The sequence below is a fragment of the Pogona vitticeps genome, chromosome 4, assembly GCF_051106095.1.
Source record: "Pogona vitticeps strain Pit_001003342236 chromosome 4, PviZW2.1, whole genome shotgun sequence".
NCBI classification, from domain to species: domain Eukaryota; kingdom Metazoa; phylum Chordata; class Lepidosauria; order Squamata; family Agamidae; genus Pogona; species Pogona vitticeps.
This window is the reverse complement of record NC_135786.1, coordinates 5208892-5269839: the sequence shown is the minus strand read 5'-3', so window position 1 is coordinate 5269839 and position 60948 is coordinate 5208892. Positions and strand designations below refer to the sequence as shown.

The window sequence follows — 60948 nt, the reverse complement described above, 5'->3', positions numbered from 1 at the left end:
GCAGGAAATTATCCTAGCCATTAACTAGAAGAGACAGAATGCAGAACATGAATAACTAGAAGAGCTGCTTCTGTACTGCTTTTTAATACTGTTTATCTCCAAGCTTTGTTTGTTTGCTTTCATACTTTACCTCTAAAATGATAAACAGGTGGGATTCTGTGGACTATTTTTCTTTTTCAAGTGAACAAGATAAGCCTTGCAAGATGTGACCTGCGATTAAGCAGACCACAGCATGACAGGTTGAGCCAGGTGGGGTTTTGGAAGAGGTCAGGTACAGATGAAGGGCTGGCCAACATTTCGGCCATCCGAATGCGGAAGAGATGCAGGTCTGGAAATTCTGCATGGATTTGTATCTGGCGTTCACTGAGCAGAGCCGAAGCTGGGCCGCCTGGCTCAAGGGGGAAAAGAGGGGTGTGATTCCATTAACAGCTGTGTGGCAGGCAGCAATTCAACAGGCAATGTTCCTTTTCAGCAGGAGAGTACACGGGGGGATGGGGCATTTTCCCTACTATTAATTCCCCCGCCCCTAGTAGTACTTCTCAAAGGAATGATGAACTGAAGCTGATTGCTGTAGGGAAGAACTCAGGCGTCCTAATTTCTTTGGCATTTCTGAAATGAAGGCAGAGGAGAGGAAAAAAATATCTCGCAAGCCTACATGGGATGCAAGGAGCCAAAGCTGACCCTTTGCAGCTTCAAAGCAACTTTTCCATCAGGGCTGGGAATGGATGGGTTGCTGCCCCCCCCAAAAAACCCCTGCTCCTGTTGCCATGGCAACCCTGCTGGTGCCCAGCCGAGGTGAATGGGGTAGGTGGGTGTATTCAGTTTTTTTTTTTCATTTTGCCAGTCTCACCTGGAGGCTAAGCACCCCTAATAGTGTGGAAATAAGCAGCCCCCCCCCCGGAATGAGGGGAAAGGATCCAGCTTTGGATCCCAGCTGTGCAGCTGACCTCTTGGCAGAGTTTTTGCTTTTTTTCGGCCACGGCTGCCTAGCAAAGGGATTCTGGGAGTTGTAGTCCGACAGGGAATATATTCCTAAAACCTGGAAAAATGAGCCCGATGGGAGCAGGATCTGAGTGAAATCTTGGGGGTAGTGTTGTCAGGAGGGTGCATCACTTCCCCCAACGAACATCTAGTTTAATGTATTCACGAAGGCTTTCACGGCCGGGATCCGATGGTTGTTGTGGGTTTTTCGGGCTCTTTGGCCATGTTCTGAAAGTTGTTCTTCCTGATGTTTTGCCAGTCTCTGTGGCCGGCATCTTCAGAGGACTGGAGTCGGAACTCTGTCCATGCTCTGTTGCTGTTTGTTGGACAGTTGAGTATTTATAGCTGAGGGAACAGCTTTTGTCTTTTTCCTGGAAAAAAAAACACTTATATTTATAGGTATTTATTAAGAACTTAAAAGAACTGCCAACAAAACTTATTTATTGAAGTGTATTAAATTTAATCAGAATCACAGATGTTCTTTATTCAATGCATACAGTCAAATCATTAAAATGTGTTAAGATAGACAATTAAAAAAGAGAACAGAGCTCTTGAACTAGTTGGAAGGGAAAATTTCCAGCTTGCCTGAGAAGCTACTCATGGTGAAATTCCCTCTTCCAGGTGAGTATTAAAGGCACAGGAGCCCTGGCCTCCCTTCCACGTGGCAACCTTAAGTATATACATGCGTCCCAGGCGTTCTTTCCAGATGTTTTGACAGGCAAATGGTGTAAGGATTCAGACATGTAGAGACAGATCAAGTGAATATTTGACAGCCCTCCAGAACAGAACTGTGTGGCTTACTCACAGAGCACAAGACTTTATTTTATATGGACCAGAAATCCCAGAATCCTCAGGAAGCATGGCAGGGGATTCTGGGACTTGTAGTTAAAATGCCGTTTCTTAAGCTCTGTACACTTTCCTGTTGATCAAGCTGTAAGCTGGGCCAAATATTGTGCAAAGCTCACTCAGACTGGGGACAAATCCAGCTCAGTGGAGAGTGGTATGCATACTGTCACGCAGTCAATCCACTACTGGTTTTAGTCCAAACTTTACATGTGCAATTCCAAACCCTGTTCCCCAAAGGAGCTTCCGTATCTTGGATGTCACCTTTGGAGGCTGGAATAAACTACCTTACTGACATCAGAGCTTCCAGTCTCTGCTGGCAGAATGGCCGGTACAAAAACGAAGAGAACATTTTGGAAAGGTAAGTGGGAGATGAGGCAGCGTCAGGATCGAAAGACTCAAGGTCTCCTCTGAAGGTTGTACCGCTGGAGGAACCAATATGGAAGACGCCGGTCTCAGACTTCAAGGACTTTAACTTAAAACCAGGCTTTGCTGATGGATGAAGCTAATTAACTTCCAAGAACGGGCCTCTGTTCAACTCCTTCTCTCTTAGTTTCATTTTGGGCACCGGAGAAAACTCATAAAGCCAGTTGCTAGCCAGAGGGCCTTGTGGAGGTGGGGGAGCTTCTCCCTTCTTGGAGTAATTGTGCTTAATGACCTGTAAGGAGTTTGGGGGGGGGGAGGAGGAAAACAACCAACTTCAGACTCTGTCAGGCACTTGGAAAAGAAAAGCCACTGGGAGCTACAGTGTTCAGGGCTGCGTCTCTGATTGTCTCCCATCACCCGGAAAAAGAGGCAAAGAACCGCACCACACAAGCTTTGTCTAATGGCAAATCAGGGAAGCACAGCCTGCTTGTTCACCAAGAAAGGGTGGCTGCAGAGGTGGGAGTGCCGTAGGGGCAAAAACCCTCATGTCTCAAACTGCCCAGCAGGCTGCCTCGCATTCTCCTTGCGGGGAGTGCCTCCCTTAGCTTCCATTTTGCTCTCTTAAGACCTGCTTCGGCACGATGAGGTGTGCTACTTCCTGATGACACTATCAGGTTGGAGGCACGTCAGGGTCAGTCAAGATCCTCTCTCTCGAGCGCACAGAGAACGAGGACAAACTTTGGGACCGGCATCGCTGACTGGTCAGGAGCAAATATAGGAAGGGAGCCAGCACACTTTTGTCCCAAATAAAGCTTCTGGTCTGTCATGAGGCTCTTTCTCCTACAAGAGACACAACGGGGCTGGTCAAGCTTTGAGCTGACAGATGCAGGATTGGCAATGCCGCGTCTGAGCCCCCAAGCACCTGGGCACCATTGCAGTATGTTCAAACCAGGGGCCACCCTGGCAGGAATCAGAGAGCTTCTACCTATCCTGTTACTTACTGTATTTTTCCGTGTGTATAAGACCCCCCCCAATGTATAAGATGACCTCCAATGTTGACCCTTGCCGGAGGCGTAGGCGAAGGAGCAGCCGTGCTCGGCTGCCTCTCGCGTCTGCCCATTGACTGCTGCCGCCGCATGATCATCTCCTCCAGCGCCACTCGCAGACTCCCTTTGGGCAGGGGACAAGGTGGTGGCGTAAGCTGGAGGTGAGCCCCATCAGTGATGCTGGAGGAGGTGATTGGGTGGTGATGGCAGCAGTCAATGGGGAGCCACGAGAAGCAGCCGAGCGCCTCCTTCCATGTATAAGACGACCCTCAGTTTTTCCTCTAATGACTTTAGGAAAAAGTGTCATTTTATACACGGAAAAATATGGTATGTTCTTATGGGTATCCTGGAAGGGCTGCACATTTGGTAAACATTTGCAAGGACAGTCAGCGTGCTGTAATAGTGAGTTTTTGGACCATGACAATCTGCGTTCAGATCCCCAAACAGCCATGAAATTGATTGGGTGACCTCGGGCCAATTATACTCTTTCAGTGTGACCCACCTCATAGGGATGTTACGAAGATACAAGCCTAGAAGAGAGTTAGGTACAGCATCTTGAACTCATAGGAGGAAAGGCATGGGAGTTCGATTCCCCACTGTGCTTCCTTGAGCAGGGCTGGACTCAATGATCCACAGTGTCCCTTCCAGCTCTGCAGTTCTAAGGGGGGTTGGTTGGGTTCTCAAAGATGATCTTATCTTTAGATGCCATGAAATGGCTAAAATTTTGTTGCAGTTATATGGCCACCCCTTTGGAAAGCTGCCCAGGCAACGTTCTATCAAAACCAAAACTCCCGCAGTACTGTCCAGTCGGATTAATCAGGTGACGACCGCCACCCTGCGGGGTTGACTGCGCCGGCCGGCTTTCAGATTTCTAGGCTAAGAAAAGCAGACCCTCTATAAATAATGCAAAATGTACGCAACGTTGTGTATGCATTTCCCAAGAAAGCTCTAAGTAAAGTGCCTGTTTTTCCTTTCCATTGCAGAGGGATGCAGATAATGCTTTGCCTTCCAGGGACATGCCTGTTGTGAGATCTGAGAATTATCTGCTTGGATACCTGACTTCCCAGCAGGTACTTTGAGAATCCGACTTTTCTTTCTCTCTTTTTTTTTTAAGGTGAATCTTTTTTTCCCCCTTCGAGGTTTCAAAAACAAGCCAGCATGGCAAAGGCGGCTTAATCAGTTATACAGTACTGTATTATAAAATATGATAATTTGTGATCAAGGTATTTGAGGGAGTTCTTCCCCCTACATAATATATGCCTTCTCGGGGTGGTTGTGTGGGGCTTTTCAGCATCAAGACCCGTCCTTCGAGGTATTCTCACTTGTAGCACCCCAACCGTGGGGTGCCCCTCTCCTTGGAAATACTACTGACACCAAAGGTGGTCTAATTTCCTTTGAAACCTGGCTGTTCACTTAAGCAGGCGAGACTTAAGACTCTCTAAGATCTGCCGACACAGAGCAAGCTAGGGGAAAAAATGCCCTGGGCTCAGCACCTTCCTGTCTTCTGAGTTGTCTAAGGACCAAGCGATATCCTGATCCCCAGTCGCTAGAAGAGGGAAGTCCTTAAATGCAAGAAGTGTGTCCTTTGTCACAACAGGAGTTTTCCTCACCTCCTGGAGTTTGCAGAACAGCTTGCTTTGTGATTGGCTATCAGAGAGCACCACTTTTAGTTGCAAGTCTGTTTTCTGAAATATCAAGGTTCTACCACTGTGATATCTCTGGAGCACTGCATAACTTGGGCTTCAATGATAGGCCACCTAAAGCTCATGCCTGAAAATGGTAGAAACCCGTAATAAGGATGGGTAAGGCAAAGAGGACCCTTTAAAGGCACTGACCCTTTTCTCCTGACCGGCAGGGGAGCTTGGTAGAACGGGGGAGACCTTGACAGGAGCGACAGACCAACCTTTTTCCTGGGAGACCTGCCAGAGCCTTTGTCTCTGGAAGCACCAAGCTGGGATTGACAGCTCCCATTCGAAGCAAGTCCGGCCGAATGAATCCTTTACAGATCATTGTCAGAAGTGATTAAGCGGCACAGCGCTGATGAGGTCTGTTCATGGGAGCTGGAGGGACGCCGCAATGCGTGTCTGGCTTATTCTGACCCTCAGTTGGGGCGCGTGGTGTAGGAAGGGAGGGGGGGAAAGGGTAAGAGACAGGAGCCCCCCCCAACGTGCCATCAAAACAAGGATGCCACGTTCCCAAGCATGTGGCTCTGCCTTGATTACATAACGTGACTGTGCTGCCGGCATGCGTTACCCCCTTATGCAACGGCTGGGAAAGCTGCGTCATGCATGGACTCCCTGCTGACCTGCGGCTGCAGCTGTCCACCCAGGATGCCTGCGAAACGGCACGGCGCTTGGTTGGGAGAGGCTCTCGCTTTTCCGCCATGCCCAGGAGCAGCTGGTGCCCAGAGGTGTGGGAGGCACAGCCCTGGAGGCCGTGGCGGATGAAATGGGGGTATTCGGACACACATCCGGAAGCGAGCAGCCTCCATTGAAACCCTGCTCTATGCCCCATCCTCATTCATTCCCTTTCACAGCTGAGCTGAGGAGCAGAAAAAGACCCTCTTACCTCCAAATTGGAAATGCTTCTGCTTGTCGCTGGCCCCTTTCGTGCCTGGCTTCAAAGATACGAGGCGTTCAGCCGTACTTATTGCTTTGTTTTCTTCCCTTCGTCCTCTTATTCATAGCACAAAGCAACAGCATCACCCCGAGGTTAGAGACAGGCAGGTGGGCAGCAGGCTGGCTGGGGGAAGGTGGTCGTCACCATTGCCTGTACCCCCTTACCAGCCCCCAAAGTTTGATATCACACACACACACAAAGTCAGTTCAGCTGGAATCATCTGGTAAGCTCTGGCAAACTGAAGCCGTGTGAGAAATGCTGAGAGGTGCTTGTTATAAATTCTGATGTCCTGGTTCAATTCATTGGGGAATGTGATCTGTCATATGTGAGTCTGTGCTCAAACTTTGAGAAGGCTGGCTAATCACAAATCTTTCTGAAATAATCGGTTGAGTTGGCCACTCTCTGTTAAAACACAGAGCTGAGGGGAAACTGTTTTAAAAAAGACTCCAGGTTCAGAATCCTTCAGCCAGCATAGACAATGGCCATAGGAGTTGTAGGTTTTTTTTAAAGGGGGGGAATTGTTATGTAAAAAAGGAATCCCCTCTCTAGCTGGTTGGAAGTTCGCTTAATTAGAAATCCTAGTACCTTTAAAGCTATCTTCAATCTTAAAGTTGTTAGCCATACTAAGGGGGGGGGGGAGGAGAGGATTTTGGAAGTTGTCCATAGGGTGGCTGAAACTCAAAGCAGGAGAAACAAAAGAAAAATGATGGGTGCAGTACTATTGATATGACTCATATCTAGTCAACTGGGCCTTGGTCTTATACTTGTTTATGGATCTTCTGTATATCTTGAATTGCTGGATTTTATTTGTTTATTGTTGTTTAGTCCTGCCTGACTCTTCGTGACCCCATGGACCAGAGCATGCCAGGCCCTCCTGTCTTCCACTGCCTCCCGGAGTTGGGTCAAAGTCATGTTGGTCGCTTCGATGACACTGTCCAACCATCTCATCCTCTGTCGTTCTCTTCTCCTCTTGCCTTCACACTTTCCCAACATCAGGGTCTTTTCCAGGGAGTCTTCTCTTCTCATCAGATGGCCAAAGGATTGGAGCCTCAGCTTCAGGATCTGTCCCTCCAGTGAGTCTGTTTATAGGTTCCCCATTTACTATGCTATGCTAGTCTATTATGCCAATAAAGCTACGATGATATGACTCATCCTTAAGCAGCCCACGGTGCGTTTGGCATGTGACACAAACGCTCCCTTCCCCTTCTATTTCTACACTGTTAGATTTCCAGGATTAGCTCTGCTAAGGGCTACCGTCTGGTCAAAGCGAGGGCACCTGTTCCTTTCCGAGGGCACAAGAGAACAAGTACAGTATCTAAAGTGGGTATGATAATACCCAAAGCGGTGGATGCAAACCATTTGTGGACTCATTATAAATGTGAATTTGAGAATGCACCAATATTGGCAGCCACCCCAAAATCAGAGTTGTGAGAGACACTGTGGAAGAAAAGGCAGAAAGGCCTCTCACAAAGGCTTTGGAAAAGAAACCAAACTATGTTATTTCCCCCTCCTGCTTGCACCACATCCATTTGCACAACAAACCCACAACACAGCGAGTGTTATCAGAACATGTTACCCAAAACCACCTCTTGGGGTGAGGAATGCTATGTGCAAGATTGGGCAGAGATGTAGAAAAATGCAGCTCTCCCCAGCTGTTGGCACACTCTATATATTGAATTTTGCACAAGTGTAACTGATGAGTAACATCAGAAACAGAATATTTGGACAAAGAACCACATGAAGTTGGCTTTAAATCCTCCACTCAGCTTAATGTCTTTATTTTACATGCATGTTCCTTGTCCTCGTTCTGTTTCATCTGGAAATCTGGATCTTCATTTTCTTGCTTCTGCCTGAGTTACTCGATGGCTGGGTTATCACCACTGCTTAGAAAAAAAAAAGTCAACGATAGGACAACGGACAAAAATTCTGAATGCATGTAAGTAAAAGATACACTTTATGGCTGGGAAAGGCTGCACTTCTTATCTTTTGTGTATTTTAAAGCACTCAACATGTGTCTCACAATGGAGGTGAGCACTGAGCAATCAAAGAACAGATGCTACATGCATATGGAGTTGCTTCTGTAATCCCCATGAAGAAGGTGCAGTGGAAGAGGCGTCTGCTTCGTACTTCAGAGGGGCACAAGCTACATGGTTCAAATGCTATTTATCCTACAGTACTTTTGGCCGGATTTATTGTTTCCACAGTGAGCAGACAATCCTCAGAGTTTCAGTGTGGTCAGTGCCTCTGTTATTTGAAGCAGCAGAAAACAAGAGCTGGCACTCTCAGCAGATGTAAGAAGAGAGCCTAGCATCCTATTGCCAACAGACACCAGTCAGGCATCCAAGAGAAACCAGTAAAGAAGAAAAGTACAGAAGCCACCACTCTGCTTCACTGACTAATCTTGGGTGGCTCCTCAGCGCCTATTAAGGTTATAATGCAAGTGGCTGCAGCCGCTTAGAAGGGCAGTGTTATCTCCAAGCTATTTTTTTTTTTTTTGCTTTAAAGCTCTGCCTTTCAGAGCTTTTTTTCCCCTGTCCTAATGTGTACCTTCTCCCTTCCAGTCTGCCCCACTGAAAATCCATCCCAGCCTTTTCAAAAGTTGCATTTTGGAAGCAACTATATCAAAAGTGACGTGAATGTGTACATTCTTTGGCACAATATGTGTAATAATTGATCTACATATTCAACCGATACCTATTATTAGCCAGGAAAGAAAGACGTCTCGTGATGCCTCTAAGATGCATGGTTTTGTGGGTTATGATCCATTATCCTTCTGAAGAAGTCAGTTAGAATCAATCTAATACTCTTAAAATTACTCTTTTTCTTAAAATATTCTCTCTCTCTTTTTGTTATATTGCTTTAGGGATGTGTGGCTTCTCTTTCTGTCCTGCCCCTAACTTGGCAAACCCAAGACAGACGTTTAATTGCCTTACTGGCTACATGGGTGCTGCAGTATCCTTTAAGCTCAAACAATTCAACCCCTTCAGCAGCCCCCCCATGCTAAAGAACAAAGAAAAGGGGGTCCCCATGGTCCAGTGATGCTCACTGAAACCCCCCCCCCAAAAGCACAGCCATCAAGGGAATCACAGACACAAAAGCAAAGACACTCCATTTCAAAACTGGGTATGGCTTTTCAACCCCATCCGCTAGGTTTATTCAAACAAACATTTCTTTAATTTACAAAGCTGCGGTCATTCACACACAATCAGGATTTCCACAGTGTTCAAAGAACTTAAATACAATGTCGCACACCAACCCAAGTAAACCAAAGTTTTCTTTCCTTTTTTTTTAAAACAACAACAACACACATATAAAGTTGTTCACACATAGGTCCTACATTACCAGCTTCTGTGCAAAGAAAAATAAAAATAAAGGAGAGGTTTTGAAAACTGATGAACAATGGAAAAATGTCATTTTGAAAGCCTTGGGTTTAAGCCTTTCTCTTAGCATGTTTCTGAATTCCATACGCTAGCAAGCCTAAGGTTGAAAGAAACTGCAACTGGACTAAATATAGAGATAATTTGGGGTATTTGGGCTAGATCTCACTGAGATGGCTTATCCTGCATTTCTGGATTTTTGAACGGTGGGGCAGCAATTATGGAATGCAATATGCTCCTTGTGGAGACATAAGGAAAAAGCTATCAACCATCTTTGCAACATGCCACCTTTCTATGTGATTATATTTTTATACAAGATATTTCCCTCTTCTATCCACCTCCTCTTGCAGTTTTAAAGTTATGCAGATCCAATGTAGTACGAATCAGCTGATGTTACAGGTACACCAGCAGCTGGAAATGAGCTAGCGTGGGCCACTTGGGAATAGTCAGGCCGAATTAGAATGAACTAATCGAGACTGACCCATTCACACCACAGAAATGGCTCCTGCCAATATTATGAAGTGGCTTAAGAACTTCAGGATGCTGGGAAATTAATTACTTCCATTGCTCAGCAGAGGGCAGGGGGAAATGAAAAATAATAATAATAATACCTTTTTGACTATATATAGACTATTGTTGAAACTCCACTTTTTCTTTGCCTCCTCTTAAAGGGCCGGTTGAGAAATTACCTTCAGCTGAAGACAACACTGTGGATTCAATGGCAGGCCATTTCTTGATCAGCCCTTCAAGGTGTTTTGTTTTGTTTTTTTAAAAAAACCCTGATGCCTATTAAGCCACTTCACAATACTGACAAATTGAAGAAGGAAGGCTTGCTTTGGAGTGGTTCTAGCAATCACAAGGGCTGGAACCGATCCAAACCAGAGCAATCCTATCTGCACCAGAGAAGCAGAAGCCCTTTGACCCAGGGACCAGAAAGGTGCAGGTGAGAACATTTTGAGGAAGGGGGTGATTCTCCACCAAGACACCCCCGCAGCAGTCGAAAGAGCCCATGGAAGGAGAACCAGGGCTTTTTCACACAAATACCCTCTGTTCCCATTGTACTTGTTTTGTTTGGCACTTCCGCACCTCCAAAAGCAGGCCAGCACAAAGAAATCCACACGATGCATACCAGCTGCAAGGAGAGGTGAGGTAGCTTTTCCATCTTCCTTATCAAGCAGTGGCATTCTATGAATTAACGTCTGGTAGGAAAGTCATCCAGACAGGAGCTCTGGACAACTTTCCACAAGAGTCACTTAATTCCAGAAGGCTGAAAGCAGCTGCTTGTGCTAGAACACATAGATAAAGTTAAATTTCAAGGAAATGGTCCAAGCCACACATGTGGCATGGCAGTTTCAAAGTGTGTCGGGACATGCCAGGAGCCACCCTCTCCCCTGTAGGCACAGAACTCCAGCCTGTTGGTGGAAAACATACAGTGACATTATACTGGAGGAAGCCCGGCAGCAACACCACATGGCTAGCAGAACCCTACTTTTGGAGGGGGAAAGGCCAGTTCCTAAGTGTGCAGATGGCCACGTAACAGGGCCCAGTTACAGTGTGTTCAGAGAATCCAGTTCTGCAGAAGCAGTAATTTTCATCGGTTGCTTTGGCTTAATTTAGGCCAGAGCACAACCCAGCAGGCTTAAACCCAGACTAGATAAATGCCAAAAACTAGATATATGAAAGAGAGAAAAAAACACAACAAACAAATCAAGCGTCTGTCCGTCTCTCTCCTGTGAAAAATGTTTATTGCTCTCTTTAAAAAAAAAAAACCCAAAATCACAAAACCTCTGGCAGTGTTTGGAATCTTGGAGAGGCCTGGTGTGGGATCCTGAGGGAACAGAAGTATGAAGGGGGGGGGGAGGAAGACCGCAATCTCCCATTGCTAGCACCTCAACCCTTAATAGCAGCAGGGGAAAGAGAAGGGCAGTGAAGCATGCAAACCACCTCCACCTCTTCCACTGAAGGGCAGACAAGTTTCAGGGGGAGCCTGAAGGGGCAATAAAGGGCCTGGATTATTTGTCAACTAGGCATAGAAACAAGCTAGTTTTCCTGGGGGGGCTGTTCTAAATGAGAAGTAGGGCAGTTCTCCTGTGCCTTCCTCAGCTGGTCAGTCTGGTGGCCCTCACGAACACGAAGGCCAAGTAGAGCACGTTTCTGGTCTCGAGAAGCACCCTGAACAGGAGGCGGCAATTGCTGGCCAAGTCACACAGACCCATGCTTACCGGAAACACTCTGTCCACTTACCAGCTATACCACCATTGAGTTATCCTTAACGTAGATAGGAACACGGGTCATCTGGTGTCCATGCACATCAGTGAAACGTCTCTCCATCTTCCCTTCCCAGCCTTAGAACATTCACCAAGAGGTGTTTCAGTTTTTAGTTCCATTTTTAGATACCAAGGAATCAAGGTGTGGGCAGGCTTCCTTGGCCTTTTGCAGTAAGAAGGGACTGGTGTGCCATGCAGGCGCGTAACGCATAAATGGGAAAATCTAGGTAGACCATGCTGAATTTCCAAAGAGATGCCAATGTTGACAGTTTTAACACAAGGTTCTCCTACCCCTACCATGTAAACAGGGGGAGGTGGCAGAGGGTTTTGGAATTGAATATGGCCAGGTATAAAAATCTAGTCTAGCCACTACACCAGTTAGGAGAGGGCATCGGGTAGGTCCCAGCACACACCACCAACTGTAAACAATGCAGCTGGATGTAAACAGTTCAGTATAAACTCATGCCCACAATGTGAGGAAGCCATTGTCAGTTAAAGAAACCCGTCTTACAGAACGCCGAGGATATTTCATATCCCTCAGGAACGAGTGAGCAAATTCCATTCCAAATGTACTCAAGACAATGGGGGAAGGAAAGCAGGGGGAAATATTCTGTGAAGGAAACATGGAAACATATTCATGGGATCCATGGGGTCTCCAGCAAGGCTAGTTCCTACAGCTTGTGACACAACAGTGTGTTCAAAGGCATCACCCAAAATGAGACAGCAGCCAGATAGGGCAGTAGCTGGCCAGGCAGATTACCTCTTTGTAAGAAAGTAGGGTGAGCATTTTCCAAAAAAAAGGCCATGTTGCTTCCCTGTTTAGATGCCATAACACTAAAGAAGTACAGACTGAAGATTGAGGCAGCCACCAAGAAAACATTAGGACATTTCTGAAGAATGTCCTAGGCAAAGCTATCCCAGGCAGGAGACTGGAGAAGAACCAGGAACCACAAAAGGTACTGACAGCAGAAGGTACAACAACACTGCCTCACCTACAGTCCTGCAAACCTCCCATAAGGCACTATGGTCTCGCTACCACCACAAAAACACAACTCTACTGCAGCATGAATATGAGAGAGGGGTGTGCTTGAAGTCACAGCAGCACCAACGTGGATGGGCTAAACTGAGAATCTGTGTTTGTCTGAAGAGCTTTTCACCAGGGCTTGAAACATGCATCCATCATCATAGTTTCCATCACCATCATCCAAATAGGAGAACTGAAGGGCTACTTTGCTGTTACCAGATTTCACATGCGTGCATGCACACAGAGGAGGAACGAAAGCCTATCCAGTGGAAAATCCAAAAATATGGACTGGTTAAGATGGATCTATACAGCTAACGGATCAGAGAGTTGCGTATAAAAATTATAGTCCCCAGGTCACTACAAGAAGTGTCTTTATAAGGCTGATGTCTCCCTCATCCTCTCCGATTTGAGGCAGCTCTGCTTTTTTCAATCCTGTTCTGTTATGACACCAAATTAGTTCTACTCCGGAGATCCCTGGGATAAGTCAGCATCACTTACGTAACTTCTCAACTGTTATTGTTTGGAAGACGGCTGTTTCAGCTGTCCCCCTATCTCGGCGAACTGAAAGAGCAGCAAAGGGTTAAGAAAGGATAGCTACGTGGGCTTATCCATTCATGCTCGCCTCACTTCCTGTGATCTGCTGCAATTTAACTGACAGATATTTCTTTCTGGAGGCACAAAAGACCATATGAATTTCTAAAACTTACAGTTCAAAGGAAGAGAATATGGCCTGGATGAACAAGCAAGGAGGTCAGTCTATGGTTCCTAAAAAGCATTTTTCATTCCTTTTATTTCGGCATTTGAAGCCTATAGTGTTACTTATAACTTCTCCCTAGAAATTCCGTCCAACAGTGGCAATGCTTCTTGAGTTAGAGGGCTGGGGCAGGACTAGAAGAAAGTCAACAAGCGGAATTGAAATGAGCATTTGAAAAAATCCAGAAACCAAGAGGACTTTACAAATGGTAGGCGTTGAAAGCCACAAACAAACTCCTGAAGCCACAAATAACTACTCAGGGAAGAAGTTGGCATATTCATGCTCAGCATGTGGCTGCCCACATCCCAGAAAGACATACTGCAGTGTGCGAGACGGGATACAAAGGGCAGCCCAGCAGACTTCTCTTGTGGTCCGTGTTTTACAGAAGCAATGCCTTCCAAGAGTCACAAAGTATACATCACAACATCTCTTCCAAACACTGACTATAGCAAAGCAGTCTCAGTAGTCGTGTCAAGATATACAATCCCCCTAACAAGGGGCCCAAATCAGAGATGTGCAAGTTACGATCCCGATCTATCTGCTTTCTTCATGGCTATGAGCTGAGTGAAAGTGCAAGGAATAAGAAGCAGTATTTGCAATGTAGTTGTTCCACCCAACAAGACCAGCTGAAGAGAAAGCATGGGGACAAAATCTTCCCCAACACCACCTTGTGCAGTTAGTGTAGATACCTAAGCATTTTATAAAAAGACCAGCCAGATCTACAGGGCCGACAGAAGAGCAAATAACAAGGAGAGAGATGGGCACTCACAACAATAACTGTGTGTTTTATACAAGAGGTCTGCATGGCAGTTCTAACACACACACACATTCTCTCTATGTGTGTGTGTATTTAAAAAATCTGATTATCACGTAAAAAGCCGAAGGAGATCTAGGTAAGATCTACCAAAAGGGCCCTGAAGCAGGCTGAAAGACAAAATAGGCAAACATGCAGACGAGGCCCCTATCAAGGGATCAACTCAAAGTGACCAAGCTAATCAACCAAACAGGTCACCAGCTGCTGGCAGGTGTGGGGATTTTGATAGGCAAGCAAACCATTACCTATCACCAGCATCTCGTCTTGTCAAGCTTGGCACAGACAAATATTAATCTCCCATTGTTATCATGGCACTTTGAACTTCAGGGACACCTTACACGCAGTTTTCCATGTTAACAGCTATGATCAGACCTTGTGTTGTCAAGTCCCAATGCTCAAAACTACTCTTCGAAAGAGAAGATGTATTATTTCATTTTTCATTCAGGTTCACTTTACCCAGTTCCCCCAATCTAGAGGCTAAGCACCACCTCCTCTTCCTCGTAGGCTTTTCAATGCTCCCTGTTAAACACCACCAAGAAAAATGTTACGCATATATTGGTCCACAGTTATGGTATTTAGCAGCAGCAACAACAGCAGGAAAAAAAATGCTTTTCAAATTTTTGCCCTACAGTATTTCGTTTAGGTAAAAGAGAAATTCCAGAATTATCTGCACATATTTAGTTGATCAACAAAGCTGATGAGTTGGCAAACAAATTTGGGGGCGGGGGGAGGAGGAGGGGATTGTAAATTAAAAAGAAAACTTTTAATAGTCTCATAATGCAATGGGTTACAATAACTTCTGCCCTTCTTAAGTGTCGTAGAACTTTAGGAAAATTCTCAAGAGTTGGATTGCCAGAGATCCTGGTGCTCAGCCTGGATCATCCTCAGCTTTCCTTGATGTATGTAGATCACGGAGATTGTAGGTCCCTGGTAAGAAACCCTGCAAGAGAAAGAAAACCAAAATGAAATCCCGGGCTCTCTAGGCCTCCAAGTTCTTTGTAATCATCTTTTTAAAGCAACTGTTCAATAGGGAATGGACATTCCTTAGCTCAACCATCAGGTCTATGAAGGACAGCTTCCCAGTAAGATGCTAGCAGGAGTGAAGTTAGTGAAAAGATAAATGTCCTAACACAATTGCACAGATCTGCTGTTTCTGGCTCTTGTGAGTTGAGTCTATTGCTTAGAAGAACAGCTCCTCTGTGCTGCTGCCGCCGCCACCATGCTGTTCCCAAGTCCCTTGGCCCAGCCTTCTCTTTTGTCTGCAAACCAACAGCGTGAGGGAAATGCAGGCTAAGCAAAGGCATGAGCAGAGCAGTAGAGAGACCTTCTCCAGCCAAGCTGCTGAGCCCAAGGCTGTGTACTGACAGACACATTATTCTGTCTTCAACTGCAAGTTTGGACCAAAAAGGATACCATGAGTGGGATGAAGCATGATGCGTATGACTACACATGTGACTCTGTATAAATCACAATTTATACAACAGTGACCTGGAGGCACCCCATGAAATGCACTAAGACAGACTTGAAGATAGTAACAAGCCTTTTGCGGCCTTTACCCCAGGTTAATTTTGTTCTGAGCAACTGTATTTTTGTCCTTGTGAACTTGCTTCTGTCTGCTGTCCATAAACAAAAAGACATTTGTTACAGCTAATCTTTCAAGGTAAACTAACCAGGGAAAAGCGCAGGAAGGGGAAGAACTCACTGGCCCACATCCTGTTACACACCTGGGAAAGGATGATGACATCGTTGGCAGGGGAGATTTTTGGTAATTGCAGAATTCCTGCTTCTGATTTGTAGTTTGTCCAGCTCATGTCTAATTAGTTTCACTATATCTAAGCCATGGGCGCCTAAGAACAGGAGAAACTGCTAATTACCAAAAAATCTCCCCTTCTAGTAACACCATAGAACCGGAGAGATTTGGGTATTTAAATACTTCCTCCTTCCATTCCAAGGGCTTTCACACTATGAAACGGGTTACGTGTGGGTCAGACAAGTTGAGCAACAGAAACAGAACTCTAAACACCTAAAACTTCCCCTTTGACAATGAGGCAATTGCCCTACCGCAGCCATAACAAATGTAATCAAGTTTCATCTTTTGGCTGAAGAACCTGGACTGTTGCACAACATCCTTGTTTAGAGTCACTGCATCTGAAGGCAAAACAGCCACAATGACATCTACTCTCCAGAAAAGAAGAACAAGATGAAAAAAGCGTACATTTTCACACATAACCAAAAAGCCTGCAAGCTTACGTCTAGGTTATTAATGCTTGGTGCAAATATTAAATGAATGATTGATAGAAATGTATTTTTAGAGACAATATCTGGCGTTATTTAACAATATTTTCTGGCAAAGCACCTGTAAACTTGAGAGATATACGATAGGTTTTCACATCACACTGTGAAACATGCGCACAGTTCATTTCGCATTCTGTCTCCATATATCAGTTTAAATTTGCCATCTAGTTCTTTTGAGACCTCACATTAATCAGTAGGAACCTTCCCTGGATTCAGGGAATATCTTTCACAGGTAAAATATAAACATTAACAATTATTTATTTCAGGAGGAGATATGAATATCAGATTTTTTTCAGGCATCATCACTGCATGACACATTTGTCATTTTTAACCTAAAGTGCGTGATCTGCTCAAAAAATCCAGGCGTAACTCCTCTACTAGTATCAATGCTTTAGAGAGCTCCACAGGAAAGACGTCTGTTGAAAAATGCTGTGGCTGTAAAATTATTTCCTCTGTAATTCCAAAATCCACAATAAAATAAAGTAAAATTAACCTTTTTGAAAATCCTACTTGGATCACCAGAGATGTTTGCAAGATGTTTGTCTGGTTTCTGCAACTTCTCTTGTGTGGCACTTTTGACACATACACCTTCTAATTATAATGTTTTACCAAAGTGCTGCTGCTGGTAGCCACCACCAAAGGGGACTCCCTTCTCTGATCAGTGCCAAAAGCAAGCGATTAATGATCATCCCTCTAAACATCAGATCCCCAATGGTGCAGACCCATCAGAAAAAACCAGTAAAAAGTTGCAAGGGCTGAAATCCTCTTGGGCAGCTATGTGTATGCAACATGAAGCTGCCGAAGTGGTAGGGAAAAAAATCATCATAAAACAGAAGTAGTATCAATGATGCACTTCCGCAGGTGTGTTGCACAAGAGTCTGAACATGAACCATGCAACTGACTGAGCAACTAAGACAAGAAACATGTGATCCTGAATTGCATGATCATTTCGTGCAACTATGGCGTGAACTGCACAATTGTGACACGGACGATGTGACTGACTGCTAGACCATAGCACACTTTCGCAGGCGTGGAACTTCACATGATGCCCACTTGAACAGCATTTTGAGCATAGCAGAGAAGCTCAGAGCTCCAGGTTAAACCAAAGGATGATCAGTAGGTCTGCGGTGGTTCCATATCTTAGGCTACACATGGTGAACTACCTGCACAACTCTAGTTCACCTAGTTGTCACTTCCTCCCTTCTTTAACAACAAGCGTCCTGACAGACCAGCTGCCTCTGATACCTTTGCCATTCAACTGTTTTATATAAGTGTTTACAGGTTCAGTTGAGGAGTTACTGTAATCCAGCTAAGCTGCTAATTTTGGTCTCTTCCAGAGTGTGCTATGCTTCACTTTCTGTTTCAGCCACCTTTGGGTCAAGTTGTACAAAGCTTGGCTTTGATCACTTCTTTAAAGAAAAATCTGTTTTTAAAGTTTACACAGCATAGCCCAGCAGGACTTTTTAATATCATCATTACTTATGGAAAGGAAGGATAGTGAGGCGTCACTACATTTGGTCTTACAATCTTTTTTGAGGTACATTAGGTTTAAATCAAAGTTATTTAAATCATAACTTAAATCATTGCTAAGAAAACCCAATTAAAACATATGATTTCCCCCTCTACATGTAAATTGCACTCCTGCTAACTTTAATACCTACTTTTCACAACCTCCCTGCCCACCTGGATGGCTGAGAATCTTACCTGATGTACTCCTTGCCCAATGTGCTAAAGTAATTGGCTTCATTCAAAGAAACTACTGAAAACAGTCCTGGATGTTTTAATAGGACCTCAAAGAATTTCCAACATTATACCATGCTGAGAGGGGCAAAAAACTCTGGTCCATGCGCTTGTAGTCTCGAGATTAGACTACTGTAAGGCGCTCTACGTGGGGCTACCTTTGAGATTGATGTGGAAGCTTCAAATGGTGCCGAACGCGGCGGCCAGACTTCTCACTGGAGTGAGAAAAATATCAACATATATCCCCCCACTCTGGCTGCCCTGCATTGGTTGCCCATTCGTTTCCGCATTGATTTCAAGGTGTTAATTATGACATATATAAAGCCCTAAACGGTTTAGGGCCTCGATATCTGGTGGAACGCCTCCTCCCACCTAGATCTACCCGAATCACTCGCTCTAGCCAGGATGGGCGGCTGAGGGGCCTAACGCCAAGGGAGGCCCAGAGAGAAAGAACAAGAAACCGGGTCTTCTCGGCAGTGGCCTCTCGCCTCTGGAACAGTCTGCCCACAGAGATCTGTCTGGCTCCCTCATTGGGTGTTTTTAAGAGCCAACTCAAGGCCTGCCTCTTTAGGCAGGCCTTCCCTCCTGTCAATATCTAATTTATTTGCCATTTTCAATTGTATTCATGTTTTTTTGTTTTTTTATTATTCTTGAGCGTTGTTAGCCACCTAGTGTACACTTCTGTCTAGATGGGCGGGATACTAAATAAATAAATAAATAAATGAGCAAGCAAGCTTAAAGAATAACAAATACTGTAGTTAGAAATTAGAGCTGATCAAATCTATTTCTGTTCATATGTATGTCTCTCTGGAGACACAACCCAGTCTGAGAAAGGCAAAATTTTCTGATGGTATCTCCCAAAGTACTACACTGACAGAAAGATTACCCTAAGTAATCTATACAGAAGTCTATTGAGCCCCATAAAATTGAGACTGAACCCAAGAATTGCTGGACCCTATTCACAAATAATTTTAAAAAAGAGAAGACTGTATCAATGCAGTGTCTTTTAGAATTAACAAGCCATATTCCTCCACAAAATCTTTCAAGTTATATCACATATATTAAAATTATCATCGCAAAGTACATTTTCTAAAAAATATATGTCATTTAAAAAAATAAAAACAGTGCATTTAAAATAAAAGATCTTTTAAGAAAAAATAAGCATTTTAAAGAAAGAGCAACCAGCACTTGTCATCTGAAATTCACCTCCCTCCACATCAGGTAAACGGCCTTTGATAAATCATCCTTCTGTCACCTTACCACTATCTTCCATCCACTTTCAATACAGAAACAATATATGGAAACAATTCAACTGATCTTTTAGCAACTGCTGCAAGGATTAACTAGGAAGTATTATAAAGCACTACTAATGATATGTATTAAATTAATGGCACCACACACATGCAGAATAGCCTTTAATTCCCAATGCACTTACCATATTTTTCCGTGTATAAGATGCCCCCCCCCTTTTCTAATCCAAAATTAAGAAATCTAAGTGGGCCTTAGCAAGTGTAAGGGGGAAAGGATCAAAGCGCTGCAGGATTGCTTTGATCCCTGCTTTCCCCTCCGCTTGTTTTTGTTCTCGCCTCAGCTTACTTCTGTGTATAAGACGACCCTCAATTTTTAGTCTAAAGAGTTTAGACAAAAGTATAGTCTTATACATGGAAAAATATAGCATAACAGTTTAAATAATTTTTCAAAGTTACTGAAATATTCCTTTCCTTTCTGAAATGACACCAGAAGACCAGCCCCACCAACCCTACGGAGACCTCAATACCCAGACCGCCTGGCTGGGAGCACAAACAGGCATTAAGCCAATTACCGGGCCTGTAACCCAGGCACCTTCCTCCTCCTCTGGGGAGGGAAGTTTGGGCTAGCTCTTGCTTCAGCATCCAAACTAAGTAAGCACATCCCTTGGGGTAACGTACTCAGTGGAGGGCTCCATCAGCTGAAGGAAGTCTTAATCGGAAAACAATTGTTAGGAGCCTGCATTAATTAGCAATGGCTGTTCTTGGGCTCCGATTCTCTTATTAGGCTTGGCAAGTGTGCTTTTGAAACTGGAGCAACATACAGTCAAAAATTAGCCCCTTAAGTGGCACGGAAGGGTTCGGTGGAGGCTGCTATAATTACAGCAACCTTAAACGGAACAGGACCACCTATTTTACAGAATCAGATGAGGCTGAAAAGCAAGAAAATGTCCAGGCCAGACACTGGAAAATAGAGAGCATGCTGCCGGACGGAGGCATTTGGAAATCTTTTGACCTGGATTCATCCCCTGAGAATTCTTCCGTGTGTGCCTGTGCTGTCAGGCTTTGTTATGTTATAGTTTATATAATTTGGTTCACCTAAGCCACCAGGAGGCAATCCTCGGTTACCTTCCTGTTTTAGTTTGCCTGTGCTGGTATCTATGCATTCTTTTATTATTTTAGTTTGTATGTTTTGCTTAATGACGTAAACTGCTCTGTGTAGTATTTCACTAAGCTCATTAAGTCTAGAAGCTCAATAAGTAAACAAACAAACAAATAAATACATAATACAGTACTTGGCATTACTGTAAATGTAAGCCCCCATCTCACACAGGTCATTCCTCAAACCAGGTGTGGAGCAAATTTGTTGTTTAGTTTGTCACTTCATGACCCCATGGACCAGAGCACGCCAGGCCCTCCTGTCTTCCACTGCGAGTTTGGTCAAATTTACTGGAGGACAAATCCATACCTGGAACCTTCTGCAGGCCAAACAGTGACAGATAAGACCCGTTCCTCCTTTTCACTGGCTGCCTGGCCTGATTTCACCGGTGCCTTTCTTAGCTGGGGATGATGTGGCACCAGCAAGGACCTAATGAGCCACAGAGCTCGGTCTGGAGCTGGCCTCATCCACATCACACCACTTTTTGTGATCACACAAGGGAAGGAAGGGCTGGGGAATCTCTGACAGAGAGAGCAGCGGTCTTTAGAGAGGCAGGCCCTACAGAGAGGCTGGCAGAGGAAATCTGCACGGGACAGATGGAGAGCTGCTACAGGCTCCTGAAAGTTCTTTCCCCCTGTCATGGATAACTTATCTCAAATACTATTTCTGCCTCCTCCCACGTCTCCCTGCAACACTCCTTTGTTTCCCCTGCATATTCACTATTGGGGCTGAACACCAAGTAATGATATCACCGAGAAGGGAGGAAAAAGAAAGGAGAGAATACATGTCAGAAACCCATATGACCAGTTCCACTGACTGTTTGAACAAAGTCAAGTCTCATGGCTTTAAAGCTGCAGATGTCCTGGATAATCCAGGTGGCCAAGAAGAGGAGCAATCTGAACAGCAATATGGACCAAACTTCAGATTTACACTCAAACGAAGCATCCAAATCCTTGAAATCGACTGGCAGAATAACCATCAAGTTAGATCATGGCAATAAGTTATACAAGCCTGTGAGAGATTATGCATGCTGACTGTGTCAATTGAAGCAGAGACTTAGCCACCAGAACAGTGTATGTGAGACAAGGAGGCTGGTGGAGCCCACATACCAAGCTGGAACTTCATTCAACATGGAGCTGGATATGGGCAATAGTCACTCCTGTGTCTCTGATAATCTTCCTCTAAAGCAAAAGGGGTACCTGCTGTGTCCATAATGCTGGCATACACGATTGTGCTCTGTCCAGTTGATTCAGTCACCCACACACCAGCACGAGAAAGAGTCCTACAGTGCACCAGCTCTGAGCAGTACCAAACTTTGATATCCATTCCCCACTGCATCCTGAAGAAGGGAAGATTCCTTCCCAAGACACTGATGGAGGAATGCCACAGCTTGTCCCCTACGGTCAAGTGACAACCCAGAGCATTCAAAATTTCAGCTTCCACTCGCTGGATTTAAGACATGAGTTCTTTTCTCCCCAAGTTACCACTAAGTGATTTGGAAGGAGCACAGTCTCTTCAAATAACCAAGTTTAAGTTCTAACAAGACACCCACCCTCACAACAATACATTAAGAAGGAATTCTGGGGCGTGTTTCAGCCACACTCCTTTACTGTCAGTTTCGGGGCTGTCACCGTTCATACAGCATCTCTGGGGAACTATGATTTGCTTATCATAGGATAAGAGACAAAGAGTTCCATGTTAGGCCACAGCTCAATGGCTTTCTGCTGGTATCAGCCTAGAATCTAAGGTGATGGACAGAAGGTCTCCAGCTATATTCCAAGCATCTGCAATTAATGTAGATTAATCAAGTAGGTCATGGAAAATACCTTCATCAGAAAGAACTGGACTGGGTCAGTTTGACTTCGGCACAAGGCTGTTTACCGTTACAATCAAGGCCACCTAACTGTGCCAATGGAACGGCAGAAAACTTTGGTGCCCACAGAAATCTGGCCACAGAGACCTGTTCTCCAAAGGATTTGTTCAGCCTAAGAAATCAACACCACCACTGGAATCAAGGAAGACTCCCCTCTAACAGCACAGCACCCTTCTCTGTGGGAACAATGCCAGCCCTTCTACTGAGAAGTAAACCAGAGGACAGTCTCTGTCCTGCACATCCATCTCTGTTATGTAAGGGACAGCTCCTTCTCCTGCAGCTGTGACTTTGATGGGAGTCTCATTACCAGTTCAGGTCCTGGCAAGGGGGCTGGGTGGTTGGAAGAGGCAGCTGGGCCTTACAAGTCAACAGCTGGAGGGCAGGTCTGCTGCTCCTCCCGGTATGTTTATTACACTTGCCATTTCCCAATTGGAAGAGATTGGTAGGAGGGACTTTCCCTGGAGGGCACAGCCTGGTGCAGGGTTATGCAACTCAGCAACATGTTAGCAGAGCATGACTGATCTCAGATGGCAAAAAAAAGGGGGGGGGAGAAGAGAAGGAAAATCAGAGGGATACTGGATGATGAGAGTGCCATCACCCAAACCCCTAGAGAAAGAAAAGGAATCCATATCGGCATTCCCTCATAGCCCTGCTATTTTATCAAACGGCTCTGAAATACAGCTGTCATTACATCAAAGGTTAGCTCACAGATGAAAGCAAGGCCACTTTAAATTGCACTCTTATCTGTCTGTCTAAAAAAGACCTAAGACTTCTTCCATACACTGGTTTCCTAGAAAACTTACAGAAATGAAGGAAGGCTTTGGATGGAGCATCACAAACCTTTAAAGATACTAAAGAGATCTTTAGATACTACTTTAAAGAGACGAGGCATTGCCTCATGATGGTGCTGAACACTTGGTATTTTCACCCTAGGCAATAGCCCAAAGGTATGCCGTGTCTCCAAGGATGATAAAAAACTAAGATGAAGGACACTAGATGCATTTTGGTCAGAATGTGCAAAGTTACTAGTCCTAAGAACAGATGAATGGAATCAATTTCTGGACGGTAAATCAACACTTGTGTAAATCCTAGAATCAACAGGTCTACTCTAGCCAGGATGAACAATAGGTTACTGGCCATGAAGTGTATACCTTGGGGTGAGCACTTGCAAACTCAAACCTCTTTAGCAGGAAATGTGGGGCCTTTAGTATAGTTCCTTCTATTGCATTAAAGTATCTTAGAAGCCCTTGGCCTTGTGAACAGGGTAATTCACCCTGAAGCATTTTGCAAGGCCTTCTATGTCCTGGTATCCAAACTCTATGAGTGAGATCTGAAGCAAAGTTTTCTTCTTTGCATTTAAAGGCTGCTATATTTAGGATCAAGTATAGAAAGGGATTACAAGCAAATGGGTTCCCTGAAAGCCTGCTAACAGTTGAGTGTGAGAAAAAAAGAACTAAGCTAATTCAGTCACTTTCTTGATGTCAAGCCTGACCAATATATCCTATGCATATTTTTGATCCAGAACAGCATGCACTGAATACAGTCTTCTGGAAGCTAGCAAGGATAGCAGGCAACAACCCACATAACATTCTTATCTAAGTGCATGGAAAACTGTTAAAGGAACAGCCCGTTCACTTTTTATGTAACTTCTGGAATGCATACTGGAGGGTAAGACAGTCTCTAAAGCTACAGGAAATTTGAAGAGAAGGCTGCCAGAAAAACCTACCTTCCTGGGTAGGACCCAGCTGGGAGGTTGCTGCCAGTGTAAAGAGATTGTGGTTTCAGATGCAAACCTCATGCCTGGAAAAAGGAGTCAACAGTGGGGCCATACGGCAGGCACGCAGAACTCGTGAGTCACCAAACTAAATGCCACCTGCCAGCAGCGCATGGTGGCTTGAGTGAGTGACAGCTCCTTGTTTCTGTAGTCCCAGGCAGGCAGCCAAACAAGTTTAGCAAGACATTGGTTGACCTTCCTTTTGGCCTCAGTTCAGTACACCTGACCTTGGAAATTAATACCACTAACACCAGCTTGCCTCCTCATAGCCTCCAGCCATCCACATTCACATTACAGAAGGAAGAGTCACTTTTCTTGCTCTAGAGTGGTGGCTCCCAACCTTGGGTCCCCAGAGGTTCCTCGGAAGCTTTCACCACGAGCTGCGAAGGCCAGGGTTTCTGGGAGTTCCAGTCCAAAAACATCTGGAGATCCAAGGTTGGGAACCACTGCTCTAGAGAGATCATACTGACAAAGATGTGACAATATTAGCATTTGATATTGTAGACGTGCAAAATAGATCACTTTCCTTCCCATGGTACTCACTCACGGTAACAGCATTTTAGAACATCCCTTGAGATCAACTACAGTTTTCCATAATTTCGGCCAAGTACTTTGGCACTGCAGATTCCTGGTAACAAAATTGTGTGTGGCTTTACAAATAATTCATGGATCCTTCCATCTCTGAATTGTTTTGAAGCTTTGCTAGAAGTTCCTGGCATGAAAACTGGATGCCCTTTGTGCTCATGCTCAAGTTCAAGGCCACCCAGCTGATTCAGAGATTCACGTTTTCCACCTGAGCACTAACAACACTCTTGCTATAAAGTTAGCTCCCTCTGTGCCATCTGACCAGTGTATGCATGCCCTACACAGAAGAGTGGCCCTTCTACTGCCCTAGGAAAGGGAAATGGAGCAAGATCAACCACATTCCTTATTCATGAATCCAAGAGGCAAGGAAGTCCTTGCATGGAAATCCAGAAGAGGGAAAAACTCTCTAACAGATGGGTGCTTAGCTTGCATCCCCAGAGGTAACTTGCATCAGAGGTAAGAGAAGTAGGAGTGGAGGGATTATGACTTTTCAAAGGAAGAGGAACTACAGAAAACAGATAAATAGTCAGATAGCTTTCCCTCATTCATGAACCTGAAATGCTCAATTCAATAATTCAAAAATCAAAATGCTGCTATTGGACTGCTGTCTAAATTCTGTGACCTTGCAATTTTTTTTGTTCATACAAGACATTAAGATTAATATTTCTTTCAGGCAGCTTCACCTCCTGCAGTTTCTCTGAGCCCTGTGCAAAGGGCTGAGTAAAGCAGCAGGACTTTGCCTCACCCTCGACCGCCGAGGATCCCTATGCAAGAGGCGACACCAGATCAGAGGGCAACTTCTGCTGTTCCCAACCATAATACTGTATATGCAGTGAGGGAAGGCTAGAAAATAGGCCCATGGGGTAAGAAAGGACACACCAAAGTTCTTCCCCAATAGGACCCAATGCTATGGTGCAGGATTCCCAGGGGTAAGACGGAAGACCCCTGAATGGAGGTGAGAGTGCTGACAATATGTAATTCATGGTTCTTATGATGGCAGGCCAACAATACTTAATTAATCAGGCTGCTTTCTTCCAAAAAGCCTTTTAGTTAACCGAGCAATAAGTTGGATTTGGGTGTTTTTTTTTTAAACAACAACTATGTTTGATATAAAACCACCAGTAGTAACCAACACCTTGAAAGAGGAACTTTCATTCTCACTCACACAAGAAGATGAATGATTCTTCAAAGCGACGCCTGCTACCTGTGGAACAGTGTGTAGGAACACAAGTGTATGCCTAGCCCTATGCTATTCCAAAAAGGGACATAATCCTGCTACTGTGTTGTGCAGTCAACAGAAACAAAGAAACCCAAAACCCACAACGCCTGTGGGACACTTACCCCAGTTTTCAAAGCACACCAACACTTTGACCTGAGTTTAAGCAGCACAAGTAACCTGGTCCATCCTGGATTCCAGCTCAAAGGCATCGGGTCGGTCCTGTGGGTTAGCAGCCAACATGTCTTTCAAGAGCTGCTTGATCCCCTCAGACATGGAAGTCCTGCGTTTCTGGGGGATGTGTAACTCCATCTTTGGGTTCTCTAGCAGCGCTTCCCCAACAGGTACAATCTCAGTCCCTTGCTTGATATAGGTCCCCAGCAGCTCCTTCTTGGTCTCGGCATCAATAAAGGTTATCCTCTCTATCATTGCCCAGATGATGATGCCCAGGGCAAAAATGTCTGCCTTGGCCGTGTAGTGTCCCTCCCAGACCTCTGGAGCCATGTAGAAGTCTGAGCCGCACGCAGATGACAACCAGTACTTGTTCACATTCACATTCTTGTCATCGTTCCCCCCATCCTTGCCTCGAGCAGTCAAGCCAGCGCACACCTTGCTGAGCCCAAAGTCTGCCACTTTGAGGATGGGAGCGCCCGACGTCTCTGTGATCAGGATGTTGTCCGGCTTCAGGTCCCTGTGCACAATGTGATTCTTGTGCAGGAAGGCAATGGCACTTGTCAGCTGCAGCATAAAACTCTTGTTGGTTGCGGGGTCCGGTCTACGGGAAAGAATGTACTGGTTCAGGTCTCCTCCTTCACAGTACTCCATGACAAACCAAAGATAACACGGTTCTTCAGCGTAGCCCAGAATCCTCTCACCTTCCCAGGGAGGGGGAAATAAAAAGACAAGGACAAGAATTACAGCACAGGCAAGATAGGAAGTTAGACAAGCTGAATTAGAACTTGTAAATGCAGACAACTCACAGAGGCATGCCTATCAACCCGCTCCACAGGAAAATAATATTAACAAAACAATTCAAACTTAGGTAGAGTGAAGCCAACCTACTCTGACTACCAAGAAGATATGATAGCCATCTTCAAGTGTTTGAAGGGCTGTCTCGTGGAAGATAGGACATGCTTTGTATTTTGCACCTCAAGAGAACAAGGCCAGAAGAAATGAATTCAAGTTATCAGAAAGGAGATTTCAACTAAACATTAGGAAGCACTTCCTAACAGTAAGTCATTTGACAGTGGAATCAAGTGCCTCTGGGAAGTGGGGAGGCTCAGACTCTCCTTCACTGGACATTTTTAAGCATAGGTTGGATGGCCACCTATCAAAGATGCTTTAGCTGTGGATGTCCTGTCATCAGGCTGAACTCAGTGATGATTCTGTGAAAATGTGTAAAGCAGAGAGCTAGGCCTTATGTGTTTACAGCACTGCATGCCACAGTCTTATGCAATGAGTACTAATAGGAAGGTTTGGAGCTATAAATATGCAGTAAGTCTACCTACTTTAATCAGGCAGCCATGTCCATGCACGGCCCCATCTCCTCTCTGCCCATTTCCCCGTAATACCATAAGACAGCATGGCTACAGTCACACAGTGGGGCGTAATAAGGCTAATATTAACAGCTTGGCAGGTTCACCCATGACTCAGCCTATAAATATTCTAAGAAAATAGGCAAAGGCACAGCAGCTTGTGTAGGAAGCCCTCATTCATGGCTTAAGGCAAGCTTATTTTAAGTGAAAGGGAGAACCCTGGGGTCTTGCTGCAAAGCACATTTGGCCAGAGTGTAAGCAAGACTCAGACCATTTTATTCTTTCTTCAATTAGCCTGTTTGTTGCACACCTACATAACAGATGTAAGCTCCAAAGTCCATAATGGCCCTTATGCTCTCTCTCTCTCTCTTTCTATAGATAGAGAGTTTGTTTACAGTCCTTAGACCAGTCACATATGTATAAAACCTACAAGGACTGCATACATGCACACACCAACAGCAAAGGGTCACGGACAATGATGACATATTGTGCCCTTAACTGCCACAAGAAACATAAGCTCTGAACTGTCCCTCTTTCTCCTACTGAATTCTCTCTTCTGGGCTCTCACATATTTCGCATACCGTTTCATGACACCTTACAGCAAGTTAGTCGTTTTACAGCGGATCCCTGGGAAGCAGACCAGACAGCAGAAGAAAAGCTCCAAAGAGAGGAAGCCAAGTATGACTGAACACAGCTTGATCCTGTACAAGAGCTAGCAGGGCTTCAGTAAGAGCCACGGCAATAATGGGCAGTGGACAGATAGCAAGGAACGCTGTTATTTGTGTAAACAAGTCTGTCACCATGGCTATTACTATGGTAATTGAAGACCATATCGTAATTTGGCCGTCCTTTCCTATCAACAGGAATAGTGAAAACCTTTTAAAAGACAAAAATAACATTATAAAAGGTGTGCCCCAACAAACCTCTAGGTTTGAAATCAAGGCTTTTGATTTCACATTGGGAAAAAACGGAAGAGGAAAATAATGCTCTTTCACCTTATACTCTAGCTGGGCCATTTGCTGTGCATTATACTTTTCACCTCTGGAGGTGAACAAAAGAAAAGGCAGGCAGTGACAACCAGGAAATGGAAAAAAGACTAGTTCTACACTCTTATGGGGCCAGCTAATGACACTGCAAATCACACACAGGCTTTCACCTCTTCTCCATTCAAAGCTCAACACCACCCTATTAAGAAACAATGTGGTTTTTATTCTGTGTGGCCATTGCTTTTTCAGTCATTGCTTGGGAAGGCAATCTAATATTGAAATAGAATTCAACGGGGACTGATCATTGGTGTGCTAAGTTCACCCTGTTCCAAGATTATTATGGGAACAGATTAAAGATGTCCTCAACAAGATAAACTCTTGAGACTCTTGAGAGTCCCCTGGACTGCAGGGAGATCAAACCTATCCATTCTAAAGGAAATGAACCCTGAATGCTCACTGGAAGGACAGATCCTGAAGCTGAGGCTCCAATCCTTTGGCCATCTCATGAGAAGAGAAGACTCCCCGGAAAAGACCCTGATGTTGGGAAAGTGTGACGGCAAGAGTAGAAGGGGACGACAGAGGACGAGATGGTTGGACAATGTCATCAAAGAGACCAACATGACTTTGACCCAATTCCGGGAGGCAGTGGAAGACAGGAGGGCATGGCATGCTCTGGTCCATGGGGTCACAAAGAGTCGGACATGACTTAACGACTAAACAACAACAGGATAAATACTGGTCTAGTTGAGCACAATTACAGAAGTGACTAAATAAACTTCCCACTATTACCTTAGATCCAGGAGGCCCACTCAGTCCTACATACAAAGGTATCTGGATATAGGATGAAGTCTGCAGGTAATAATTTTGAAATGAAGCTGACACAAAGGGTGTGTCCTTCTCCTCTTAATGTGCTCTACTGTACAGTAGTCTCCTTCCCCTCTCCCACTTTAGTATCACTACTGTCTCTGGCTCAACAGGCTTCCTATACGTACATACAAAAAGCCTGTAGAATGTCTACTAAGAATAGAAGAACAAAGTACACAGGCTGAAAGTAAGGAAGCTTTATCGGTCCTGTCCTGCCATAACGTTTCTGAGATCTGTCCAGTTGAAAGAGCTTGCAGTGGAATATCAACACCCTAGTTAAGTTTCACTAAACCTTTTCATACTGTGATAAGTACGACTGGGTTCAAACTGCTATTTCCTGATGACTGCTCTAGAATGGCTTAGCATTTTTCTCCACTTCGCAAGCTTTCTAAGTTAAACCAGTAGGCATGAAGCTAGAGGTTGTTTGACTCAAGTCTCATTCTGTTTAATGGTGCAAGAAAACACAAATGAACCAGAGCCAGAACAACGCACGCCACTTTTGACACGGCTTCCAAAAAGCTTAAAAAGGGACCCTATATGTCTATTCTCCGTGATTAGCTCCAAATTAGAAATTAAAGTTGGTTAGTGTTCCTTTACACAACCACCATCATTTCTTTCCAGGCACAAGTGAGCCGTGATGTTGTGCTGAACAGCTAACACAGGGCGGCAAACTGTGATGAGAACTAGATACTCAAAAGCTGCTGATGCCAAACAAACAACACACACTGAACGATTCCTCTGCACTGCCCATCCATCGGAGCAGCCCATGAGCTCCTGCATGGCACGCAGCTGAGCAGCATCAGCAGCATGCTGGCTGACACGTGAATGGGACTGGCTCATCTCTAATAAGCTAGCTCTCCACAGTGACACTATGGCCAGTGAGGAACAGCACGCAGCCCGGCACAAGCCAGGACTGGGTTGTATTCTGGAGTTAGGGCTCTGCACGTTGTTGCAGCATGTGGAACATCTCTCTCTCTCAAAACTTCAGACACTGATGGTTTAATTCTGCCGAAGTCTTAGGAATACCCTTTTCAAGGCACTAAGGTATAACATTTAAAGTACAGGGAACAAAACACTAGCAACAACATTGGTCTAAAATAATTCCTCCACAGAGAGTATAGTTTGCTTTTTCACTTTATTTAGCATCAGTCATTCAGACTACAAGCAAGCAATGTGGTGTCTTCTAGATGCTTGGGACACTCTCTGGCCTTACTATCTGGGCACGTGGTTCAAAACACAGGAAAGGGACCAGAGTAACCTACTCTTGCCCTGCACAGTAATTCCCACAATCTGGTTCTTAGGTACAATGGCTTTGGGTGCTGTGCCAAAGGGCACAGCTCTGGTGATTCATAGAAGCAGAGGAGGCTGACTGGTGCGGGACTGGTCCAGTAGGGGCGGAACAGTCACCAAACTGGGGGAAGATGGGCAGTTTTAGGTGGCATTTGATAATCCCAAGGAAATGAACTGGTACTGCTGGGAAAGTATTACTACCAGAGATGGGTAACACTACATTTTAAAGCAATTCCAAAACTTGTGGCCCCAGATGTTGTTCATGTATAACTCCCAGAATCTCTGACTTTTCACTATACTAAGTTGGAGCTGATGCCCAGCAATGTATGGGGATCCATGTTTTTGAAGGGAGACTTTACCTATGAGCCTCCAGTTTTGCCTACACGTAGCATCCAAGTGAGCAAAAAAAGCAAAGTGTATGGCTTATATACTGCCCCATAGCACTTCAAGCACTCTCTGGACAGTTTACAAGTTAATTACACGAGCTACACATAGCTCCCCAGCAAGCTGGGTACTCATTTTACTGACCTCAGAAGGACAGAAGGCTAAGTGAACCTGGAGCCAGCTACCTGGGATTGAACCCAGATCGTGAGCAGAGCTTTGGCTGCAGTACTGTAGTTTAACCACTGTGCCAAGAGGCTGCTCAAGTGAAGAGGAATGAATGATTTACAGCAGTTGCTATTTTCTTCTTTCAGGCTGCAAATAACTAAACCTCAACATTGGCAGACAACAGATTTGTTAACTACTAATTTGTGCATATTTGAATATGCTCAAGATGCAAACCTAAGGACCTGAATTACAAGGCTGATAAAATAAAGCCCCATTAACTTTAAGTAAGGTCTCCACAGACCTCATATACATCATGCTCTAGTATGTCTGTGCCTGGAGTCTCTGCAGAATTCAAATACAATCCATATGACTAGGATCTTTTTTTCAACTATTACTATTGCATTGATTGTTCAGATCTGACTGGTCCATACAGGAAGATAGTTTCAGAATAGAACTGCAGCAGAATGAGTATCCATCCAAGGCAAGGTTGACGTTCTACACATGCTTAGGATGGCACTGTTTGTGGCAGACAGAAGTAATGCCTGCCTGTAATGTTCTTCACCCAGACCCTATAAAATACAGTAGCTTCTATAGAAGATGTTTCTCTATGAATGGCTATTCTATAAAACCTGTTTTTCACAAATTATGCTAACTATATGCAAACTATATTAGAGCACTTCAGGTACTGGGTATCTTCCTCAAGTACTTGCTTGGAGAAATGTGTACAGAAATTAGTAAATGTGTGGAAATATCATGGGGGCTGCTTTGAGATTCAGATAGTTATAGACTTGCATTTGGCAACCCTGTGCTCACAAGACCATGGGCCCCATTTGCTCTCCCTTTAAGGAAGGTCTCCACAAGGTAAGCAATTCTGAAAACTCAAGTTTGCTTGGAACTTTGGGGAGCGGATATTAATCCATGCAGACTGTATTTTCCCACCACAGATGCATCCAGATCTTCTTGGTCTGCAATTGCTGTCATTTCCAGCCAGTACTGTGAACTAAGAATTAGGGAAGTCATAGGCCAATACATGTGACAGAGCTATGTCAGGAAAGGCTAGCATAAACAATATTGAGCTAGATTGACTGATCACTGTAAGACAGTTTTCTACTGCTCTTTTCACTAGATCTATATAGTTAAGGATAACATCCTTGCCTTTCCCCATTTATTTCTGAATTCCACAAGTTTAGAACATGTGCACGCAAGATCCTGAATCCATCCGGCAGCCTGAGCTAGAGTGGAACCTTTAAATCAATGGAATTTATGTAAGTGTTCACTCACCATCTAGCAACTCATTCAACTCTAGATGGGACTAGCAGTTAAGATTGAGGGTACTGTGCTTAGAATCCTTTCCTCATCTCAAGTAATGGCATGCAAATACATACATATTTACATAAGAATTACATGAATCAGACCAACTGGCATAGAGTTATTCATACAGGGGAATCTGTTCTTTCTCCCCAACTTACCTCTCCACAAAATGCCATATAGTGAAAGACGTACACCAGCTTGCATATAAACCCTCTCTTTTGCACACAAACCCATTTACTTGCTGTATGCACTGTACATGGGGGGGATCCTGAGGATGTAGTACCCAAGGCTTATTTTCTATAACAGTTACACTCCTGGATATGCTGGAGGCAGTTTAAGAAATTACTAAATTGGGTGTACATAAGGAAGGAGGTCTCATGGAGGAAACTATGATTTTACCTTTTCTTGTGGAAATGCAAAGCTTCCCTTGGATGGAAGCCTTAAGGTTTGAGAACTAGCATGTCAACATTTCTCTTACATGCTATATAAAAGAGAAAAGCCTTCCTTTTCAGAGTAAGCCCTACCATGAGGCAGAGTGAAGCAGGGAACAGGTGACATAAAGGGGCTGCTTGAGAAGTTCCACGGCCTTTCACACACACACACTTTTCTGTTGGGAGGTCAGAACTGTGTGCTTCATCCCCATCCCACCCCCAGCTAACCTGCTGTCCTCAGGTGAGCCAGAGGGTGCAATTCTCCTGCTTTATCACCTGCAAAGGGAGTCCGCTTCTGTAAGTGGAATCAGAGAAAGGCACCCTCTTGGCCTCCACCTCCAAAAAACAATCCATCTCCTCCTGGGACCTACCTTCAGGTAGCAGGACAGGAAGGCTCACTGACTCCAAAGGAGTCCCCTCACTACCCTCCGTCAAGACTTGTAACAGTTACACAGGGGATCTGGCTAAGCCCTGGGACATTTTGTTTGGCTGCGCGCGCTCTCTCTCTCTCTCTCTCTCTCTCTCTCTCTCTCTTTCTGTGTGTGTGTGTGTGTCTGTATCTGTGTGTCTGGCCCCTGGCTGTGTGTGTTTTCTCCCAAATGCAAACAGCCTCCGGAAAAGTTCCTGCCAAATAAAAAATCTGGACGGTGTCCCCAGGATCCTTCCTCCTTCTCTTGCTATAGGGAGACCCTGCCCACCTTCCCCCCCCCCAAAAATGGGTCCAGGCACTCAAAACAAAAGGAGGGAAAAGATGGGTGGGGTGGGGGGACCTGCAAGGGCGATGCACAATCCGACCCCCCCACCACTTCAGAGGGGTGTGTGGGGGGGGAAGGGAGAGATGACTCCTCCATGGGACCCCTTGCAAGGGAACCCTCCCCCGCAGCCTCCGCGTTTACTCCCGAGGTGCGGGTGATAGGAGGGGGAAGGGTGTCTGTCTCTCTTTCTCTCTCCGGGCGCAAGAGGGGCTCCCTCTCTCCCCCCCACGCCCCAAAAGGGAGGCTCTCCCCCTCCCCAAACTCCTCAGGGGGTGGGGTGGGGTGGGGGGCGGCCCTTGCTCACCTTTGAGGGAGGTCTCGACCAGGCGGAGGTAGAGGGCGCTCTGCTTGTTCCCGTGGCTCATCCGCTGCCCGAGGCCGTCCCGCTGGAGGACGCACTCCTCGAAGCGGACCACGTTGGGGTGGCGGCGCCGGAGGCTGGTCAAGGCCCAGAACTCGGCCAGGGCCAGCTCCACGTTCTCGGGGGCGTCGCAGCGGATGCGCTTGACGGCCAGGCGGGCCCCGGTGCGGCCGGACACGGCCTCGTAGACCACCCCGTAGGCGCCCCGCCCGATCTCCGCCACCAAGCGGTAGCGAGGCGGGGAAGAAGAGGAAGCCTGGCTCGGGCCGCCTCCCACCTCCATGGCCGTGGAGGCCGAGGCCGGAGCCAGGGCCTTGGTGGTGGTGGTGGTGGTGGCGGCGGCGCAGGCCCCCCTCAGCGGTGGCGGCGGCGGCGGCGGGACCCGCTCGCGCTCGGCGCGCCTCAAGCGCCGCTCCGGTGCCCTTTGTGTCCCTCGGCGGCCGCCGTCGTGGCGCGTTTCCATGGCAGCGCCGCGGCGGGGCCTAGTTGTTGTTGTTGGGGCGCCTGCTGGCCCTGCAGCTGCTGGCGCGGTGGTGGTAGTGGTCGCCGCCGTCGTCGTCGTGGCCGCGGCCGGAGAGCCCCTTTCTTCATCCCGCCCGCCCGCCCCGCCGGTTCGGGGACGGGGCTCGGTGGTGGTGGTGGTGGCTAGCGCCCGGCTCGTCTCTCCCTCAGGGCCGCCGCCGCCGCCGCCGAAAGAGCTGCAGGAGAACGAGAAAACACACACACACACAGCGGCCGTCGGTGGAGGGAACGCCAGGTCGGAGGGTGGAAAAAAAAAGCGCGCCTCGCCTGCTCCTTTAAAAACCCGTCGGCCAATCGCCTCGCCCGCACGCCGGAGGGGCGGGGGAGGGAGCGAGGGGAGCGGGACATACCACGTTGAAAGGGGGAGGGAGAAGAAGGAAAGGAAAGCGTGGTCTGGAAAGCCGGACGGGCGAGTGGCCGTTTCCGAAGGACGAGTAGTTTCCCCTGAGGGCCTTTCTTTGAAGAGAAAGGCTCTTGAAGGCCGGCCACGCTGCGTCGCAAGAGCCTCTACCTCGCGAGGACTCCTCCCTCCCCTTCGGAATAGTTTGGCCCTTCCACTTCCTTGTAAATATTTCATTCATACCGAAAGGAAGGCGGCAGAGTCCACTTCGTCCCACAGGAGGGGGGGGAGACAAGAGGGAAAGGAAAGGAATCCAGACTCCCCCGTTACCTTTCCCTACCGCTTCCCGTTACTTCTCGGACATTGGCGTTCAGTGCCAGCCTTGGGGTCCAAAGAAACCCCTTCCACCGACCTGAGTCCTGGAGAAGAACCTCCTCTTCCTCTGGGATCTCCCCTCCCTGCCTGGGGCGTGGTAGGTGCCGCTTCCCAGCCTGGGACCGAAGGACGCCTTGAATGGAGGCGGCGGCGGCGGCTGCTCTTCTGGGCGCTGAGCGGAGGCTCTCGCCGGGATCAGAGCAAGGGAGGTGGGCCGAGGCAACCATTACATAAGCCCCTTATGTAATAGTCACTGGCCATCTCTGGGGAAGCGGGGGGGGGGGGGCTTAGCTCGCCCGGTGGAGGAAGGGACATGCCGCCTGGCATGCACGCCCGGCAGCTGCCAATCCGCACGCAGATCGGGGTTAAATTGAGGAAGGGAGACCTTCCCCACCGGTGGGATGATTGTTTTCACTGGGGGGGGGAGAGGGACCTTAAGGGGGACTTTTCCCCCAGCCCCCCCCCCCCCGTGGGCAAAGCGCTTGCAAGCTGGCGTGCAGAAACGTTGACTTCCTCAAATCGGGCTACTTTTTTTATTTTAGTGGGTGCTACTGGTTTTTGGGAGCCCCCCCCTTCAGTGGTGGAAATGCAAGCAGACAAATAAACACATTTGCAATTCAGTCGGCGCTGCCTTCTTGCAATGCAGCCGTCTCACTGGGGGGTGGAGGATGGTAATGGCTTGGATAAACGAAAGGGGAGACTGGGGTTGTGAAATGGAGATGCCTGGGACTGGGTAGCTCAGAGGTTTGGGTGGTGGGGCTGAAGCCAAAAAGGTGGCTAGACTTGCCCCTAAAATTAAAAAAAAAAAGCGAGGGTCTTCTCTTTGTTTCCGTTATAGAGATCTAGGGAACAACATGGTTGATGAAAAAGATTTTGCAAATACAAGGAAGAAAATGGCCATAAGAAGCAGAGGCTATGCCACTGATGATGATAAATAATAATAACCTTTGAACTGCAGAGTTGGAAGGGACCCTTGGGATCATCAAGTCCAGCCCCTCTCAAGGATGCACAAGTGGGGAATCGAACTCCCAACTTCTGACTCTAGAGCCAGAGGCCAAAGCCACTGAGTGAGTCTCGTGGCACCTGAAAGACTAACATGGATAGCTCAGTGGTTTAGGTCCCTGGCTGTGGAGCCAGAGGTTGGGAGTTCGATTCCTCGCTGCACCTGCTTGATAAGGGCTGGACTTGATGATTCATGGGGGTCCCTCCCAGCTCTGCTGTTATAAGATGATGAAGATGAAGAAGTAGTTTTATTTGGTAGGAACTTCCATGGAATGCAACCAATGAAGTGGGCTGTTGTCCATAAAAACATCTGAGCAAAACTTCTAGCCTTTATGATGCTACAAGAATACAGTATTACATTTTGCTGTGACAAACTATCATGGCTGTCTACGCATACATGTCATGTCCTTTCAAGTCTCTTCCTACTTATGAGTATGGCCTAATGACTGCCAAAAGGTCTATCATTAACAGTCCTGCTAAGGTCTTGCAAACTAAAGGCTGTATCTTCCTTTATTCAGCCATCCACCTCAAGTTAGCTCCTGCCCTTTCATTACTGCCTTTAACGTTGCCCAGCATTCTAGTGTTTGACCATGAAAGTTCTCATTCTATTTCCAAGTACAGGAGCCCCTGCTGAACTGTGTTAACATCTAATTAGAGTTCAGTCTTTATTTGATCTAGAACCTAAAAACTTCTTGAACACCACATTTCAAATGGATTTTTCATGTGAATTTGTTAATTGTCCATCTTTCACACCCATGCCTAGAAATTTGGAATACCATAAAATGCATGATCTTGACCTTGATCTCCAGCAACACAACTTTACACAACACAACTGGTTCCTTCACTCCTGCCCCCCTTTCAAATTTAAGTCTACTTAAGGCAAGCTACCGGTTAGGCTCTGAGTAGCATCACCCTGGATAAGAGCGACCATATGTATAAGTCCACTCTTCCTCCATTTAGTTCTTGGTAGCTCCAGATGGTGCTGGAGGAGACTCTTGAGAGTCTCCTAGACAGCAAAGAGAACAAACCTAACCATTTTGAAGGAAATCAACCCTGAGTGTTTACTGTAAGGACACCAGTATTTTGGCTATCTCATGAGAAGAGAAGACTCCCTGGAAAAGACCCTGATGTTGAGAAAGTGTGAGGGCAAGAGGAGAAAGGGGATGACAGAGGACAAGAGAGGATGGACAGGGTCATCAAAGCAACCAACATGAATTTGACGCAACTCTGGGAGGCAGTGGAAGGCAGGAGGGCCTGGCGTGCTCTGGTCCGTGGGGTCACAAAGAGTCGGACACGACTAAACGACTAAATAACAATCTCCAGATAGAGCAACTTGGATAGCAGAACTCTGAAAAAGATGCAGAAATCATCAGCATGGATGTGTAAAGTAGTGGCAGCAACTTAAAGGCTTTTGTTTTCTGTTTCAGGAAAGAGATGCTTAAGCAGAAGCTAAAGCTCAGACTGACTTTCTGGCCAGATAGTAACTAAACTCTCAAGGAGGCACATCAACCGTTTGGAATGGGAGGGTAGAGTGTACCAAAAAAAGGGGGGGGGAGAGGGAAGCCTGGGAAGAGGTATCTGGAGAACCTTTCTAATAACCACACAGAGATGTGTCATACATGGAAGCCAGCAGTGGCTTTGGATAGCATACTGTATAAAATATTTTTTTTTTAAAAAAGCGAAGTGTGCTGCTTATATACCACCCCGTAGGATTCAAAGCACTCTCTGGGTACTTTGCAATTTAATTATGTGGGCTACACATTGCTCTCCCCCCCCCCCCCCCGCACAAGCTGTGTACTCAATTTATCAACCTCAGAAGGATGGAAGGTTGAGTGAATCCTGAGCCGGCGATCTGGGATTGAACCCCAGATGGTGAGCACAGTTTTGGCTGCAGTTCAGCTGCTGCACCATGAGGCTGTTTGGGGTACATTCCCATCCTGCTCAAGCTGTTAGGCATGGCTCTTTTCCTTTCTGATCGATTTTCACCGCAACTTTGAGAGGTATGGTCAGTCGAGTCAAGCTCAGAGAGAGAGAGAGAGAGAGAGAGCAGTTTAAAGTCATCCAGTGAGTTTTGTGGCTAAGGCAGGATTTGAATCCAACTCTCCAGATTCATTCCAGAGTGCTGGGTTTTATCTTTAAAGCAGAGCAAGGCAACCATCGTCCATATACTTTTGAGCTGTGACTCCTCTATTCTTTTCCCATTGACTATGCTCCTTAGGGCTAAGGGGAGTAAAGAGTATCCATTCTGGATAGTATCAACCCACCCATAGCCTGGGAATAATATTTTGGATAGGCCCTGGGGAGACTCGGCTCACTAGCTCACACATGGACAACTAATGGCAGAATATATGCATTTCTTACCTATCTAGAAAAAGTTATCTTTTCAGACTCCCAAGTCCAGAATGCCCCATCCAGCCAGTGGCCTTGCAAGTAAAGCAGTCCGGGAACTGTAGTTCAAAGAGATATTTTTTGCCCTCTCAGATGTAGTATTTTCTGCTAAGTCCAGGTGTAGAAATGTTGAGCAGAAGGCCCTTACTCTGTGGAACGCAGAGACGCCTGAAGGGTTTCCCTTGAGTAAGATCTGCAGAAGGTACAGCTAGAATCATGGCGTTGGAAGGGGCCTCTAAAGCCAAACCATCTGCTCAAGGCAGGAATCCAGATCAAAGCAAATCTAACAGACAGTTGTCCAATCTTCTCTTGAATGCCTCCAGCCTTGGAGCGCACACCACCTCCTGAAGTCATTGGTTCCATTGTCGTACTGCTCTAACAGTTAACAAGTTTTTACCGATATTCAGTCGAAACCTGGCTCCCTGTGGCTAGAGCCCAATGTTACTCTGCGATGTTTGGGAACAGATCCTGCCCTTCCTTGCATGCCTGTCTTTCAAGTATTTGAAAAGTACTGTCATATCTGTGTGTGTGTCTTGCACCGGGCAGAGATTTCACACATGATCTCTGTGGGATGTATAGGTTTAGCCATGTGCCCACAGATCAGGGGTCCATGCCAGCTAGTCTTCTTTGTGGATCTAGTCATTAGATGCAGAATTGTTAACATCGCCACTATAGCACCCCACAATATTTCATGACGCACCTAAAATATGTCTCTTGACAAGTAACTCAATAAGGTTGTCACTGCTGGGTGTTTAAAGCTTTAATTATTGAAATGCTTGGCAGGACAAGTAGCCTAAAGTGACCAAAATGAAGCTAATTTCTTTAATTCTAGGCTTAGCCCGCAAGGTAGGCATGTGAGTCTTAAGCTAGACTATGGCAGTACGTAGTGTTCATTCTCCATGTAACTCTTTATTGTTTCATGCCATCAACGTCGACAGAGCTTTACAGAATAATAAGTGAAAAGATGATGTCCTTTCTTTGACTTCCGAAAACTGCCACACAAAGAAGCAACTGAGAAAAGTGAGAAAGAGGAGTGGAGACATTTAGAGGAGAAAATGAAAGTTCAGGCAGGTGTAGATTATTGTTGTTATTAATATGATTATTAAGAAGTGAAGATTGAAAGATCCTGTGATAGCCATCTTTAAATACCTGAAGGGCTATCACATGAAAGATGGACAAAGTTTTCCCTGGGGCTCTAGACTAGAGGATAAAATCCAAGCTAATGGGTTTGAAATATAAGAAAGGTGTTTCCAACTACCGTGTTTCCCTGAAAATAAGACAGGGTCTTTTATTAATTTCTGCTCCAAAAATGCATCAGGGCTTATTTTCAGGGAGTGTTTTATTTTTTTTCATGTACAACCACCTACATTTATTCAAATACAGTCATTTCATCTTCATCTGGTGGCTGCACCATGGTGGAGGGCAGGGTTTCACTTAACTGGGACTTATTTTTAGGGAAGGGCTTATATTTCGAGCATCCTGAAAAATCATACTAGGGCTTATTTTCAGGTGAGGTCTTATTTTTGGGGAAACAGGGTAACCATCAGGAAGAACTTCCAGATACAAGAGTTATTTGGCAGTGGAATGGATCACTTCAGAAGACTCTTTGTTGTAGATTTGAAAAGAGAAGTTCAGTTGTAATTCTTTGCAGATGCCTTAGCTGTGGGTCCTTGCATGGGTGGAGGTTGGATGAGAGCATCCCTGGGATTCCCTCAGCTCTACAATTTAGTGCTTTCATGATCAGGTGTATCCCGCCTATCCCCAGAAATAGCACTTGAGACAGGTAACATCATTAAAACAGATGGGGTAAAATAGAAAAAGGGATTAAATAGAACAGCCATTAAAAATCCCAATGACGTATCTAGACTCTCTTATGTAAATCCCTTTAGAAGTACAGCTGAATCCAATGGAACTTAAAGTTCAGCTAAAAAGACATAAGGGCTGAAATCCAGTAGTAAGTGGCAATCAGAGTATACCCATTGAATCAGCAGAATTTACAGAGAAGGGTTTCAGCTGTGTGAAGGGAGGTGTCAAAAGTACAGTGTTTCCCTGAAAATAAGACAGGGTCTTCTATTAATTTTTACTCCGAAAAACGCATTAGGGCTTATTTTCAGGGGATGTTTTATTTTACAATCCTGTCATCTTCTGGTTGCTGCACAAGGGTGGAGGGCGGGGTTTCACTTTAGGGCTTATTTATAGGGTAGCCGCCTAGAGTGGTCCGGTGGTCCAGGTAGGCGGGGTATAAATCAAATAAATAAATAAATAAATAAATAAATAAATAAATAAATAAATAAATAAATAAATAAATAAATAGGGCGTATATTTCAAGCATCCTGAAAAATCCTACTAGGGCCTATTTTCAGGAAAACATGGTAGTCTTGTCAGAAAAGACATAAAAGTTGAAATTTGCAGCAAAAAAGGAAGACCAAATAGGGAACGGATTGACTCCATAAAGTAAGTAAAAACTTTGAGTTTGTAAGAAATACTCAAGCTGTTGAGGATGGGGCATTTTAGAGATCAGTTATTCATGGAGTCATTGTGAGTTGGAGGTGACTTGACAGGGTGTAAAAACAATGGAGACACTATGAGTGTTAAGATCATTAGGAGAAGCCTTTGTCTCATCCCGCTGTCTTCATAGATGCATTTAATATAGGGGAGAGGGGCTTCTCTATTGCTGTTCCCAGACTTCGGAACTCCCTCCCACAGGAGGCCAGGCTGGCCCCTATCCTTTTGCAAGCAGGAGAAGACCTTTCTCTTCAGGCAAGCTTTCCCTGAGTGACTGGCTGTCTGACTGGGATTTTTTAAAAATACATTATTTGTTGTACCTTGCTGTTTTGAATGTGTTTCGCTGTTGCTTATGTTTTTTTTATTATGCCATTTGTTTCATCTTTTTTTTTTAGTATTTATATATTTATTCTTGCTAGCTTTAAATACTACTGTATCTTTTAATGATGTGAATCATCCCGGGTCCTTTTAAAGGAAAAAGGCAGAGTAAAAATATTTTAAGTAAGTAAGTAAGTAAGTAAGTAAGTAAGTAAGTAAGTAAGTAAGTAAGTAAGTAAGTAAGTAAGTAAGTAAGTAAGTAAGTAAGTAAGTAAGTAAGTAAGTAAGTAAGTAAGTAAGTAAGTAAGTAAGTACAAAATATACCATCCATCTCTTGTCTGTCAGTGACCACCCATAAGATAAAGATTGATGTTTTTCACTTCTGTGGTCCATTTCCCCCATCAATCAATAAAATAAATCTTACCACCCAACTACACTTCATCAATGACCACCATAAGGTAAAGGTTCATATTTTTCACTTCTGCATTCCAGTTTCCCCACATTATCCCCCTGTCCAAGCAGGGACTTCAAAAGCAGTTTCAGACAAACACTTAGTCACGGGGAGCAGCGTTTCCACCTCCCCAGTAATTTTGCATACTAGGGTGATATAAAACTGTGCATGCATGTGATTTTGTTCAGACGTGCTCTTGATGGGAGACTTTTGGAGTTCAGTTCTTCAAGAGCAGTAACCACAAAAGGTAAAGATGTCAAGGTTAACTGTTACAAAACTTATTGCACTCTCAAGTTACCCAAATGGAGAGAAAGATGGATCTGATGTGGGAGGTGACCTGTCTTTTTTGCTTTGTTCTAAATAGTGGCTTTTCATAGAAGGCTTTGTGACATCCCGAGGAGGAGATCTGAAGAACCATGCACTAAATGGTCCTCTTGGAGAGTCATACAGCAGTGACAAATAAGAAGACAATAGGTAGCAGGTATAAATGGCTGCTAGTAAATACTAAGGAGCCATGGGTTAAGTGACTTTCAGCAGTGTTTCTATAAAAGTAGTGATTTACACCTTATGAGAATCCAAAGGTATTTTGTTTGCTAGGCATGTGACCAGCATTTGCCTTTCTGTTTCCTGGTCCACATTCACATAATGAGTTCTGGAAGTCATCCCATGTTCTCTTCTGGGTGGAAACGTGATTTTTGGAAATTGGCTGCAAAGGTTACGAATTAGATCTAGAGATTTATTTGTATTTCATTACTGGAGCAGCTGCTGTTTTGGGTTGTGCGATTGCGCACAATGGCTCGGCTTTGATTGGAAACGGAATGAAGTGCTTTGATCATTTTCTCAAAATTTTAAATTAGTACCTGACTGCAAAGTCATAAGGATGCTGGAAGTGACAACAGAATGCCTAAAAAATTAGATGTGCATGAAGGCCGTAGCAATGATGGGGTTTGTTCCCTGTGCTGAAGTTAATCATCATCATCATCATCATGTGTCATCAAGTCAATTCTGATTAATGGCAACCGTTTTTCAGGGTTTGCCAGGCAGAGAATATTTAGAAGGGCTTTACCCTTCCCATCTTCTGGGGGCAACGCAGGACTTCGCAACTTGTCCAAGACCACCCAGGCTGGCTGTCCTTGCAGGAGGCACAGTGGGGGGGAACTGAGCTCCCAACCTTTGGCTCTGCAGCCAGGATCCTAAACCACAGAGCTCTCCAGCCAGCTTAGCCATGCTTCATCGGGACTCAAACTTGGTTTGTGGAACAAAAAGACATGCCTCGCAGGATTTCATTGGGATCAGAGACAACTTTAAAACAAACATTTTGAATGCAATTTTCATTTATTCTCTCACCTGCGACAATCCATTTCCTAAATGCTATATTTTATTGCATTTATTCCATCCATCCATCCATCCATCCATCCATCCATCCATCCATCCATCCATCCATCCATCCATCCATCCATCCAGCCAGCCAGCCAGCCAGCCAGCCAGCCAGCCAGCCAGCCAGCCAGCTAGCCAGCCAGCCAGCCAGCCATCATTAGCTCCATCCATCCATCCATCCATCCATCCATCCATCCATCCATCCATCCATCCATCCATCCATCCATCCATCCATCCATCCATCCATCCATCCATCCAGCCAGCCAGCCAGCCAGCCAGCCAGCCAGCCAGCCAGCCATCCAGCCATCCAGCCAGCCAGCCATCCAGCCATCCAGCCATCCAGCCATTTCTCTCTTTCCATCCATCCATCCATCCATCCATCCATCCATCCATCCATCCATCCATCCATCCATCCATCCATCCATCCATCCATCCATCCATTTCTCTCTTTCCATCCATCCATCCATCCATCCATCCATCCATCCATCCATCCATCCATCCATCCATCCATCCATCCATCCATCCAGCCATCCATCCAGCCATCCATCCAGCCATCCATCCAGCCATCCATCCAGCCATCCATCCAGGCGGCTGACAATTTACATCATGTCTTACCCTTCAGTGAGCCCAGAGATCCCATATATTGGTTTTATTTCTCCTCAAGAAAGGGTGGCTGGCTGAAGATCCTCCAGCGCATTTGCTATTGTGCCTTCCAGAGGTAATTTACTACAACTCCCATCATCCTCAGCCAGCACAGCCAACTGAGAGCCCCAGCCCAACACACCTGATGAGTCGTGAGGGTGGGGGTGGGTGGGGTGGAAGGCTGGCCCATGACACCTTCATACGCAAGAATTATATTAACTCTGTGCCAGACGAGAGTTTCTGATTCCAACTTCAAACTCTCTTGTTTTTCCTCCATAAATATTTTCCTGTTCCAAGGGGGAAAAAAACATCTGGAGTTCTGCAAGAGCCTCGTGGCACAGTGGTTAAACTGCTGTACTGGAGCCAAAACTCTGCTCATGACCCAGGCTTCAATCCCAGGTAGCTGGCTCAAGGTTCACTCAGCCTTCTATCCTTCCGAGGTGGCTCAAGGTTCACTCAGCCTTCTATCCTTCCGAGGTGGCTCAAGGTTCACTCAGCCTTCTATCCTTCCGAGGTGGCTCAAGGTTCACTCAGCCTTCTATCCTTCCGAGGTGGCTCAAGGTTCACTCAGCCTTCTATCCTTCCGAGGTGGCTCAAGGTTCACTCAGCCTTCTATCCTTCCGAGGTGGCTCAAGGTTCACTCAGCCTTCTATCCTTCCGAGGTGGCTCAGGGTTCACTCAGCCTTCTATCCTTCCGAGGTGGCTCAAGGTTCACTCAGCCTTCTATCCTTCCGAGGTCGGTAAAATGAATACCCAGCTCGCTGGAGGATGGCAATATGCAGCCTGCATAACTAACTTATAAACTGCCCAGAGAGTGCTTGAAGTGCTATGCTTTGCTTTGCTTTGCTTTTTGCCTTGTATATTTAAAAGACGGTTGTCCTGAACTGATACCTACAGTATGTAGAAGACCTGCCTGGTTCAATGCTACTCCGATTCTTTTCTTTAGGAGAGCAGGATAGAAAACACCCCTCACACCACGTCCAGGTTTATCAATACTTGGTCCATAGTTGTTGTTTTTTGCAGGGTGCTTGCACCTCCTTGGCATCATGGCCATGGCATGGTGGCAATAAATTAAGGTTGCAGTGTGTAAGCTGATGGCTTTCCTTCTGCATCAGCCTCTTAAAAGCCACTCTACGCTCAGGGCTAATATTCCCTAACATTTTTGTTAATAAAAAGAAGCAAGAGTTTTGGAGCATCTTGCAATGAATATGTTTACCTAGCAGAAGGTGTCATGGACTGCTATCCATAAAACCTGGTCATCTTTAAGGCACGGCAAAGCAAGTCTCTTATGTCAGTTTTGCTGCAACGGACTAACATTCTGGGAATTTCTCTTATTAGCAACCAAGCACGTTTGCTTTGACAATTCAGACTTCCTAGTTCTGTCTGTGAACACTAAGCTACATCGGTTCTCTACTTCCATATTGTGAACTGAGAAACAACAGATCAAATCATGCAAACGGGCCAAAATTCTGTCACTTAGCATAGTAAACTGCTCTAGAGTAGGCAGTTGACTCGAATGGGATTTGGTGAGTCAACTCCTCTGTATGTTCCTTTGATTCAAATGGGCCTACTCTAACTGCAACTTACTTTGCTAAAGCAGACCACAATTAGAATAAAGAGATCCATTTGAATCAATGAAATTTATGGAGGAGTTACTAGATCCCCATGGATTCAGTGGACCCTTACGATCCTAAGCAACAGGATTCAGCTACTGATTGACAGAGTAGTAACATTTTATGTATGAAAATCTAAATATTCCATAGGCAGGGGAACCCTAAGCAACAACAGTTTCTTTTTAAAAAAATGTAATAAAAAAAATTCTTTTAACATCACAAATATGTTTCAGTAATAAAAAACAGGATGTTTCATAAATGGATAAAACTAAATACTTTGAAACATCTTTCCATATAGCACTGTGTCACAGGTACACCTTTGTATGAATTTGAATGCCCACAAAAGGGAAACCAGATTTTTTAAAAATTCCTTTTGGCAACACATAGTTTTTGAAGCACAGATTTTATATATGGGGCCTTTAAAAAAAGGTAAAGGTTGCCCTTGACATTTTCAGTCCAGTCATGTCCGACTTTAGGGGACGGCGCTCATCCCACTTTTCAAGCCATAGAGCCAGCGCCTGTCCAAAGACAGTTTTCCGTTGTCACATGGCCAGCGTGACTAGGGAACGCTGTTTTACCTTCCTACCGAGGTGGTCCCTATTTATCTACTCGCGTTTACATGCTTTTAAACTGCAAGGTTGGCGAGGAGCTGGGACAAAGCAACGGGAGCTCACTCCGTCGCGTAAATTCGATCTTACGACTGCTGGTCTTCTGACCCTGCAGCACAGGCTCCTGTGGTTTAGCCCACAGTGCCACCACGTCCCTCACAGCGCCACCACGTCCCTTTATATGACAGCTAAGTGTTGTTCTTTGGGATTCTGTTGTATGTGTGTGAACGTTCTGGTTTGAAGCAATCGTTAGACAAGATGCTAGTCCTTAAGGTGAGAGACTTTGCCCCTGCAAAGAGTGGTCCATTGGTTCAGATAGGCGGGGTATAAATCAAATAAATAAATAAATAAATAAATAAATAAATAAATAAATAAATAAATAAATAAATAAATAAATAAATAAATAAATAAATAATAAGAAAGACAGCAGGCCTCATTTCAGTTTGCTGTGTTCTGTCTCAGTCCAAAATTTTGGTGTGGGTAGACAGAATCCACACAAATTCCAAGGCAGTGGAGTTGCTTTTGGAAAACGCCCGTCGTTGCCATTATGTGCCATCCTGTAACTTCTAACTTGGTATGCTGACCCTCTGAATCAGCTGCCTTCAAAATATCTGTCAATAGCCCTGCTTAGCTCTTGCAAACTTAAGGCTGTAGCTTCCTTTATGAGTCAGTGCATCTCGTATTTGGGCTTCCTCATTTCCTGTTGCCGTCTACTTTTCCTTGCCTTGTAATCTTTGCCAGGGAGTTTTGACTTTTCATGATGTACCCAAAGTGTAGACAACTTCAGCTTAGTCGTTTTTGGTTCTATGGAGAGTCCAGACTTGATTTGATCCAGAACCCTCTCATCATAGTTGTGATAACAGGAAGACACTTACCTGTCTGAAAAATGTCCAGGTGAAACTTTTGGGGGGTTTGGGGTCAGAAGATGGGCATTCCCCCAGACCCTTTGTATTTGCTCACCCTTCCTACTGAGGAGCAAATGGAACGGATTTCTTGAAGCACTTGGAAAAGTTTGTCGTCTGCATAACAACTTGTGAACTCATTCAGCTAGTCTGGCCATCCCAGCTGGGGATAATGGGAATTGTAGTCCAAATTCCATTTTCCCCTCCCTTCCCCCCAGGTCCTGCTATTTATTCTTCTGCTTCCCGATCTTCCCTATTCTGGAGAGACATTATTAGTGCAGGCAATTTCGTAGCGGTTTGTTCAGCGATGTGCTGTCAAACCTGGCAGATTGGTCATAATTGTCTTGCAAAATGCTGTGTCCCCCAAGAACACCCGAGGTCAGGAAAGTAAACACTGCAGGACTGGCAGGTTTTTTCACAGCCGATCCTTCCAGCAGTTGTACTTTCTCGTTGGTGGCGGAATGAAAAAAGAGGGCAACGCTTGCTAGTTGCCTTCAAGAAAGCAAAGTAATCAATTCAGCGCTACGGAACAGAGATGGCGGTTAAATCAACACCACCCTTTTTTAAAATTGCGATCTCTGCCATGGGGTGTGCGTAGATCTTTGCCAGTCCAATATCTTTGTGTGCAAAGATTAAGCTGCAGCGTGAGGAGAGAACTAATTGACTTCATAGGCTTCTTTGCCAATATTCAGCGAGTAAGTAAATCTACTCTTTAGGACACCTGGGAGAATATTTGAGGGAAAAGAGATGGTTGCTCATTAGGCTGTATATTAAAAAAGGGAGAATGAATGAATGAACGTACAAATGGAGGATAATTACATGAGCCTCTGAGACACAACAAAAACTCTCTGGTTGAGTCCAGTCCTGGTACCTGCCTTTAGAAGCAGAGCAGAAGAGAAAGTGTCACTTTTCTGCGCAGCCCATACGGACATGTTAGTTTGCCCTGGCATAAGGTGATATGCTATGTTGACTGGGGATGAAACGGGAACCGTTCCAACCCACTAGACCTCCCCCATTAGGTCAAGTGTGGGTTTGCCCCATCTCGGCCTAAAACTAGCCCCACAAGTTCACTCTGAGCCGAACCCTTTGCAGACCTAGATAAGGGTGAATCGTTGCCTGCCTGTTTTATGTGTGCTTCTTTTTCTGTGTATGAGAGAATGCGTCTACGTGTGTGTGCACGTATGAATACCCATTCTTGCCCCAGCTCAGCCCACCAGTGGTAATTGTGACGGCCACTCTGTTATGACCACAAGAGGAATCGGCTGCCACTGGCTGGAAGTGGGCTTTGCTTTCCTTCTTCCCACATGCAGCCAACCAGGTCTCCTGTGATGCTGGAGGAGAGTTCTGCAGATACCCTAGACTGCTAGAAAGGTGAAAAAGTGGGTCCTTTTTCACTTTTCTAGCAGTCTAGGGTATCTAGACTGAACAGAGCAAATAAAGCCTGAACTACATATCTCTGGATGCAAAAACTGAACTCTGGAGGCAAAAACATACATCTGGAGGCTGAAACTGAAGCTGTCCTACTTTGGGCACATCAGAAGAAGGCAGGATTCTCTGGAAAAGACAATGATGCTGGAAAACGTAAAAGGCAGTAGGGAAAGAGGAAAACCAAATATGAGATGGACTGACTCCCTAAGAAGCCATAGGCTTGGGTTTGCATGCGCAGAGCAGGGCTGTTGAAGGCAGGGCATTTTGGCGATTGCTTATTCGTAGGGTCTGGGTGTGCGTGACTTGATGGCCTGTTGCATTTAGGGACTTTGCCTGGTCTTGTTCTGGAGTTGGAGCCTGAGCATCTTTCCCTGGTGGGACACTACTAAGCCATTTAGAACCATGCAGTTTGCACAGGTATGTTGAGGCAGGTAGCACAGATTTTTCCCCAAGTGTGCTCAATGTGTTGAGGAGATGTCAAGGCCATGGGGGTGGATTTTAAACAGTTGTGCCACAGAATGGCCTTTAATATGACAATATGTTGTTGTTTAGTTGTTAAGTCGTGTCCGACTCTTCGTGACCCCATGGACCAGAGCACACCAGGCCCTCCTGTCTTCCACTGCCTCCCAGAGTTGGGTCAAATTCATGTTGGTCACTTCAGTGACATTCTCCAACCATCTTGTCCTCTGTCGTCCCCTTCTCCTCTTGCCTTCACACTTTCCCAACATCAGGGGCTTTTCCAGGGAGTCTTCTCTTCTCATGAGATGGCCAAAGGATTGGAGCCTTAGCTTCAGGATCTGTCCTTGCAGGGAGCACCCAGGGTTGATTTCCTTCAGAATGGATAGGTTTGTTCTCTTTGCAGTCCAGGGGACTCTCAAGAGTCTCCTCCAGCGCCACAATTCAAAAGCATCAATTCTTTGGCGGTCAGCCTTCTTTATGGTCCAGCTCTCACTTCCATACATCGCTACTGGAAAAAAACATAGCTTTGACGATGCAGACCTTTGTCGGCAAGGTGATGTCTCTGCTTTTTAAGAGGCTGTCTAGGTTTGTGATGACGTTCCTCCCAAGAAGCAGGTGTCTCTTAATTTCGTGGCTGCTGTCAGCATCTGCAGTGATCATGGAGCCCAAGAAAGTAAAATCTGTCACTGCCTCCATCTCTTCCCCTTCTATTTCCCAGGAGGTGATGGGACCAGCGGCCATGATCTTATTTTTTTTTTTTTGAGGTTGAGCTTCAGACCGTTTTTTGAGCTCTCTTCTTTCACCCTCATGATAATATACTCCCCATAAAGACAAATGCAGCAATGGCTGGTATCCTAGGGAAATGGCTACTATCTGTCCAACTCAGGGCTGGGCAACCTGGGAGGCTTAGGGCTCAAATATTTGCCCCACCCCCCAGAAATGGCCATTTAGAAACCATGTGATTCTAAAATGCTCAAACAGGACTCTCTCTTTTTCATTGGTGTGGTGGAAGTTTCTTATCCTTGGTCTTCAAACCTTAAATTATGTGCTGTCAACTCACCTCTGATTTATGGTAACCCTTTCCAAGGTTTTCCAGATATGAAGTATTCAGAAGCAGTTTACTGTTCCTTTCTCCTGGTGGTACTCTGAGACCGTGCAGCTTGCATAAAGCTGCACAAGCTGGCTTTTCACGGCTCAATGGGGAAACTGAATTCTTAATCTCTTCTTCTGCCATTAGGGATCCACTTCGGTGAGCTCTCCAGCCAGCCTGTCTGTAACTTCCATTTTATACACATCACAAAACTCTTTCCTTGGCCAGAACTTACTTTCAACACAGCACCCGAGATAAAAACGGAGGCCAAATTGGAATGGACACTTTTCCATGCAAACCTAAAAAAAACCCATTGCCACAAACGGGGAAATGCAAACAGTTAGGACTCGAGGTGGGGCTACATATAGTGCCATCAAGTTTTGAAGATGTGTTAGAACTTAAAGACTCAGAAAAAGAGAGGCAGAAGGGTTTTAGCTAGAAGCTTTCTTGCAATGTTGACACAAAGCAGAGGGAACTCATATATCCACTGGAGACAAAAGCATAAACGATATGCTGTTATAGAGCTGGTATAGACTGAATGAGATGCTGATGTTCTACAAGCTTGCACCTGAAGAAGGCCATTGCCGACACATGTTGAGTCTGACCTTGTTAGATAAGAATAAAGTTTGCGTTGTCAATATATTTATATATCTTGGGGCTCTGTCTCCCATTTGTACTTTTGCTGTCAGCAGTGGGACAAAGGCTGCCAGCTGGTGGTATTTGTGTCTCCGTAGAAATAATTAAAAGAAAAAAAAAACTTTGTTGAAGTGAGAGAGAAAGGAAGGTCCTAGGGCAAGGAGTCTAACCTAGCCACTCAAAGCCCAGACAGCAAAAATGCAGGCATTCATGCACCGTTGCACACACACGCTCAGTCCTAATACTGTAGTGTAAAAAATCAAGCTGGATGAGAAAGAAAGAAAAAGAAATGGAAATGTCTAGTGTGCAAGTCTTAACCCCCAATGGCAAAGCACATAGTGTATTTCCCTTTGTTCTCCAGCTAAGCAGAATGGCTGGCCAAGTAGCCACAAGAGACCATATAGGGTCTGTTGGCCTGAATCCGAGTCCTCGCCAGAGTTTTGATGGTTAGAGTATCCAAAAGAGATTTTGAGCTTGGTTGGGATGCCTGAGGATTACTCACCTTCTCTTTGGGCACCAGCTGAGCCTTCCTGGATACTACTCTTGATTTCTTCTTCCTTCTTTGGAATCATGGTGCAATAATAAAACAAAGAAATGTTAAACCCACAAACTGGGTAACTTAGGGGAAGATGTCCCCCTCTTCCTCTTACTGCATTAGAACCCCGAGTTGTCTATGGAAATTGCCTGGCAGGAGAATTACCGCAGAGAAAGAAAAGGCCTTCTTCACTCAGCAGAAAGCATCGATGGAACTCATTGCCACAAGGCATCAAGCTGGCCATGCTTTAAAGGGCATTGAAGAAACAAGTGGTGAGAGATCATTGGGCTGCTTTTTTGTTTTATATGCAGAGAGGCAGGGCTCACAGGTTTAGTCTGAAACCCTAACTCCTACTGTTGTCTCCAATCAGGGATTGGAGCTAACACCTAAAAGCCTATTTAAAAACCGCAAGCTGTTGCGGAAAATTGAGTCCTGGTGTACAACCCAGGAAGCTGTTGCATGCAAAGGAGCTCTGGTTTGCTCTTGGATAGTGTTGGCCCCACTTTGATCCCAGCCTTTAGCCCTTACCCGCTGCCGGAATGCTGGGCCCTACACCCTTTTCTGAATTTGGACTGGAATTCAGGCCTTAGCACTGAAGAGCTTACCCCACCCCCTTGGGCCTAAAGGTTTGACTAAACGGTTCTAGATATGCATTCTTGAAGGCTTTCATGGCTGGGATCTGATGGGATCTGATGGTTTTTTGGGCTCTTTGGCCATGTTCTGAAGGTGCCAGCCAGTCTCTGTGGCCAGCATCTTCAGAGGACTGGAGTAAGAACTCAGTCCATGCTCTGTTGTTCTAGATATCTCTAGTTCTGGTTCTGGATAGCTCTACTCTTACGTCATTCACTTTGGTTCCTAGGGATGCAGGTGCAGCCCTCCCTCTTCCTGAGCCAAACAACTAACTCAGGGCATCTTAAAATATTTATGAAATAGGTGCAGCCTGTTCTCTGAGAAGTTGCAGGGGTGCAGCCCTTGCCTAGAGTTGGTTTCTTTCTTGATGGAGGTCTAGATCACAGCAAACCGCTTGGCAGAGAGTAGAGAAAAATGGTTCTCTCTCTCTCAGTTACTCCAGTAGGTTGGCTCTTGAAAACCATCAGCTTATCTTCTTTAAAAAAAGGAATGCTAACAGAGCATGGCCCGTTAAGTCCCTCCCTGAGCCATGTTCCACAGCTCCTCGACTCTCTCCTTCCCATCCCCCAGTTTTTCAGTAAGAGCTGAAAATCCAAACATGACAGCAAAACAAGATTAATTAGACACAACCTTGAGGTTCAAAAGCAGCTGGAGTATCTGAGAACCAGTCCCCACTACTGAACAGTGGGGGGAGAGCTATTGCCCTCCTCACCAGCTTCTGGACTTCTTACAGGGATCTGCTTGGGTGATGTAGGAAAAAGGATGATGGCCTAGATAGTTCTAGAGCAGTGGTTCCCAACCTCGGGTCCCCAAATGTTCTTAGACTGCAACTCCCAGAAGTCCTTGCCTGCACAGCTAGCGTTGAAGGCTTCTGAGAGCTGCGGACCAAGAATGTCTTGGTTGGGAATCACTGTTCAAGAGAGATGTTTACACTGAAATTATGATAGCACATTCAGTGTTTATAAAAAGCACCTCCTCACAGTTGTTATTTTGGACCACTCTCCTCCCTTCTGACTCCACGGAGGCTGGTAACCTCAATGCATGAGGGGGCAGTGAATTCACTTGGCTTTTAGCCTGAACTTTAAAAGAAACTGTTTGGGGGAGTTGGGTCAATTGGTATTGAGCCAATTTTGATGAGAGGGCTCAGCCCTCTGGCCAGATCCTTCAAATCTCTCCGTTGATTCCTTCACCACCCCCTTGAAATCAAGATTCACCAATCTCTCAGGTTACAACCCCCACTGTCCCCTGGCTGCCACCAGTTATGCAGAGGGAGGCATTTTGGGAGTTGTAGTCCAAAAAAGGAACCTCCCCAAATATTGTTTACTGCTAAAAGGATTCTATAGAATCCTTCTCAAAGGCCACGAGGGACCAGAAGCTTCTAAGTGGAACATTCCCTTTTTATTCCATTAGGTCCCCAAAGGGCAAGTTGGTAGGCTTCCTGGCCATCAGCTATTAACCTATTTGCAAATTCCTGTAATTATCCGATCCTCAGATTTCTGTAGGAGCTACCATTTAACCAGGTCTCCTTCGATGCTCGATGCGGCCCGCCCCCAACGATTAGGGTCATTGTGTGCATGATTCAGAAACAATCTAGCAGCAGCAAATAGCAGCTGATGCTCTATGGGACACATGCTGTTTTTGGGCAAAAAGGCAGTGCTTGAAAAAACCAACTGCTGGATTTCTGTTTTTCCCTTTGGCTTGTGAGCAGAGTTCTCACTGGAGGCATAGAGATTTTCTCAACAGACAGCGGGCTCCCCCTGCTGCTCTGGCCTCCGCTGTACAATGAATGAATTATCCATCACCCCCCCCACTCTTTTTTAAAAAGAAAGCGGTTCTGACAGTTTAGTTATTTGTTGATTAAGCCCCAGCACTCTTTAATTGCCAACATGAAGTGTTAAGAATGGAAACAGCCCCCTGTGTGTGTAACTTTCCAGCGTTTAGAATAAGACAACATTGGAATGGTCTTTTGTGGGTTCTCCCTTTTGCCACTCCGTTTGGAGAGCAAATGTCAAGTTCAAATTGCTTATCAGTTTGCTTGTGGATCACAGAATCCTAAATTTCGACTTGCAAAGTATTTTGGAGGTCTGGGAGGGGATCTTTTAGATTTAAGATCCCATAATATTTTACTGCTGGACCTCCAGGCTAGATAAAAAAAACCCACAACATATTGTTGTTGTTTAGTTGTTTAGTCGTGTCCGACTCTTCGTGACCCCATGGACCAGAGCACGCCAGGCCCTTCTGTCTTCCACTGCCTCCCAGAGTTGGGTCAAATTCATGTTGGTTGCTTCGCAGACACTGTCCAGCCATCTCATCCTCGGTCGTCCCCTTCTCCTCTTGCCTTCACACTTTCCTAACATCAGGGTCTTTTCCAGGGAGTCTTCTCTTCTCATAAGATGGCCAAAGTATTGGAGCCTCAGCTTCAGGATCTGTCCTTACAGTGAGCACTCAGGGTTGATTTCCACAACATATGGAGGACTGCAAGTCCCCTGTCTATGATGAAACACATCCCTCCACTCAATGAGGGCTGTAGCTACAGCATGTTTCAGAGGTGGCCATCAAACTTTGGTAGCTTAAATATTTCTGGTGGAGGAAATCCTGCCCTTCCAGAGGCAGCTTGTTCCACTGATTAAACCTCTTACATTTGGAATTTTTCTCCCATTGTGTACTTGATGTTCCGCTGTTTTCCTCTCATTTTGATCTAATCGTTTTCTTGCCACCTGGAGTGAGAAAAGATCACTCGTGCATGCAATGAGTGATTGTGAACATGGATCCTTCAGGTGGGGGAAAAACTCCTAGAGAAATAAAAAATGAGTGGGTGGGTGAAGCATATGATAAAGATCTTCAAATGGCTGAAGGGATGTTGTATGTAAGATTATGTTGTTACGTGCATCAGGTTGCCTCTGGCTTACGGTGAATTAAAGACCTCCAAAATGTCCTGTTCTCAACTGCCCCGCTCAGCTCTTGGAAACTCAAGCTTGTGGCTTCCTTTAGAGCAGTGGTCCCCAACCTCCAGATGTTCTTCGACTGCAACTCCCAGAAGCCTTCACCATCGCCTCTGCTGGCCAGGATTTCTGGGAGTTGAAGTTCAAGAATATCTGGAGGCCCAAGGTTGGGGACCACTGCTTTAGAGAGTCAACCCATCTCCCATGTGGTCTTCCTCCTTTCCTGCTGCCTTCCACCTTTCCTATCGTTACTGTCTTTTCCAGTGGATCTTGCCTTCTCATAAGGCGCACGCATGAGGCAGAAGAAACCTTTTTCATGAAGAGGCCAGAAATCAAAGTGAAGCAGGCTTTGGTTAAAGAAGAGGAGAAATTTAGTTAAGGAGAAGGGTTTTTGGGCAACTGAGTTCAGAAGCTTGTAGGCATTGCAACTGAAGCAGAGGGACATGGACCAACCACTGGTCAGGCGTATCAGAGATGCATTAGACACTGCAGGTCCTGTCTTGTGCAAGGAGCTGGACTAGATAACTTCCAAGGTGTCTTCTCGGTTCATAATTTCATGTTTCTGAAGTTTCATAACTTCTTAAGTTCCACAGACTCTCTCTCTCTCTCTCTCTCTCTCTCTCTCTGTGTGTGTGTGCGTGTGTGTGTGTTTGTGTGTGTGTGTGTGAGTGAGTGTGATCAAACCATAGAAGGACTGTCAGAAGTTGGCTGGATGATCCTAATGAAGCTAGGTCCCATATGCCCCCCCTTGTGGCCCTGGCACATTTTAAGGAGGCCACAGATTGGAAAAAAATAGATTCTGTTTTCCTATTCATCTACTGTATTTGTGTTGTATCCTTGTTTGACAAACGGCCCTGGAAGCGTAGAAGTACTCCTAACAGTTGAGAATGGCTGATCTCAAGGTTGAGAATGGCTGATCTAGATTATAGCTCCCAAGAGTCCACCAGCCCGGGACTATCCCAGCTGTTGGACTATGTGAGCTATAATCTAAAAAGTAAATTTCCAAGCCTCCATTCCATACCGGTCCTTGAAGGCAATCTTCCTAAGCTCAAGTCTGACTTGCCCTGGCAGGTGTCATGTTGCTGCCGAACTGTTATTTCTTTTCTTAGGAAAATTGACATTTTGAAAGTGCTATTGTCAGGTTTCCCCCCCTCTGTTTGAACCAAAAGAGCCCCTTAATTTAGGTACACTGGATAATAATAACCGGAGCATGATCATCGTCATCGTCATTGTCACCATTAAAACCCTTCCATAGGTATGTGCTTCAGAAGTAAGGAAGAGACTCTGGAAAGCAAGGGTGGGAGGAGAAGGAAAGAAAAGGGTACAGAAAAAGCAATGATTTATGACTCCAGCGGATGCTTAACAAAGCACTTAAAACACATGAGAGCTGAAAACATAAATGTCACTACAGAATCAGCACAGACATCCACAGGGAACGCCAAAGGACTTACAATACCTGCTCTCAAACGGATTATGGTGATTTATTTCTCTTCCAAGAGTCCATAAATGGTTACTAACTGTCTCATAGTTGGCGGAGGGCATGAAACCTCCCTACTTCTCATTTAAAAGCTGCAATTTTATTTATTAGCATTATTACGTGAGACCTCCTTAATCCGTTGCTGGTTTAAAGGCTTCTAACTTATTCTACGTCTCTTGACCGCATGTATTTTCGGAAAAAAATTAAAAACTTGATCCTGACTAAAGGGTTGTGTAGCATTTTGAGGAACTGTAGATGCATTGGTCGTGGTGGCGCTGCGGGCTAAACCACAGAGGCCTGTGCTGCAGGGTCAGAAGACCAGCAGTCATAAGATCGAATCCATGTGACGGAGTGAGCTCCTGTCGCTTGTCCCAGCTCCCGCCAACCTAGCGGTTCGGAAGCACACAAATGCAAGTAGATAAATAGGGACCACCTCGGTGGGAAGGTAACAGCGTTCCGTGTCTAAGTCACACTGGCCATGTGACCACAGAAGATTGTCTTCGGGCAAAACGCTGGCTCTATGGCTTGGAAACAGGGATGAGCACCGCCCCCTAGAGTCGAACACGACTGGACAAAAATTGTCAAGGGGAACCTTTACCTTTACCTAGATGCATTGGTCATCTCTGGGATTAACTACTGCCATGCTCTCTATTCAGGGCTGCCTTTGAGGGTGATACGGAAGTTTCAGCAGGTGCAAAACGCAGCAGCCAGGTTTATATTGGGAGCATGAAGACATGACCACATTTCCAATATCCCGGCATATCAGTATTGGCTCCCTGTATGCTTCTGTGCCAAGTGCCAAGTGCTGATATTAACATATAAAGTCCTGAATGGTTTGGGGCATTGTTACCTAATGGAACATCTCTCCCTAAGAGTGTCCTCCTGGGCCAGCCAGATGTCACTTTTGCGGGTGGCCATCCCTAAAGAGGCCCAGAAAACTACCTTCAGGAATTGGGCCTTCTTCGTGGTGGCCATAATGTTATGGAATGTGTTACCTGCAGATATACCCTAGACTCTCTCCCTCTGGATCTTCAGAAAATAGGCAAAAATCACATTGTTCGAAGAGGCTTTTAGAAATATCTTACCCCTTTGACATTCTTGTGGGTCCATGAATTGAACTGGTCATTGAATTGGATTTGCCGTACAGCTTTCCTTCTTTTTTGGACATCCTGGGTTTTAATGTTTCTTTATGTCCATGTGGATAGGGTTGGGTAGTTGTGTTGACCGCCGAAGAATTGATGCTTTTGAATTGTGGTGCTGGAGAAAGTCCCCTGGACTGCAAAGAGAAGAAACCTATCCATTTTGAAGGAAATCAACCCTGAGTGCTCACTGGAAGGATAGATCCTGAAGCTGAGGCTCCAATACTTTGGCCATCTCATGAGAAGACTCCCCGGAAAAGACCCTGATGTTGGGAAAGTGTGAAGGCAAGAGGAGAAGGAGACGACAGAGGACGAGATGGCTGAACAGGGTCATCGAAGCTACCAACATGAATTTGACCCAATTTCGGGAGGCAGTGGAAGACAGGAGGGCCTGGCGTGCTCTGGTCCGTGGGGTCTGTCCTTCCAGTGAACACTCAGGGTTGATTTCCTTCAAAATGGATAGGTTTGATCTCCTTGCAGTCTAGAGGACTCAAGAGTCACTTCCAGCACCACAATTCTTTGGTAGTCAGCATTCTTTATGGTCCAGCTCTCACTTCCATACTGGAAAAACCATAGCTTTGACTATGAGGACCTTTGTCGGCAAGGAGATGTCTCTGCTTTTTAAGATGCTGTCTAGGTTTGTCATCCCTTTCCTCCCAAGAAGCAGGTGTCTTTTAATTTCGTGGCTGCTCTCACCCTCTGCAGTGATCATGGAGCCCAAGAAAATAAACTCTGTCACTGCCTCCATATCTTCCCCTTCTATTTTCCAGGAGGTGATGGGACCAGTAGCCATGAACTTAGTTTTTTTTTTTTTTTGAGGTTGAGCTTCAGACCATTTGGATGTTCTCCTCTTTCTTCCTCATTAAGAGGTTCTTTAATTCCTCCTCACTTTCTGCTATCAAAGGTCAGTGGTTTACGTCTCTGGTTTTGGAGCCAGATGTTGGGAGTTCGATTCCCCATGGTACCTCCCTGAGAGGGGCTGGACTTGACAATCCAGAGGGTCCGTTCATGCTCAGCAGATCTAGGATTGTTACTGCTGCTACTCTTGCATTTGTGCAATCCTGAACCACACAGTCTTTTCCTAATTCTTTCTGCAATGCCCACACGGAGGCTGTTTCAGCACCATGGACAGCAGCATATTTTTGGTAAGCGTTTAGCACATCTGAGCCACAAAATATCTCCCAGACCCCTTATGGTTCTCTTGGAGGAAAAGAAAAGGCCCGGTAGGAGATGGGTCATACAATATCATGTACTTTTAAAAATAATAAACTGCCCATGGAAACAGTAAAGGCTATTTCTTCTGGACTGTAGGGAACACTGTGGCCTAGCAATTTTTAAAGAGGTTCCAAGAACTTGACATAGCCAGAATACATCCTTAGGTACTCTGTGGGTTATGAGCAGGAAGATCAAAACTAGTCGTGGTGTTTTGTCTCAACGACCTCCAACACATGCTACTAATTCTGTGCACAGGGCAAGTTAAGCCTTTGTTCTCCAAGTCATCCAGCCAACATGTCTGTATAGTAGGCATGAACTAAATAGCACCAGATATCCCAGGGGTCTTTTCCAGAGAATCTTCTCTTCTCATGAGATGGTCAAATGATTGGAGCCTCAGCTTCAGGATCTGTCCTTCCAGTGAGCACTCAGGGTTGATTTCGTTAAGAATGGATAGGTTTGTTCTCTTTGGAGTCCAAGGGACCCTGATGAGTCTCCTCCAGCACCACAATTCAAAAGCATCAATTCTTTGGCGGTCAGCCTTCTTTATGGTCCAGCTCTCACTTCCATACTACTGGAAAAACCATAGTTTTGACGATGCAGACCTTTGTCAGCAAGGTGATGTCTCTGCTTTTTAAGATGCTGTCTAGGTTTGTCATCACTTTCCTCTCAATCCCTAACTTTAGCCCAGTTGATGCCAGTCTTCTCCAACTAAGTTTGAATTCAAGCCCTTTGAAAATTGATCCATAAAATGGAGGGAAGGCGAGGCTGGTGCTTTTATCCCTGAAGTGTTTTCTTATGTGCAAAGTGGGAAATCTGCTTTTGTGTTGGGAGGTGGATTCAGTCATCCCATCGCCCCTAAGAGGTACAGTTTAGAAGTACTGCCAGCAACCTGCTTGGCCTGAGATTTCCTATTTCTCCTCCCATGATCAGAAGAGAGTTGAGGAAGTATCGATTCTTCCTGGGAGCTGGGAGAAGGATCACAATTGCTTAGAGGGTTGTCATTTGCCACTGGCAAAATAGAAATGGATAGGGTGGGGTGTGGGGAAATGACAAGAATCACTGTGTGACACAAATGTCAAATCAACTCCCACTTTCTTTCTGACTAGCCCAGAGTATATGCTAATTTTGAGCCCCTCCCCAAGCTTTTAACTATGATCAAGTTAAGAACTTAACTTTGTCATTACCATACATTCTTCATCTCTTAGCTTGGGGCTTAATTGCCCCTGTCCCAGCAAAATGTCAGAGTGAATCATAGGTAAGTTTTCCATTAGGGTGAATATTAATTAAACGTACCATTGTGTGTGCGTGTGTTCCCTCCCTTATTTTTTTCTTTTTCAACTTTTCCCCACTGCTAGTTTCAGGAACACTTAAGCCCAAATGCCAAAGCCCTAGAAGGTTGTCCAGAAAATGTGAGAGACTGTCAAGGGTCACTTCAATGACCAAAGGAGAGCCCCAAAGTAAGGAATACATTGATGCGAAATCAAAGATCCATTTTAACCTCAGTTGCATGGCAGTCAAGCAGCCAGCCTACATACCCTTGTGTTCTGGGCCAAAGATCTCTGTGGCAGCTTCTAGGTTATGGGATGCTCTCCCTCGGGAGGTCAGTCTTTTCCAGTGAGTCTCCTCTTCTCACAATGTGCCCAAAATAACAACAGCCTTAGGTTTGTCATTTTTTGCTTCCAGAGAGACTTGAGGCTTGATTTGAACGTCCTGTGTTTTATTTGTCATACCTATAAAGCTCTTTTCCAGCCTCATATTCCAAAGGGAACCAAGCTTTTCGCATCAGCTTTCTACATTGCCAAGCTTTCACATTGTTCAAAGTAACTGGAAATACCTTCGCCGGAATGGAGGTGACTGGAGATATGTCCTTACACTTAAGGATCTTTTCTAGTTTCTTCACTGCTATCCTTCTAGGTCTGAGCCTTCTTCTGATTTCTCAGTCATTTATTAGTGATTGAACCAAAGTAGGCATCTTTCACTCTCGAGAGAAGATGGTCACGTGCTCGAAATAGAGGTCTTGGAGCAGCATCTGGTGTGGCTGAGAAGGCCAATTCGAGAGTGGCCATCCCTTCCACACTGGAGACAAATACAATCTGTTCCCTGTCCAGCTCCCTGGTTTTGCTGGTTTCAGGATGGCCTCTTTCCCTCGGCCTGCTGGACAAGTGCCTCTTCAAATTGGGAGAAGCTGTGATGCACCGCCTGCCTCCAGGCTGAGAGCTCAGAGTTCAAGGTTTCCCATCTGTTGAGGTCCACTCCTAAGGCCTTCAGATCCTGCTTGCAGAGATCTTCGTG

General features: G+C 45.5%; 1 protein-coding gene and 1 long non-coding RNA gene across 3 annotated transcripts; both read right to left on the bottom strand.

Annotated features, from left to right (window-relative positions):
- Positions 1-794: 794 nt before the first annotated feature.
- LOC144588687 (uncharacterized) lies at positions 795-6129 on the bottom strand. 2 transcript variants are annotated; one of them, XR_013544345.1, is made up of 2 exons: positions 5805-6129; positions 795-1352 (listed from the first exon to the last, which is right to left on the bottom strand). It is a non-coding gene; the product is annotated as an uncharacterized LOC144588687 (long non-coding RNA). The 2 variants fall into 2 exon arrangements; XR_013544346.1 differs by lacking the exon at positions 795-1352 and adding an exon at positions 1409-2482 and having other exon boundaries at positions 5805-6100.
- A 4783-nt stretch (positions 6130-10912) lies between these two features.
- STK35 (serine/threonine kinase 35) lies at positions 10913-35463 on the bottom strand. The gene is made up of 4 exons (XM_020806708.3): positions 35337-35463; positions 34006-34760; positions 26106-26855; positions 10913-15031 (listed from the first exon to the last, which is right to left on the bottom strand). Exons 2-3 carry the CDS (start codon positions 34523-34525, stop codon positions 26143-26145), a joined length of 1233 nt encoding a protein of 410 aa, XP_020662367.3. The 5' UTR covers positions 34526-34760; positions 35337-35463; the 3' UTR covers positions 10913-15031; positions 26106-26142.
- Between the last annotated feature and the right edge of the window lie 25485 nt (positions 35464-60948).

Excerpts from the sequence above, each read along its gene's own strand:
- STK35 (XM_020806708.3), bottom strand. The coding sequence starts at position 34,525 with ATGGAAACGCGCCACGACGGCGGCCGCCGAGGGACACAAAGGGCACCG. Across the intron at positions 26,856-34,005 it reads GGTCGAGACCTCCCTCAAAG|GTGAGAGGATTCTGGGCTAC; the intron begins GTGAGCAAGGGC and ends CTCCCTGGGAAG.